Source organism: Anser brachyrhynchus (genome assembly GCF_964034855.1).
Source record: "Anser brachyrhynchus genome assembly, chromosome: 3".
Lineage (NCBI taxonomy): Eukaryota > Metazoa > Chordata > Aves > Anseriformes > Anatidae > Anser > Anser brachyrhynchus.
Window position 1 is genome coordinate 79708305 of NC_137696.1, and position 72089 is coordinate 79780393.

A 72089-nucleotide genomic window follows, 5' to 3' on the forward strand; every position below is an offset into this window, starting at 1 on the left:
TTACATGTTCAGGAACTCAGTGAAGGAAAAACATTTTGTCATTTTGCCTTACCATCTCTGTCCCATTTACAGCACAGCCCCTCTGCCAAACAGCCTAAAAATAACATGCACAGTTCAAATTCATGACAAGAGGAACCTTTTCTTATAAACAGTTGTGATGGTTTTAGTCAATTTTTTAATAAGGGAATGAATATTTGCAACTCACACGTGACTTTGCCCATCTTACTCCTGTTCAACTGTATTCACTTTCATATATATATATACATATATATATCCCCAAATCAACTAGCTTATTGACGGCCCATTATTAAAGCAGATTTTCACAAGTGGGAGGGAATGTGCCTCCAACAATCACATTTATATGCCATTACCAGAAGTTACCATCCACCTGTCCTCTCAAATTTTGAAGGAGCTCAGACCACAGCAGAGAAGCTGCAGGGATTTTGGAGCAAATTTTACCTTTGAAGACAACTGCAGGTTGTAGCATTCTGCTGCTGGAGTTCACAGCCACCCATCCAGTTGAACTCTCAGTTCTAGGTAAATTCTAAAAGAGCTTTGTGGCCTCAGATGACTTTTTTTTTCATCCCGAAAGACTGCTGTTGTCTCCCACCATGTAATAACTGATGAAGAAAAGGTTGTTTTGAAGCTGTCTTTTCAACTTTCCTTAGGGTTTGCAATCAGAAGTAGTTAAAGTTGCCTTTTAAAATAGGAAACGGGAAGTCTTTCACAGGACAAAAATAGGTATGTCTTAGCCAGTATGACTAGCAGTAAAAACCTTATCAGCATCTGCTTAATTTTCATTTTCTCAGATGTCCATCTATCTGCTTCAACATAGTGAACCACAGCTTGATCTGCAATGCCTGTGTTTGTTATGCTATTTTGTGCATTAAAAGAATGTAGGCTACAGTTCTTTACCCCAGAGTACATATTGAGTAGTTTACTTAATGTGTTTTCTTCTAATACACACTCTTATGTTTGCTAGTAGCCTTTTACTTTCATGTTTAAAAATGATCAGAGTCTAAACCAGGAGAGCTGAAAACCACATGATTATTCTCTTTCAAATGCAGAGCCATCAGAGTCCTCTCCTGCAGAGGGCTGATAAGTGCTTTAAATTTTTCAAATATGGTAGAAATTGTGGCCTTTCCCCTTTAGCCTTGATTAGGGTTGGGATTTAACACATGCTGCCTCCGTATTTTCTGTGATTAGATTGTCCTTGGGCAAGTGCATCCAGCATGTGCTAGGCAGGTCAGTGATCAGTCTTCCACAGGGAAAAGAACAAAACCAGAAAATATTCATAATTCATTAAGATCAGACATTAAAGAATACTCTAGAGATATCTGCTGGTTGTGTGCATTTATTCTACAGTATTATTATTATTTTACAATTTGCTCTTCATGTCGGTCATTACCATATGCTTTGATTATTTTAATGCATTAGTATTTCCTGCCTTTGTATACACAAGCCAGAGTTTAATTTTCAACATATTTGCCTGTAGAAATATTTTGTTCTTTCAAGGGATGTTCTCAGGGCTAAGGAAACATTCTCTGTTTAAAAATAAATAAATCATGCTAGGACATGATCTTGAACTTCATAAGAACTGCTGAATATTAAAAGCATAAGACACTTCCCTACAAGATTTTAACTGTATTTTCTGCACTGCAGTGAAGTAAATATACATTGGTATGTGGCTATAGAAATATTTACAATGCACCATTCTCAGTTATAGAAAAACGGTGACTTATTTCTCCTAACTTTTCTACCCCAAAGTTGTATTTCTTGTATGTCTTAAAATGATGTAAGTTGTATATCTTAAAATAATACTCTTAACCAGAAAGCTCATGTGCATGGCTGAACAATGAGGAGTGAAATTTGCCTTTCTGCAGGGAGCCGATGTGATTCCTATGCAACACAAGACCTTCCTAATCTCAGCTTCAGAAAGTTTAACATTTCACAGAGGCACATAATGGCTGAGATTGGAGGAGACCTCTAGAGACCAACTAGTCCAATCCCCTGCTCAAAATAGGGTTAAGTAGAGCAGGTTCCAAAAATCAGTTACTTAATCTACCTGAACTTTTTGCAAAGCGTTTGACACTGTCCCCCATCCTTATCTCTAAATCGGAGACACCACATGCTGGGTAAGGAATTGGCTAGATGGTCACACTTAAAAAGTTTTGGTCAACAGCTCAGTGATCAGGGGGAGATTAGTAACAAGTGGTGTTCCTCAGGGGTCAGTACTGGGATCGGTGTTGTTGAACATCTTTGTTGGTGACATCGACAGTAAAACTGAGTGCACCCTGAGCAAGTTTGCAGATGATTCCAAGCTGTGTGGTGCGGTCAACACACTGGAGGGAAGGAATGTCATCCAGAGGGAATTTGACAGGTTTAGAGGTGGGCATGTGCAAACCTCATGGGGTTCAACAAGGTCAAGTGCAAGGTCCTGCATCTGGGCCGGGGCAATCCCAAGCACAATTACAGGCTGGGTTGAGAATGGACTAAGAACAGCCCTGACGAGAGGGACCTGGGGTTGTTGGTTGATAAGAAACTCAACATGAGCCAGCAATGTGCACTTGCAGTCCAGAAAGCCAACTGTATGATAGGCTGCATTAAAAGAAGCATGGCCAGCAGGTCAAGGGAGGTGATTGTCCCCCTTTGCTCTCGTGAGACCCCACCTGGAGTGCTGCATTCAGCTCTGGGGCCCCCAGCACGAGAAGGAAGAGGAAGTATTAGAAAGAGTCTACAGGATGGTCACAAAGATGATTGGAGCACCTCTCCTATGAAGACAGGCTGAGTTTTTCAGCCTGGAGAAGAGAAGGCTCCAGGGAGACACTACAACAACCTTTCAATACCTAAAGAGGGCCTACAGGAAAGCTGGGGAGGGACTCTTTACCAGGGAGTGTAGTGATAGGACAAGGAATAATGGCTTTAAACTAAAAGAGGGTAGTTTTGAATTAGCTATTCAGAAGAAATTCTTTACTCTGAGGTTGGTGAAGCACTGGAACAGGTTGTCCAGAGAAACTGTGGATGTCCCATCCCTGGAAGTGTTGAAGGCCAGGCTGGATGGGGTTTTGAGCAGCTTGGTCTAGTGGCAGGTGTCCCTGCCCATGGCAGGGGGGTTGGAATTAGATTATCTTTGAGGTATCTTCCAACCCGAATCATTCTATGATTCTATGAAATAGGCTTTTTCTTATACTTTCACAGAATTTCCTGTATTTCAGTTTTTGCCCTTGCCTCTTGTCCTTTCAAGGTTTCTCTTTGGATACCACTGAGGAGAGTCTGGCTCTCCCTCTACGAATATGAACACTGATCAGATCCTCTTGAACCTTTTGCTGTTAATATACCCAATAAGAGTACAAGCCCTTCTCGTTGCTCTTCACATCCCTCACCAGATTCAACTCCAAATGGATTTGGTTTTACTAACATCATCCCTACATGCTCAGACTGCATTTCCATATTTCTTCTGGGACTCCTATCCCTGTCTCAGGAGCATACCTCTTGAATGCTTCCTTTTTATGTTTTAGTTTAGACAAGATCTCCTTGTTTGTCTATGTGGTCCTCCTTCAACCTTTGCTGCATGTGGGGATAGACTGTTCTTAAGCTTGGTGGCAGTGATCCTTGAAAATCAGCCAGCTCTCCTGGGCCGTCTTCTCTCCACGGCTATTTCCCTTGGGATTATTCCAAGCAGGTACCTGAGCAAGCCAAAGTGTTCTGTCTTGAATTCCAGACCTGAAGTCCTGCTAATTACCTTGTTCCCTCCACTCAGGATGCTGGACTCCACAACGTCATGGTCACTGCAGCCAACCTTCATATCTCCAAACCATTTTTCTTTGTTTGCAACTAGGTTCAGCAGAGAACCTCCTCTCTTCAGCTCATTGTCGTCTTGTATTAGGAATGAATCATCAACACACTCCAGAAACCTCCTGGATGACTTGTTCTTCTGATCTGTGAATTCAAGAGCCACCCAGTAAAATGAGTTATCTTCTGGTTACATTGGAACTGTTTTCTTCACAATTATAAAAAAAATAGTCCAGGATTTCTAGGAGATTTTTTCATAAAGACTTTGACTTTATAAAAAGATACAAATGCCCCCTGTTCACTTTGCTCTCCAGCTTGGGTTTCTGAAATGGGTTTTGAATCAGAGCCATTGAGTTTCTTAGTAGTCAGATAATAGAGACTCCTTTTCATTCCTGAGGTACTTTTTCTTCCAGGAAAACTTGTTGTTAGTTCTCTACCCTGTAATGAAGTTCAGTTTGTTTTTCAGCATATTCCATGAGCTAGGCCTTAATGTTTGTTATTCTGCTCAGGTGCTCTGTGTTAACTATTACAATTACATTTAGTGAAGGTGAGTAACATAGCCATTGAGGCCCAGTAATTCAACCCGGTGCAAACATTTTACAATCACACCACCACAGCAAATCATAGCATGTTTTTAGAGGCCTTCACCTTCATGTGTGTGTATGTGTTCCTTGATGGCATTACCAATAGCTAATAGCTAGTAACTGTAGTCCATAATTAACATATTTTCAGTTTATTTTGTCTTCCTGAAAAGGAATGTAGAAATACTGACAAATACAGATTTACTCCCAGGGATTTTGAACATATATATTTTTAGTTAAATTATGTCTTCAATTCATTAGCTAATTATTCAGGTTTGTATTGCTTCCTTTTAAGACACAGGGAATACTCCTATTTTATACAGAGGAATCAAGACTATGATAAATACATTGTTTATGTGTCAATAAAACCAGAATATGTTATGTGAGCTTTGTTGGTATTGAGCAATTCTTTTTCTATTTAAAACACAAAGTATTTTGTAAATGTTTCTACAGTGGAGGAAAAGAAAACTCAGTATTAAATATACTCAAAGGATATAATGCTCAAAGTTGCTGTGTAAGGAAATTTCTATTATGTGTGCATAAAATAGACCTTCTCTTACAATTACCAGTTTCTGATTATTTGAAAAACTATAAATATTTGTGAAAAAGTTAATTGTTCTCTTTGAAACATTTGACACATTCTTCATTACTTTTAGAACACGTGAGTTTTTTCCCAGCCACAGTTACAATTAAGACTGATGAAATCATTAGATGTGTTGTAAACATTCAGTTTATCCAAATAGAGTTTGGCAACATCTTAAAGGTCTTCTGTCAGGTTCATTCACTGTTTAATTATTTGTTGTTGATACTGAATTCCAGTATGATCGTTGTCATTTGTCATTCCACTCTATTGCAGGTACAGAAACTAATTTTTCATTATATGGCTGATGGTTCCAAGAAGGTTTCAGTTAAGTGAACAGGAGAGATAATAACATCTCTGGAAAGTTTGCAGTTTCCTCGTGAAATTAAACAACTATTTTCTTATGATTTATTAAGCACAACAATGAATACAATAACTGATGAGCAAATACTGTACTTCCCTAAAATCAGATTTAACTTACTTTTCTTGATAATTATGGCTTATAAACAAGCCAAACAAGTTATATCTCAGGGATTATTTCATTATTTTTTATTTTATTTTATTTTATTTTATTTTAAATTTCTTGCTGCTTAAGTATTTTTAAAGGAAAGCTCACAAGACACAAGATACTTATCTTGGTTAAAGATAATGTTAAAGTGACATATGCAAGAGTCCCTTCAGTAGTTTGGATTCTGTAATCCAACTCCAGAGTTTTATTACATTTTGTATTTTAACTACCTGTCTAAGAAAGTAGATAATGTATGATATTTTCTTTGATTATCTAATTAGGATTAAATCCATGGAAAAATAACACTGCAGGATTGAAATTGTGCTGGTAATTTAAAAGCGATCTATATCCTCACCTTACCTTATATCTATAAACTATTTGTTGTGACTCCTCAAGGGGTAAAGCCTTGACTACCTACAATTGCAAGCGGAAGATACCTTTTTGTACTATATCAACAGTGAGGACCACATCAGCGTTTGTAGTTAAAACATTTTTAACTAGATTTTTTGAATGGAGGGAGAACCTACATTTTCACCTATTTTTATCCTTCTCTTTAATCATAGAAATAAGTAAAATAGTTATAAATATGGAATGCAAGTTTGTAAGTATGAGGCATGTTGTGTAGGCAAAGGTTATTCACAGTGGCTGAAGTAGGTGCCTTTCCTGTTACGTGTTCCTCTTTCCTCTCATAGACATGATTGGTTTAGTTACACAGGCCATCTGTATCATATACTCTTCTTTAAAACTACATTAATTGAAAGCACAGAGAGGCACAAAAAGCTAGAGATTTGAGATCCTTATTTTCAATCCATGACACTGTCTGCCTTTGTCTCTGATCCTCTTCCCTACAAACAAAGAAGATGAGGTATAGATCTCCTTTCTGTAGTTTCTTCTTTGTTCCATTTCCATCTTTTCCTCTAAATTGAAAAATAACTTTTGATGAAAGGACTGTTCTCTACAAATGTGGCATGCCCATTTTCAAGGAAGAAATGCCATTCAGTTAGAATGTTAGTAGAAAGCAATTAAGCTGTCTTCTGGATCAATTTCTGTACTTTTTGGTTTTCCAAAAAGTGTACTTGCAGTTCTTTTTAGATGAGGCTTCTAATGCCTGGATCCCTGAGCAGCTTTTCATCCAAACTCTAAAACTGTACGACAGCAATGAAAATTGCCTTGATAATACTTATTTATTTGGTCACAAAGGTGTTGTGAAGTTTAAATAATTAATACTTGCAAGCATTTCAAAATCTTTAGTTTAAATGATGAGATGGCATCTCTTAAAATCTGGGATATGTCTTGAATTCTATGAGAATATTATCTAATTTGTAGAGCATATTATTTGAGAGTACTTCTGATAATGAGGTGGTTTTAGCTGGTTATAGAAATCCTATTAAATGCAAAATAGTAACAACAGGTCTGACTGGATGCAGGTGCTGAGAGAATTTTGTACATGAAGGACTCTGAAACACATATGAAACAGTACGACAGTGAGACGAATGGGCTACTTTTCTTTTTTTTCTATTTTTTCTTTTTTTCTTTTCTTTTTTTTCTTTTTTCTTTTTTTTAATTTTTTTTCTTTTTCTTTTCTTTTTTTCTTTTTTTTTTTTTCTCCCCTCCCTCAGAAAGACTCATAACCTCATCTGAAACTTATTTGTAGCCATGATTTGGAGTTGCTTATTACTGGGTTCAATGTGAAAAGTTTAAACTTGTGTGTGCTATGGCAGCCCTTCCATGCAAGTTAAAGCTGCTGTGACTCACAATAGGAAGCAAGGCATATTAGTCTGGGCATAAGTATATTAATGTGTTATTTCTGTTGTACCCTGAGTGATAGGAAGAATCCTGGTAATAGAAGGATCTGCGCCTTTTCCTTTCTCCCTCCCCTCCCTGAAATTCTTTTAGTTCTTCAGGCCCTCTTTCTAGCAACCATCATGAATTTCCAGTTTCCCTTAGCTGTGTGTCAGTAGCAGCTGACAGAACTCAGTTTTTTTTGTTCTAATTTTGATGACATTCTTCTTTCCATACTCCACTGCAATGCTGACAGTGCTGCTTTCAGCATCTAGGCTGTGAAAACTTAGCACTGTGCATTGTATGTGTCAATGCAAACACCAGCCTAGATGGTATTCACCTCACCTAGCTTCAGGTGTATGCACCTGAACATGTGAACTCCCCTTGAAGTCAGTGCAGAAAAAGGCATGGTTAGAATTCTGATAATGAAAATATTATCAGACCTTCACTTGGCAATGAGATATACCACTTTTTAGAAGTACTTCTAGAAGGAATTTAAAGAAAATCTAGACAATTACCTGTGTTATCATTTTTTAGCCCTGTGCCTCCCACCCTAGATAAATATTTTTATGTGGTTTTGGGATGTGTTGAGATCAGCCATGTCATATATATCTGCCTCAGTGTCTCCATTTGTACATTACCATGAAAATTGTCATTTTTAAACTAAGAGTATTGATGAAGGAAACAGTGGCTTATGACAGGAAGTGGTATCATCTAGTGTATTTGTATCTGTGCTGAAAGATCAATGTTCTCATGCTGAATGGGCTCTAATAACATTTATCAATTTTATGCTCTTATATCCAAGACTGCATTGCTTCAAGAGAAAAAGAAAGAAAGAATTTGATTTTAGGAATTTGCTGACATTTTGCCGAGTGTGTAACAGTCTTTAGCTGTTATTGTTTCTTTTGGCAGCATATGACACTGGAATTTTTCATAATTCAGTTCACAGCAAGGCTTACTGCCATACTCATTGTCTGGTTTGACTCATTTGCCTCTGTCTGGAGTAAGCTACATCTATACAAGGCAGTTTAAGCTTTGGCATATCTCAAAAAGCCACTGTAGGTCTTCTGTATTTTTAGTACTTACATACTACAATTAGGATGGATATCTTATCAGTGAGTCATCATTTCATTGGGTAGGTAAATGACATCCAAGTCTATTTTATACTTCTTTTAGGTCATCATACTGCAGTCTCTTATCCTAGATAATGACCTCTACTGTATACAATTTTGGATGCTACGTATCATTATGAAGTTAAAATGCTTTGTTATCTCTGGGTTATCTGTAGTATATTAGCATTTGTTATATCTTCTAATGAATGTTGTCCACATTTTTTCCAGCACATGGTGGTGATTTTTTACATACTCTACTAGTATGACCTGTAGTATTGTTACAGGCATCTGTGAAATCTCGTATTTATATTAAAGTGCTTAATAAATTACAAAGCTTGACACCTGAAATGTCTTTTAGCATTTCTTCCTGACCTTCCATTATCTTATATTTTCAGCCATTTAGGCAGAGCTGTGGATGATGATTACATGTCACATTATCAGTCCTTTAGAAAAGTTCTCTTTACTTTAGCTGGGTGGCAAAAACAAACGCTTTAAGGACATTTATGTTTCATTGCAATTCAATGATGTTTTGAGTGACAATGGCAGCCAAAATGCAAGCATAATATTTCCAATTTGGCACCTTCTTTCTTTTTTCTTACTGTAACTCTGAGTATGCTGTTTCTCAAAGCGATCCTGAATGTCTCAATGTAGACTTTGGAAGTAGAACTTACCTAACGGTAGATAGGCACATGTAAATTTATTTTTGTGTTTATATTAATTCAATATGAAATTGTTTCACACTAGTGATAATTGCTGTAATTTCCTGATGAACTTTTAAAGCCAGAGCTTTTGAAATGGAATAAAGACAGCTGCTGCAATATTGTGCTTAGTTAACCAACTAGTATGCCTATAATAAGGCATCCTATTTAAAATTACTATAGTTTTCCTTCTCACTGCATTGTGCAAAAAATCACAGCAGTTAATAAATAGTCAAAGATCTGGGTAGTTGACTGGGAACATAGATCACAATGCACAAATAACTCAGGGAGTAGTGTGAACACTATGCTATGCAGTTTTTCTCTCTGTCTCTGTGAAGCTCGAGTCTGCTGCACTGTAAATTAACCTTGCAGTGTAGGGAGGATAAACATACATGCACGTACACATGTAGGTCTGCACTTATAGCCTAAAAAGTCAATGGAATACTTGAGGTAGCTGAAGGGAGCTGAACAAATCTTTGTATCTCTTCAGAATTACGAGGTACAAAATTTCAGCTAGTCACTCTAGCATAACTATTACTTAAAAAACAACCAACAACAACAACAACAAACCACAAAGGATGCGGTGATCTGAAAGAAAACACAATGTCTGTGTGTAAACGTAACCCATAGTTCTGTGGTGGCTTCATTAAAAGCCTCAACATCTGTTACATCCTTGAGGGTCACGGTAGATGGGACTCCAACACTGGGAAGCCTGAGACGCTTTTCACTTTGCACAGCACAGAAATTTAACTGCCTGATAAAATTTAACTTTTATATTTTGAATTGTTTTCAGAGTTAAATTTATTTCACCAAGCATTCTTGGAATTGTGAATTGTATGCAGATGCATTCATTCTGCCCACTTTCCTCTTTAGAAAGAAAAGGGAATTTTCTTTCTATAATATAGGGAAGATTTCCTATGCCACAGATGATGTTTTTCTATCCCATTTTTTCAATTATGATAAAAGACATGACAATAAGAAAAGAAAATTTCTCTTCCACAGGTGTTTTCTTCTAGATATTTCTCAGTATCAAATTTGTGATTTATGAATCAGAGGAAATGACTTTTGTTTGCTACCTCAAGTGTTCCATCCAGCTATCCATATTTTTCACTGCTTTTCATCACTACAAATAGAATACCTCTCTATAAATACATTCATTCTTTTATAATACATCTGTAAGGTCAGATAACATCACCACATGGAAAGTCGAGACAAGGAAAGAATGAAAGCGAAGTTTCCAAAAAAAGAATTGGAAAACGTTTTCATTTTCAGAATGAAACTAGGTAACAGAGATTTACATTTTGTTGCAAGACAATGGTGTTTGGTTCCTTAAAACCTCTGAAAATGTTACTGCTGGTGACCTGAGAAGATATTTGACCTGAGAAGAATGTTTGTGCAATGAGTGCAAACTGAAACAAAGGAAGTTCCAACTGAATATGGGAAAACACTCTGTGATTCTGTGATATGCAGGAAGAATATGACCCCATGGAGAATTGAAAACATCCCTTCCTCCTTTACGTGGTTTTAATTTAAATGAGAATTTTTGGCTGATTTTATAATGTTGACGCAGTCTGACATTATCTCTTGGCTTAACTATTATTTGTACATCATATACATTTGCTGGGTCATGTTGCCTTCTACTTCTACACAGAAGTGAAAGACAGTAATATATATATATATTTTTCCTGGTACTCGTATATTATTATATTTTACATTAAAATTCAAGTGGTCTCTTTTACTAATATTTTATGGTCTGTATTTTTGCACTTCTAGAGTTATGCTTCTTTTTGATTAAGTTGTTTAAGATTGCTCTCCCTTCAATCCTTTTTGCAGTATTCATTATGTACGTCCTATTTGCCTTTCCGCTTCTTAAGTAAAAACCAGTCCCTGATGTGCAGGTCAACAGTTTTCCTGAGAGACAGAAACTGCTGGTTATTTTTCTCACATTAATCTCAATCACATACTGATTACACTCTTACCTCTTTGATTGCTCTGGTCCATTCTGTGTTTCTGTATTGTGAAAACACAAACAACCCTTGGGCCTCAACTGATAGCTAAAAGCGTTAGTGAAAACAGAGAATGTCTAGATCTTAAGTTCATTATTCTTTCTAGAAACGGTGTCTGAACTTTTGCAAGAATGACATGTGGGCAAACTTCCTATTACTCAGAGTTAATTGCTGCTGGAAAAGCAATCTCTGATTTCCTTTTAAAGTTACTGATAGCAATCTTAACCCATTTGCTAATAAAATCTCTACCTTATGTCTCAGGAGTGCAGTGACCAATCAACAGTTGTATTATTCGGATTGGTTTATTAAAAGAGTGATTTCTCAAGAAAAAAAGAAAAAGAAAAAGAAAAAGAAAAAGAAAAAGAAAAAGAAAAAGAAAAAGAAAAAGAAGAAGAAAAAGAAGAAGAAGAAGAAGAAGAAGAAGAAGAAGAAGAAGAAAAAGAAAAAGAAGAAGAAAAAGAAAAAGAAAAAGAAAAAGAAAAAGAAAAAGAAAAAGAAAAAGAAAAAGAAAAAGAAAAAGAAAAAGAAAAAGAAAAAGAAAAAGAAAAAGAAAAAGAAAAAGAAAAAGAAAAAGAAAAAGAAAAAGAAAAAGAAAAAGAAAAAGAAAAAAAAAAGAAAAAGAAAAAAAAAAGAAAAAGAAAAAAAAAGAAAAAAAAAAAGAAAAAGAAAAAGAAAAAGAAAAAGAAAAAGAAAAAGAAAAAGAAAAAGAAAAAGAAAAAGAAAAAGAAAAAGAAAAAGAAAAAGAAAAAGAAAAAGAAAAAGAAAAAGAAAAAGAAAAAGAAAAAGAAAAAGAAAAAGAAAAAGAAAAAGAAAAAGAAAAAGAAAAAGAAAAAGAAAAAGAAAAAGAAAAAGAAAAAGAAAAAGAAAGAAAAAGAAAAAGAAAAAGAAAAAGAAAAAGAAAAAAGAAACTTCACCCCTTTTTTTTCCCTCCTTTTTTGCTTAATTAAACAAAAGGAAATCCACCTTCAATAGCAACATTTGTCTCTCATCTGAAGTTCACGGTGTCCTCGGTAGCCTCCACTTCTGCAACAGATGTTCCACAGGCAGTGTGAGAAGTAGGGCATTACATAGTAAATTCACATTTTGAAATGATATTCTCACTGAAACATCGTTGTTTTTCCTTGCAAAATCAATATTCAGTAGTCCGGACAACACAAAACTACATAAAGCATTCCAATCCCAGTATTTTTAAAACAGGTCGTCTACTGACACAGTTTACATATGCTCCTCTATGAGGTGTAGTACATCAATTTTCATGTTCTCCAGGAGGAAATGTGAATGAAAAACATTCAGTGCCTATTCCAAATTTCCCATTGCCAATATGATGTAATGTTCAGGTAATATACAAAGGAGCACAGAGTCTATTTAATATTTTGGATGTTAATTAAGACTAGAAACAGTTATATGGTATAGGTTCCTCTTGTTGAGAATACCCATTCTTTCTGTCTAATGCATATGTTTGAGCTACTGTTGCAGCAAGGGCAGGCAAGAAGAAGTACGGACTTTCGAGGCTGAACATTTGCAATTTCCACACACCATTTCAGGCTGCAGAATATGGGCAGATTCCCAGTAGTGTGTATTAGGCTACAGAAAGTGAAATATCAATGGCTTTTTGTTGCTGAAGCCCTCCTCATTTTTTCTCAGACATGATATGTTGCCAGATGCCACCAACAACACCATCAGTTTCTTTGGTGTGAGACTGTCAGCTGTGTGCAGGATGAGTTTGAATTATTCAGGACAGCATATTAGGGATTTCTAATATGCAGAGTGCTATATGCAAAATTTTCCTTCCCCTCTCCTCTCTTCTTTTCCTGTTCAGACATTTTCTCATACGAATTACAAAAAAGGGACACTGGAGACAGTTACTTTTAGGCTGAGAAATACTCTATATCTTAAGGTTAACACAGTTTCAGTACTTTTGTTTACACTATCTGTCAGAAAAAAGGAGTAGGATGAGGGATTTTTATCATTTCTGTACAAGAGTGATAGAGTTAAAAGAAGTGGATTTGCAAATGATGTAATCTTTGGTTTGTTCCAGTAGAATTTCAAGAGTTGTTCGTTGTATCATTTCATTTCCAGTAAAGATTCTTCTAAGCATTTTTTGTAGGTACAAGACAACAACCTTCCCTTCATGTCCCTGTTACATGTTACTAATTAACACAGGAGCTGTCATCAAAAGGCCAGTAGGCATTGATCTGTTGATCTCCCAAAGTGATTAGCAACATAAAATTTTTTAATAGGATTTGTCTGGAACATCACTGAAAAGCAGAAAGGCCAGCTCCACATGTGTAACAATTTAACATAGAAGGTCTGTCACATCCAATGTGTGATTGTTTATTTCTCAAGGTGAATAATACTGATATTGCTACTTTACATGTACACTACTTATAACTATTCTTGCAGCCAAAGGAGGTTGTCCATCTTTAGCCTTGTGCAAGCTGGCAATGTTAAATTCATCCATATGAAAAATTTAACAATAGTGCATAGATGAACTGCTCTCGGTGGAGTTATGAAGAGTTGCTAATTTTGTTATGAAAATGTTTGAAGAGACACTGTGACTAGGCAAACTGCATTGCAATAAAATAAAGAGATCTTGTTAGAATACGTGGTCTACTATTCATATTTCTATTTCTTATTCAAGTGGAAATATGAAGAAGACACCATGTGTATGTGTTTTCATGTTTAAGTGTGTGAGAAAGAGAAAAAACAGGAGAAAGATTTGACTAAGGATTTACTGGAAAAAGATGGCAAAGTTTGTCTTTTTGCACAGATTAATTTCCTAGTACATTTTCTATGATGAAGAAAATTGAATGAAATGCAACTGTCTTGTACAGCTTTTCCACCTATTTCTTGTAATAGCATTTAGCTTTTGAGTGATGACATTGGTGAAGGCTGCTGTAGAATGGGATGTAATAAATAATAATTTCTCCACATTTCATATGCTGTCAATAAATTCCTACTTAAATACTATGATACTTAAACAACTGTAATTTTAAATTGAAAATGTTGAAATGGTTCTCCACCAAACATAATATTGAAACTATGATTTACATAATAATACTCGGATTTGCATATCTAATAGTTTTGTTTAATTTGCTGCAAACAAAATGTTCTAATCTGGTTTCAGGATAATCTCTAACCTATCTTTCTTCAGTTCGTACACATACATACACACCCACAGACACACATGCTGGACTTCATTTAGAGTATATAGAATATAGCTTTTTTACTCAAAACATCTTTATCATTTCCAAGAAAGAGGTTTATTGGAGAAATCTGAAGACAGAAAAAGAAAACAGTGATCTTCTCCATTTTTTGTTTATTTGTTGCACATTCTTAATCTTTTCAAGGTTGTTTTTATTGGTGTTGGTGTTTGTGCTTTTTTTTTTTTTTGAGGGTAGTTTGTGAATCTTTTCTGGGGTATTTGTGTTGTTTCTAATTGGACTGAAATAGCAATTACAGTTACAAACACAAAAGCTAACAATCACAAGTTTTGAAGGCAGTTTTATTGATAGCTAGCCATCTCTGCATTTAAGTATATTTTTAATATTTGAGCTAGAAAAAAGCACTTCATAAATAATATAATTGAAAAGTTTTGATTTTTTTTCCTATACAATTTTAAAATATTATACTAAAATTTAACATTAGGGTGAAAATGAACCCTCAATATAAATATTCATTGTAATACATTAAAATGTCACTGGATATAATACTAATCTAAAAACTAGTATGTAATCAGGAAACACAGACCACTTATTAACATTTGTCTGTGTTATAGCTCTGTTACTGTTGCCATCAGATATGGGAAGAGGTATATGGCAGTAGCAAGCAATAACAGATGTAATAAAATACTGATGGAAAGTCTCAGACAGAAGGAGTACAAGAGATCAGAATATCCATTTCCATGAAGCACTAGAACAGTAACTTTGAAATTGAAAATATTTCAATTTTGGGGCATCTCTTTGTAAAAATACAATTTGTTTTGTTGGGAGGTTTGTGGAAGGAGACAGCTATTATTTGCAAGCTGGAAAGTAGTCATAAAAGTTCTTTTTAGTCATAAATGTGTGCGTTCTGAAAGTAGAATCCATGTTTTCCTTCACAGAAAACTTCTGGTTCTGTATTTAAGTCTGGAGCACTGAGGGATCTGGGTTCACTCTACTATTATCCTGTATAAGAGTGGAGAGCTGATGCAATGCTAAATCCACAAAGGTGGAGCATTCATGAAAGGGCTTAAAGTGAAAATCTTGAGTTCTTTATACTAAATATTAAGCTGATATCTAACCTTCATATTATTTGGGTTAGGGTAACAGTATGTTGCTCAGGAGGCCAAATTAGCTCTTAGCAGAGAACATATGTTGTACAAAGTACAGACCCTGCAGAAGTTCTGAGAGGAAGATAACCATTTTAGCATGCACCATCTCTTGGCTTGTTATCTTTGCTTATGCAACAATCTTACTTTCTGTTCTGTACTGATCTTGGACCGCAGCTCTGCACTACTGTTCTGTGTTGTGACATATGCTATTTTAGCCTTCATACAGTATGGAAAGGTAAGAGATATTCAACTTGGAACAGGATCAGCATGTCATGGGAGGACCCATCACTACTACCACCAACAGGGACCTCTCTCTATTGTCAAGCACATCTCTCGTTTCTTCAGGACAGCTCTCCAAATTGCTTGCTGAATGTGAGAGATCTGAGAAACACTTACACTTTTCAAGGAGGAGGTGCCTCTTTACTTTAGCTTCAAAAGTACATTTACTTGTTCTTTGGTAGGCAAATGTGAGCAGATCCAATTAGCTCATGCAAAGTGCCGTGAAAACTATAACTACAAAGACTATAGAGAGGAGCTGGTTAGCATATAGCAGTCTTTGAGCATGAGTGAACCAGGATGAGCATTCAAAAAACTTTTATTGTTAATTGGATTCAGCCCTCAGTCCATCTGTATTACTTCTCCTTTTGCATAAAAGTTCTGATCTGATAGAAAAGCTGTGACTATAAAAGCATCTTTATAAAATTTCTAAGGTAAGCAAATATAAAGAACCTGACTGTGTGGAAAAGTCCAATTGTCCCACCTCCTACTGAAGGACTCCTAAGATACTTTGAGCTGAAACTTACATATCTCCCCCACAAAAAATCTTGCTAGGTAAGAGATGGCTTATTAGGGCAAGGGCAGATCACTGGAAACAGAAAGAAAGAAAGACATTTCATTTTTTGTATGAACTTATTACCATGACTAGATACTAGTCAAGAGGAGCTGAAATATGTATTAAAATAAAAACAAAACCAAAACAAACAGAAGGAAATGCTATTTAATGCCCTTAAGGAACAAGGTACAAAATAACATATCTCATCGTTCATATGTAAATGTATTCTGAATATTCCTATAGGAAAAAAAAAGAAAGAAAGAAAAGAAACACATTTTTGAAAAGAAAATTCCTCTATAAATTCATCATAAGAACTCAGTAACTAAATTAACATCATGACAAGGGCTTCAGGTGTCAGGATTTCCTGCAAAGGGAATTATTTTATCCTCAACCCAGGAATTGAAGGTTATGATGGTTTTTGAAGGTTACCATTCAAGCCTGATGATTAAAAAAAGTATTCAGATAAAACAGTTTCTGAACTCTAGTGCAAATTTTCTAATGAAATGACAAAGCTACCTTCCTTTAGAAAATATTTCTGACAAAGTTCCATATTTGAGGTTAATGACATGTCTACCTGGTTGGTGTATTTGAACAAATGAAAAGTGGACTGAGGACGTGATGTATGAAGAAGGGAAACAAGATGTAAAACAGTTATAAGTTTCTGCTACTGTGTTAACAGAAGTAATAATATTTAAATGAAAGTAACCCTCTGTACAGAATTATACACTGTCCATGTCAAGCTCCACTGTAGTTAGGGGAAGGATTGCCACCAATTTCAGATAGCATTGAAAATAAACAAGAGAAATTTTGCTTTCAGTGTCGTTATAAGATGGTAGTAGATACACAGTGTAGAGTATTCAGACTTACCAAAGAATCATTCTAGGATCTTTAATCTGCCATTAAGATGGCAAATAGCATCCATTTCTATTTACATTTTTTGGAATAAGGTTATGTTGAGACTATGGAGGAAAACAGTTTCTAAACTTCAGGGAGATTAATTACGTGTTCTTTACCATCTCTTTCCTGCAAGGAATTGTGATAATAAATGCTTTTAATCGTCTATATAAGAATTTGTTCCTACAAGCTAATAAAACTGTTATTGTTACCAATGAGTACAACTAGTGATGCCTGCTTTGGTGAAGACACTAGGGGAAGGGAGGGCAGCCTTATGGAACATAACCATAACCTTTATTCCACCCAGTAAATAATTAACATTTCTGGGAATTTCTTGGTCTATAGAGGATTTTCACAGAAACAAATGTTTTAAAATTACTTACAGCAAAATGTTACTTTTTGTAAATAACCTAAGGAATAGTTAGTGTACAAAAGATTTTTCCAGACAGTTTGAGAGAGTCTCTCCAAAGAAAGTGAGCAATATAGATTTTAAATTAGTTATTCATAGTGCAGAAACATGGGGAAATCTGGAAAGAAGGGAGAAAATTTTTGTGAATTCTGAAAAATCTGTCCCCATGTTATAAATGCTATTCTGTAGTTTCCTCATGTACTATAGCATTGTTAAAGAAAGTATTAATCATAAAACACTGCACTGGGTATAAAGTGCATCGGGCAGTATTATCCTTTCCTCCATTCTTATCTAGTAAGTCTGGTTCTGCTAAATGTGAAATCTTATTGACTCCAGTAGATATTTATCTATGAATAACCAAATCACTGAAATAATTTTGTTTTTCCTTGGCTGTCAAAGACATTTGAGTGGTGGAAATGCATCATTTGAAACTATGTGCATGGTATTTTTATGTCATACTCTAAAATCCTGCAAAAAAACCTACGCCACCTGTGTCTCAGTGTCCCCCGTTTCAATGTTTGTCATGCTGTATTAGCATCCTAATTATGCCATTGCCTCTGCCTACAAACAATAGCTCAGATATCCCCAAACCATCATGATTCCATGTTACTTTCATTTCAGCTATATATATTTGGAGACTTTAAAGAAAATATCAGTCTCTTTTTCTTTTTCAGCTTCCCCTTCAAAAAGAGTAGGAAAAAATGTAATGAAAATCTTATGATACATTTGCTACCTTGGATAGAATGAGGTCTGTCTGGTATGTTAATGCACCCTGTATTTCCAAGGTTATTTTCAAATCTAGTCCATTCTTGCTTATTTTAAGAATATCTGGCATGTCAGTCTTCCCTTACAGATCCAGGTTTTGCCAATTTGTCAGACTTGCTTTATCTGCAAGTTGTCTGTTATGTCAGCCTACCAAATAGCATGTATAGAATGCAGTTTATATATATATAGTAATACAGCAGTGCATTTTTAAAATATACTGGGTATACAATAAAATAATTGTATTTGATCAAGACAGCTCTCAACTGCTCTTGAGAGCAGAAAATGCAAATGCTTTTTATTATATTTCTGTTGAAGATTTATGTGTCCATATAGACCACAATCTGTTTCTTAAATCTGCTGACCAAAACCAGTTCTTCTTATCTTTTATGAGAGAATATATATGGGAATTGTAATCAGACAGAGGGAAATTGCAGCATTGTGAAGTTATAGCCTGAACAGCCCTCCAGTTTCTCCTTAATCCCCACAACAAGCGAGGCCATAGAGTTTCCTGGGGACTTGATCACAGGCACGTTTTTTTTTTTTTTTTTTTTTTTTTTATTTCAGGGAGCTTCATATTATTAGGAGAATAATAGACTTCTGTTTGTTAGCTTGCAGACATAACAGGACTGAGGGTTGCAACAATGTTGAAGATCTCCACATAAAACACCACAAGGAGCGGTCTAAACAAGAAAGACAGTCTCCAGTTTTATAAATTTAGAAAAAGGCAGGCAAAAAGTAAGCATGAATGTTGCACTTCTCTTTGCATTCCTAATGCACAGAACAATAGAATTGCTTATTTAGAAAAAGAAGTGTAACTGAAAATGCATGGTGTTTAGTTAATTGTAACTGCCTTGTGAGGTGGTGTAATTTCCCAAATCAATATCCTATTATATATTTTTTATTCATACAAATGACAGGTTCAAGAGACCTGGAAGACTTTTTTTTTTTTTTTTAAGTAGAAAGTGAAGTGGGAGAATGATTATAAAATATGGTTGTTTCCTGGTAGATAGATTCCTTTTGATCCCAGCTGGAGAGAACAGTAAAATAATGCAATTCCAAATGTCTTTTTTTGCTGTACATTCTATTTCTCTTTGCTGTCTATCCTTAGCTGAATGTCTGGTAATACAAAATCAGAAAATTACTTTCTATACTTGCACCTTTAAAAAGACAATGTTCAGTGATAAAAAATATTTACAGCAGACAATAGATAAAGGACTAGGTTATTAATTAGTGCAGCCTTATATGTTATGATATAAAATAGCATTTGGTTTTGATCACACAGACAACAGCTTTCAGCTTATTTCATCCCTACTTATTTTTCTTACACACACACACGTTTCAGCACTAAGGAAGTGTAACTTTATGGTGGAAAAATATGTTGTGTCAGCTGTCTGTTATTGCAGAGAATGGTCCCTTATCTGGTTTATATATTATCAAAGATGTGACTTTAGAGTCCATTCTCTGCTAATTATTGTGAAATTGTGTTACCTGGTAGAATCTGAGAGAAAACAAAACAAAACAAAACAACTTGTCACTTGGCACATGTAATAAAAGTAAAGGGCCTACCTTGATTTTGAATTTTAAGTATCTGCAGAGGTCTAACCAGTATGAGCAAATTTCAAAAGTGTGGTATAATATAGAACAAGAAACATATGCCAAAAACTGCTATGTTGGCTAGCTCTGGTAGTAGAGTTTTCACCAGCAAACCAATCTTCGAAAGAATACCTTCAGAAGAGTCACCTAAGGAAGTGAAAACATAAAAGTATTAACTTTTCATGCCCTTAGAAATTGTAAAGTAAGAAGATGCTGGCTGCTTTATGCTTATCTACACTGGATGTTGCTGGGAGACATGAGCTTATCCTGTCACTCCCTGAAGTTTTCACAGAGAAACTTGAATGAAAACCATCTTAAAGCCTCAAATTTTTGTACCTGCATCATGCTAATACACATTAATTCTCAGAAAAGCTTTAATAGTTCAGAATCAGTATAACACCAGTCATAGCTATGTAGGTTCCAGTTTAAAGCTGGCTCAAATTCAACCACACTGGTGTGCAGGCAGCTCTCTTCTGCATCTGTTTGCAAAATATAGCCTGCTGACATATCCATATAATAACAGTTACAATAGCAGTTGAAAGCAAAGTTTTGAATAGTTAAAGTCGTCATTAATCTTTAGCTGTCTACAAATAAACACATTATTCCTACCAAGTAAAAAGGAGTGCAAACTTCAGGACAACAAATGTAAATGAAATGGACTTATAATGAGTGAAGAATTTCTTTTAATGTAAGTTGAATTCCATACTTATTCATTCCAAGATCTTTTCATAGATGATATTATGAATCTGTTGATTTTCTCCTGAATAAAATTCTGGGGATGTAATCTATACTCCATCACTTGCAAGCATCCTTCTTTCTGAAATATTTTACTTTTGGTTTGAGTCTATAACAATGAATCCTGAGAAATGTAACAATGTTGTCATTTCTAGTTTAAACTGAAAGTAGTGAATCACAGAAATCTCAAAACATGTTAACTGGGAGAGCATGCCTGTATGTGAAATACCTTTAAAACTGCTTTTATATATATATATATATATATATATATATATGCGCCTGTGGATTTAGAAAAAGAGTCTTCTCCTTGCTTTGCTTCACTTTTTCTTCCCTTTCTTTCCCTTCACTTTCAGAAAGAGCTGGAAAATAAATCAGAAGGGTAAAAAATTTCTCCTTCTCCTTCTCCTTCTCCTTCTCCTTCTCCTTCTCCTTCTCCTTCTCCTTCTCCTTCTCCTTCTCCTTCTCCTTCTCCTTCTCCTTCTCCTTCTCCTTCTCCTTCTCCTTCTCCTTCTCCTTCTCCTTCTCCTTCTCCTTCTCCTTCTCCTTCTCCTTCTCCTTCTCCTTCTCCTTCTCCTTCTCCTTCTCCTTCTCCTTCTCCTTCTCCTTCTCCTTCTCCTTCTCCTTCTCCTTCTCCTTCTCCTTCTCCTTCTCCTTCTCCTTCTCCTTCTCCTTCTCCTTCTCATTTTTTTAAATTATGAAGAATAAACTCTCTCCATTTGTTAGTATAGATATAAAAAATGAAAATAAAAACAAGTCATGTATAAAACAGAAAAAAAGCCAAAACAGTTAAGTTAAAAACTTTCTGACTTCCAGAAACGCCATTTTTGATTTTTCACTTCTAAAAATCCTGATTAAAATGCAAGAACAATTTGGGTGTAATTTGGCAAGCTCTCAAACTACTGGTGCTTATTTGAACTGCGGAGATTCCAACTCTAAGAGAAAAAAAATCTTTTATATTTTATCTTAAAGGAAATTCTTAGTTTGAAGATAACCTACATTGTTCAACAGCTCTAGGTACCAGGTTGTCTGCTCCTATGGTTTCATATTTCCACATCACTAGTGTATGATACTACTGTTTATCACTGCGGTGTTTTTATTTATTTATTTATGTATTAGGATTTGTTAACAACATAGAATAGTTTACAATATGTATTTCACCTTTGCAGAATTCTGTCTGAGCTGGGCACACAACACTGCACTCAGTTTCTCTCTCTTTTATACACTTTCAGCATATATTTCTCCTGCAATTAAAAACAAATTTTCTGCTAAGACTCCTTTTTCATTTTTAATTATAGCTATGCACTTTTTGCACACATATGTTGTTACTAGTGTCTTTATTAAATATCCCAATTTGGTGAAGAAAATTAATAGAAAATATCTTTTGATTGTTATCACTTTTAAAGACTACAGGTATCTATTTATTTATTTACTTTTAAATATAGATTTTGAGTATTTGCAGCAAACAAACAAACAAACAAGAACAACAGCTGTGAACTTTTAGTCCAGTAATGGTGAATATTGAAAACTGGGAGTTTCAGATTACTGAAAAAATAACTTTCAGTTATATGTATATATATATTTTTCAATTTTACTATAAAGAATAACTTTATGGAATAAATACATCTATTTTCTTCTACATCACCACTCTCATTACAATTCCACTGCAACTCTTCTGCCATCAAACATCAGAGCTTTTCAGGCTGTAGTACTGGATTGTTTGTGTTGTTAGACAGAGCTCAAAAATATTGGCTCATGTTTGTTTGACAGATTATCACTTACAGTGCAATGCAGGAAAGCATCTTTCTGTCAGCATCATCTGCCTACCGTCCGTCACTCTTGTATTCTGCTGCATGCTGATTGTCGCCATGGGCTTCCTTAACCAAGGAATGAACAGTAGAGAAGAAAAGGAAAAGAGCTCACTACCTGTCTCCTCACATGTTTCTGTTTTATTACTGGTGTGTTGTAAATCACCAAGTGTCTGAAGACATAAAATCAGAGAGGGCAATCAGTGAAGAGAAAGCCAGAGCTCTTGGGACACCTCTGCGGGCTTTGTCTTCTGTTAGCCTGACCTGTTCACAGTGCACTGTGATTCCAAGCTGGGAGTGTAGCACAGAGTGCTCTCTGCACCCTTACTTCTCCTTCACCCCCTCCCTCCCCACCTTCCTCTCCCCTCCCTCCTTCTCCTTCCCACAAATATGAATGCTCGATTACTATTACTGAATATTTAACACTATGATTAGCACTGTGATGACTCATGTCACCATTTTTTATTCATCCCTTTAGTCCTGAAGGATGACTAAATGCTTCTATATCTCTGATTATACAAAGACTACAAAAAAGAAAAAGGACTGTTAATCCAAAAAGGGGTAAAAAAAAAAGACTACTTTAACAGCATAGGAAAACTCATTGTTATTAATGATAATAATCATTCCTGGCACTATCTGTAGGTTCCACCCTTTTTGTGAGGCTCTCAGAAAATTAATCAGGTATATATTATAATCAGGTATTGGGAGTCTTCACATATAGCAATTTCACTGTACAGATAAGCTTATAACTTATATCTGTCTATCTGTAGGAAAAGAAAGTGGAGATATGCACATTAACTGAGTCACCCAAGTCAATGCAGTTTTAATTGGAGATCAGAGGAGCATTGAAAGAGTTCACGTATTCTCACCTCAGTGTCATATTTCTGAACTAAATGTCAAGATAAGAAGTAAAAGAGTCTAAGGAAGAAAGTCCAATTCTGCTCTATCTGGATAATTAGGATATACTAGAAATAAAAGCTTTGTTTTGATTCTGAGATGGTTCTAAATACAACAACAACATCAACAACAATGAACTGAAGCATGATAACAAATTTCCAGAAATTCTGGAAAGTCAACAATTAATTTTACGTTTTACAGAGCAGAGAATTGCTATGTTTGCAGTAAAATATTTTTGTCTTTAGAACAAATACGATGCATGTGGCACACACAGGCTCCTCACAGGACGAAAATGTCTGCTTAAGAACAATGAGAAGTTTAGCTACCTGAGATATAGACTTGGGACCTGTTTGCTGACACTGTCTGTGTGGCATTGAAAATATCTATATACTGTATAGCAGCTATTATTAGAACTTTTACCAACAACATGGAATCTCTGGGGTTTAGTTTCTATGTAACCTGCAAAGGTTCATACATGCTCCAGCCCCACTGTCAGCTCCTGAACCTTTAGACTACAGGCTACAGTCTGATTTTGATGTCCTAGGCTTAGAATCACAGTGGAGAAACACATTTCTTTCCCTACCCTCTCCCTGTCAGACCACCATAAAGGCAAAAAATATGCACCAGCTTTGGGACTAGTGACACAGGGAACATAGGCAGCCTTCTGTTAGAGCCTGACTGAATAAGTAAAAGGAAATGCTGGCAACTGTCCCCTGTTGCATCATTTTATGTGTGCTTTCTTGTCCAGTGATCTGTCTTTCTCTAGATAGTTAGCCTCCTTCTTTCCAATTCTCGTTGCAATCTCCTAATTCTTGTATTTGTCTTCACGGTGACAGAGCTTCTACCAGCCAGGAAGGGAGAAGGGACTACTTTCTCCAAACAGGATATGCATGCAATATGACGTATGTCTGCTCTAAGATGTGCCTCAGTTTGCATGTTAGGCAGCTACATACAGTTTGGTATCTTGCTCTAGGAAGCTCTTTTTAGCTGTTAACATATTTGGATGTCAAAATCTGCCTCTGCCAGAAGAAATCTTTTGAATTAGGAGAAAATGTTTCCATACGTTATAAATCATCTAGATCCTTTTGTCACTCCCTCTTGTTGAATATTTAAACTGTGCCTCCTCCACATTTTCTTCTCCCTCCCGCCCTCCCAAAATCTAATTACTTTTGCTGATCATGTAATATCAAATACAACAAACATTCTCTGTGAGAGCTGGATTTGACAAACAGAAATAGACACATCCAGAAACCAGCTATCTTCTCTTCTGCCATACATCCTAATCATTCCAAAGAAGGTATTAATCTCACAAGACTTTAGTTAAGAAATTGCTTTAGTTTCTTCTGTAGACTTTTTCACTCCACTGCAGAATCTTTTTACAGTGCCGTTCATTTATCCACCTATACTGAAGACAAAAACTCCTACAGAATCACTTACATAATTAACAGCTTTATAATTAAAGAATCAGACTTTCCTTCCCTGTTCTTGGCTTTGTGATTTTAAAACAAACATTGTAAATATCTTAATGTAGTGAATTTAAAATATTTTTCCTAATTTTAGAAGCTACCAATCTTTCTATGCATATTGTATAATATTTTATTATAAGTATTAGAAACAAAGAGCCTATTACTCCAACATCAGTAAAGAATTCTTAATTTCTTAGGTATCCTTCCTGTTCTTCAGACTGAGATCAAATACTGAATGTGAACCTTTCTGAAACAGATGTAAAGTAAACAGCTTATTAAATTAATTGTTTCTTATTCATTAATGCGTTATTGTTCATGGCTTTGTAAACGAATCATATGTATTTATAGAAATATTCCATGCAAGGCAATTTGACTACAGCATAACTCCTATAAAGAAGTACTTTCGCATATTTACAACCTTAACATATATGAAAGAGCCCTGGAAACCTGGGAATGCTTTTTTTTTTTTTTTAAATTTTTAAATTTTTTTATGCAACTGACCATAACCTAAAAACAAGAAAGTCCTTTTCTTCTGTTTCCTTCCTGTTAAGAAAAAATCAAATCATTGCAAATGACACATTATCTATAAGCGTTGAAATTGACCTATGTGATCAAAGAATCAAATGTGTGAATGTAATATTTGTCAGTGAATTCTTCAGGTCATGCTGGGGATCTCAGAGTTTTTCAGTGACGTTGCATTTTGTGCAGCTTGCCATGAAGAGGCAACTTATTCACATGTCTTTGTGAGACACTATTGATTACCAAAGAACTCCGTATAATCAAAAATCCTTCACAATTACTACATAAGCTCAGGACACATAAGAGTAATGGAAGTTCAAAAAATAAATTTGTGCTTGAGTAGAAAAGCCTTATAGTCCCTTACCAATTAAACTAGTTTCTATCAAGCACAAACAGGCAATTATATTTTATACAACATCAAAAGTATCAAGACATCATGCGGGAATAGGGTAACCTTTTTTTGTTTAAATGGAAAAATAATTCATTCATGATATTTCATGAATATGTTAACAAAATTTTAACAACTGCCCAGATCCTTTATTTAATGACATGTTTAAATCAGCTGGGTATAAAAACCTATTACAACAAGATGTCATTCTCTTAGTGAAAGGTCACAGGTCATCCCCAGGGTGCTGCCTGCCCTTATAAATGCATTTAGTTACTATAAGTTATGTGGTTATCCTGATATCCTACTGTGAATTTACTCATGAATATTTAGTGGGTATAGTACAGCCTTATACTTACTTTCTCCTAAAGGAGAAAAGTAAGAGATAATATGAAGATAAATCGGATTTAAATTGCGTATGCCAGACTAAAAATACATATATTCCTTTATTTTCTTGAAGAAAATTTAATTGCATTTTGGGGTGTGCTTCAAACCTTTGGGATGGAGTGCAGCCTGTTGTAATCGCTATTGCAGTGCAAACACACTAGATTATTAAGAACATAAAACTATGTGGGCTTAATTATCACTTCGTTCCTGCCTTATTGGTCCGTAAAACCAAAAATGGAATGCAGATTATGCTGATGACTTAACCCATTCTGCCTTTGACACCTGAGTTGAAATGCTGCCTGACTGCGACTGACTGGGAGAAAAGAACTTTAAGTGGCTGGTGAAAAATATTTCTTTTAAAAACCCTGAAAAATAGTCAAGGGTGTTTTTTAGGAAGGGCACCAAAAAGCAAGTGGCTAGGTGCTGTTCAACACTTTCCTTAAGGCTCTCTTTGATGAGACTAGAATAGTTGACATCTGTTAATACATTTTCTTCTATAACTAAGGAACAACAAAAAGCAAAAATAATCAAACCCTCTTAATAGTCATGGTTTTTGTCCCTTATTTAACAGCCATTTTTTTCTTTTGTGGAAAAGCAATACTTTTAAAAGTTGTTTTGAATGGAAGTAAAAGCATAATTGTAAAACTCACCATTTTGAAAAGTTAACATTAGGATACAATGAAGTTTGATGCAAGCTACAGCATTAGAAGTTAGTATGTATTTTCTGCGTAGGAATTTGTTTTGTCTAAGTACATCTGTAGAAGCAGTTCACTGTAGGGAAGAGAGAGGGAATTTATTTTCAGAAGGTCATTTGTACATTGATAAGAAGAAACAGGTTCATGGGGTAGGAGAAAGGAAGAGTGAGGAGAGAATATTTTTCATAAGAAATGGAGAAAATGCTTGAGAAGGTTATAAATGAGCAATGTTTGTGCATACTGCAGGCCCATGTGCAGGGACGTGTACCTGGTGTACTGTCATAAAACATGCATACTCTCTCATGCACTGTCTTTTCATATAAGAAGTGGGCTTACTGCCTGTGTTAATTTCAGTTACATAGGGAAAAGGTGAGCCAGTGCCTAGGTCCTGCCTAGATGAGCGTGCTCACTGATCTTGTTCATAGTCTGAAGATCACAATGAAACCCACAGTTCTGGATGCATGTATCTTAGTGAACCTTGAGAATCTGCCATCTTGAGGTTTAGACTTTAAACTGTTTCATTATATTCTAATGTATCTTATCCTGAAACCAGTTGCTAAGTTTGTTTATGCAAGTGCTGCTGCTGCTATTGCCCGCATATACATTATGTCATGCCTGCTATTCTAAGTTACTAGATAAGGGTATGTACTAATTTTTAATATGTTGTTACAACTTCTGTATATGTATAAATGTACATGCATAAATGTGTGTGTATGTGTGTAGTATTATTTTGAATTGTGTGTGGGTAAATAAGAAAAATCTTATTTATTTAAATAAATTTAGGGATTTCCTATTTTTTTAAAATGATTATGGGATAATTATTTCCTTTCTTTTCCTCCTCTTCCATTTTTGCTCAAACAGTTGTTTTGGCAACAATAATAAGTTATACATAAAACATAAATAATAATAATAATAATAATAATAATAATAATTACTTTTGTACTTGCAGAAAAACCCTTTCTTTCTTATTGCTTTCCAAGCCCTCTATGTTTGTTTGGGCCCATGGAACTAGCCCTACATGACAGGTGTTCGTGTTGAAGTTGTAATAATTGCTTTAAAAACATCATTAACACAACAGCAGCACCATTGTATATCCTTTGAGGTATTTGTTAGACACACTCATAGAAATTTAAATAGAATACTGTCTCTACCACCAAGCCAATAAGTTTTGAAAGAAACTTTCATTCTTTTCCAGAACCAGAAGCAAATATCTACAGCTCAAAACATTTCAGAAAGCATGATGAGGGTGTGATATTAACCAGTCAATTGGAGTAATCTGAATGACCATCTCTACTCCAATCAAAAGAGGCCTTATTATACTTTCAGTTATTACACCACTGCAGCTACAAGGTTACTTAGAAAGCTGAACTCAATCTATCAGCCTGAATTCAATCTGTCAGCATATTAGAGACTAAAATGCCAAATCATCAAACTGGGATTGTTAATATACCATTTAGAAATGGTGAGATGAGGAAGAGGCCTATGAAAAAACTTAGAGGGTATAGGAACTCCTTGACATAATTCTTCTTCATATCTTGAAGCAGTCATGCATCTGAATGATGAATTTCCCCTGCTTTTTAATCTTTCTGTAAGCTTTTTCAGCTAGAGACTTCCAAGAGACACTTGGATTGCAGGTTCTTATTTAAATGAACTTGCTGAAAATAATATATTTTGTTAATATGGATATATATATATATTTAAGATTTAACAAACAAGAAAAGTGGAAGAGTTTGATGGTTAATGTAAGGGTTGCTACTGCATTACTGGATCTGGAGCCATTAGTAATCAGGGAATTAGTAGCAGGTTATTTTCATGACTAATCTAAGCAGAGTATTTTGCTCTTAGGAAATTCCAGAGAGTATGCTATTCATGTAAGAGGCAGCTTCAACTCTGTTTCATAGCAAGGCCTTCATAAATGGACAAACCTATTGCATGCTATAGTATGCATCTAGAGGTTTGAAGTAAGGTGGATGGGGACTATGAATGAAATAGATATTCTGCTTAAAACAAAGAGCTGGAATGAGAGAGAACCTAGAATGGGTCAAATAAGCTCAATAAATATAACACTAGACAGAAATTTGATAGTGAGAAGAAAATACTGAGGTGAAATGCTCTTTTCATTTTCTGGACTGAACTGACATTTCTCATTGGCATACTTTTGGAAGTTGATGAAGCTGTACTTCAAGTACAATAGAATTAAAGTTCTTATCTAGGAAAATGTATTTTACTTCCAGTACAACAAAACCAGACAATACTGAAGGAAAAGTTTTACATCAGGATGCAACAGGATAATTTTTTTTTCAGATTTTTTTTTTTTTTGTATTCTTATACTAGAAGATGTCTGTTTTTACCAGTGAACCAAATGAATAAGACAAATGGAAACCTGATGCTAGCTTGACCTGATTTTGACTTTGCAACTAAGCCTACAGGTTGGTTGGCTTTGGGAGCTACCATTGGATAAACTTCCTTGCCTTTCTTCCAGAAATCATTGGTTTTAATCTCAACTAAGTTGTTAGAAGCACTACCACAGACACCAGATGGTAAAAGGGAATGAATGTAAAACCAATAAATCTAGTCTTCAATGGATATTATTGTGTAGCAGCCTAGTGGTATTTCTGTAAGTATTTTTCAGGGAGATGTGAATTTACTCTAGCTGTACACCAGGCCAATTGGAGGCAAACCAAATCCAACTCCAAAGTTATATTGGTGCAGTTATGTGACATGATATTCAAGGTGATAAATCCAGATTAGGATTATTAAAAGTACCATATGGCTCATGTACACTGTACTGTACATCAGTTTATTGTGCCAATTTTATGAGAAGTGTACCTCAGTCATTTTATGGCAATTAATTAGTACAAGACACTTAAATAAGAAGGTATTCTGACTGTGAGACTTATTTTGATTACCTCTTTAAATAATTCAGAATTTTGTTTAATCCTTCTCTATTCTCATCTCTAACTTTGTTTTAAAACAATTATTTTCTCTTACTCTCCTACTTTGTCATCATTCCTTCCTTCTCTTCTGCTGTTGAGCTCCCATTCCTGTTCCTCTCTTATTCTGGGCTCAGTAATTCCTCCCTTCACTTTAGGAAATAACCTGTAGCTCAGAATGATTTCACAGAATTCACAGGATGATCATCCATCAGTCAGGCATCAAAAAGAAACAGGAGGAATAAGTATAACTGTGGAAGTCTTTGTACATTTGGAACAAACACATGCAATATAAATGTACTATATATAAAAATATATTTATGTTTAATATTCTATAGCTAGAGATAATTTTATGTATTTATATATACTTACATATTGATAAATGTGCATAGCAATAGATATTCTCAGTATTGCTGATGGGCTACCTTTCACTAACAGATGATTTAAGTGTATCAAATTCTGTCAAAGTAGTGCACTTAGTGCACTTTTAAATAATTATAACAATAATACAAATATGGAAAAAAATCTCTTACTTCATCAATGTTTTATTTGAGTAGAATAACTCCAATTTGCATACTTAAACAGGTTTGAAACATTCTAAAATATTTTTCCTACCTCTGATAATTATTTAAAAGCAGACTTTTAGTTAGTCAGTAGTAACAGAACGGAGGAATCTTTGTCTTCACTGGAAAAAAATGTATCCCTTTAATTCTTGATTTAGTTTTGAAGAATTCAGATAATTTTATAGCATTATAGTTCACAAAAGTTTTCTTTATTAAAAGGTTTAGCTCAATGTTCATTTTCATTTAGCTCTTCTATAACAAAACATTTCTTGTTAGAATGTTTACAGTGGTGCATAGATAAATCATAAACAGAATTTCTAATTCTTTGGTAGTTATTCATATGAATTCCATTACAGCTACACTGCAGGCAGTGATGCACTTCAAGGATTGTGCTGATGCTGATGTTACAAACCAGAAGAACAAAGTTTAAATGGTCTGTAAATGTCAGCAGAATCCTGATAGTAAATTATGACCTTGCTATTGACTCCTGAGTACCTTTAGCTACATTTTATGTGTTGCACATAATGAAAGTGTAATGCCTCTCAGATGACATAAACAAAAGGGTAGCACAACTGACCAAATTCATGAACCGAAAGAGAACACCAGACATTTATCAGGAGTTCTGTGAAGTTATTTATAGAAGTTAAAGTCATCTTTAGGAAAGCAATAATATTCAGAAGGTAGTGTTGCAAGAAATACTAGTGTCTGTATTCTTAGGGGAATTAGATTTTTTTTTTTGTATCTTTTGTTGTTGTTGGAATTCAATATACTGAGCTCCGAGATTCAGCACATTAAACTATCTTTATATTTAAGCATAAAATTGGAATTCTCAGCTTGCTTGTCATTTATATATTGAAGCTTTGTAACTCTGAGGGGATACATTAATGTCCACTGCAATGTCTGTCAGCTGCACAGTCCATGACTGAGATAGGTGCCAAGGCAAACTGAATTCAATAATATGGAGTTGATTATGGATAAGAGAACCACAAGTTTGTGCTTGACATATAAGTGACCTTGTAATCTTCTCCTTAGAATTCTTGCCAGCATTCCTCCCTCCTGCCACTCTCTTTTATTGTGTTCTAAAATTAGATTAGAAGGACTTTGGGGCAGAGACCATGTTGTCTGTTACATCCCAAGGAAGAGTTTTTTTTTTTTTTTTTTTTGTACTGAAACTGTATCTATTGTGCAGATCATTTTTTTAAGTTCCCATTTTGAAATGTTAGAAGTTCATATTGTCTTCATACACTTTCAAAAATCAAAGTGGGATTCATGGAAGAAAGTTATATGCTAATTTCATTTCACAGTAACTAAAATACAGTCTTCTGGCTTCCTTCTTTTCTCAGAATGACCCAATAATGGATACCTTAACTTTTTCTTTCAGCATTCTACATTTTTTTGAAAATATGGGTGTAGTTCTAGCAATATTAATAACACATATTTTGCGGGACCTAATCAATCCTGACTTTTATTTGCTCTTTAGTATAAAAAATACTGCTGAACAGTAAGGCAATTGCTGGCATGCATCATGTTTAGGGTAAACGTCCTATGCTTCCTATGCTGCTGCTCTTTTGTTTGGAACACAAAAAAAGACATTCCTCTTAAAAGTCTGTAGAGAGAAGAATTTAATCCTGTTTTTGAAAGCAGGAGGAAGAAAATGGATAAAGACAATTACAAAGTAAAGGAAAGCTGCTTGAAAGTGGGACTATTTGTAGGTAGTCAGAATAGGAATAAAGAAGTTTTGCAATACTCAGCTTCAGAATTGCACTGTAATTTTCAAACGTCTCTTTTGCAAATGTCAATACACTAGAACAGGAATTATTCTACTTTAAGAACCGAAGAATCATCAGCCACCTTTAGCATCCTTAACAGAAATAGCTACAGGATTCTACTGCTAAAAATGGCTTCTGATGAGTACACAATATTGTACTGCAGATACATTGGATGATACTGCCTCTGACTTTTAGAGGACGTATGAATTCTGTACATTAGAAAACACTAGCTCCAATATCAAACAAATCCAAGTGATGCCTAAAATGTCTTATATTTGCTCCATCAGAAGCAAATTAGGAGAAAATAATTAGGAGATGAGTTTGGTCAGGCATGTCCTTGGCTTTGTCTTTCATGAACCCATGCTGACTAGTCCTGTTCCCCCAGTTGTCCTGCAAATGCTGTGTGACTGTATTCAAGATGACCAGTTTCATCAACTTGTCTGGCAGCAAGATCATGATGACATGCCTGTAGTTCCCTGGGTCCTCCTTACGACCCTTCTTATAGATGAGGGTCACATTAGCAAATCTCCAGTCACCCAGGACCTCTCCGGATGACCATGACTGCTGATAGATGTTGGAAAGTGGTGCAGCAATCACATCTGCTAACTCCCTCAGCACCCTCGGGTGGATCCCACCTGGCCCCATGGACTTGTGACAATCCAGGTGGCATAGCGGTTCTCTAACTCTTTCCATCAGAACTGTGTGGGGTTTCTTCTTCTCCTTGCCACAGACTTCCAGTGCCCTTTAAAAGCACACCATATCTACCCAAATGAAATAGAAAAAAAAACCAAACCAAAACAAAATCACCTTCAACAACAATAAACCAGCATCTGGAACCCAGATGTTAAAGTAAAAGAGGATGCACTTTGTGCTAATATTTCTAACTAAAATAGAAGAAGAACACAATCTGCCCTAGCTAAATCAGTGCATGTACTATTAGGTAGTTTAAGGTGCCTGCTTCTGACATGAGGGTCTGGAGTGTGTCTGTCATTCAGTACTTGTAGAAGTGGTCTGTTTCATTCAATATTAGCACTTTAACAGTAGGCACCATGGGCCTGTGCCTAATATAACAAGCTGCCCATGCCAGACTTCAAAAACATGTATTGCTTACATCTTCTCATAGCCAGATGATAGTAGCAATTAACAAACACTGTCAACATTATGTAAAGTATTGAGTGCTGATTGTTACTCTATTGACTACACCAACTGGCAATAGTCAGCCTCTGAGAAGTGCTGCCCAGCAGTCCCAAGACCACAGAGATTTTTCTGCTATGCAATAGGACTCAATGGTACTTCGTTGACATTATTTTCCATTCCACCCATCAGACTGGAAACAATAGAAAATAGTGGTTACAAATTCTGAACTTCTACACTTATATCCTCAGCTGCAGTCTGGACACTACAGTGTCCAATTTAAAATGCCTTTTAGATTCATGTTCAGCAACATTGAAGCTAAGGGCACAATATCTTTTTTGACTGCAAACACTTCAGCATATAAAGTGAAGGTCTGCACCGTGAGTTTACACTTTCTGAAAATAAGCTTCCGTTCTGAAGAGATTAGAAACAACTCATGGATTACTCTTTCCCTGAATTTGCAGGCCACAAGATGAAAATCAGTGATCTATAAATGCTTTCATATCCTGCCCTGCCATGCTCTGTCCTGCCCTGCCCTGTTCTGCCTTGACATCTTTTCTCCAGCCAAATTTATCGTGGAATCATATAGAATCATAGAATCATTTAGGTTGGAAAAGACCCCTAAAATCATATAGTCCAACCTTTACAATCAGATATACATATTTTCTTTCAGTCACCACAGGCTCTTTTGCGTTAAATTTATTCATATTATTGGCATAAAAGTAATAACAGTTTAAGTATCCTTCTGAGGTTACTTTAAAATATTCTTTTTCTTTTTTTGGCATCTTTCTTTTTCTCTGTCCTTTTTTTTTTTTCTTTTTTTTCTTTTTTTTTTCTTTTTTTCTTTTTAATTTTTTTTCCAGTAAAACTATGTGAGGTTCTTCCTATGTTCTTTTAGATAAAACACTGTCTTGTAGTGAAAGCTTCACTTAAAATTTATGATGGAGACTGTAAATATGATATTCTAGCCAACTTGTCTACTATTTTTCATTCCTTTTCTATTTGCAGCAGTAGCACTGGCATTCATGGTCTAGTTAACATCTGATGCCAATTCCATTAAAAAGGAATCCAATTGCAATGCAAAAAATTTAGTTTTAGAATTTAGTGCACAGATTTATTTTTTTTTTTTTGTCAGATGTGACTGGTATTTCTCCTAAACTTCTCTCATGTAATCAATTTTCAAATCAAATATTTGGGTCTGAGAAATAGCCTCCAGCTTTCGACGGGGAAAGGGTGAAGGCATGTAGCTCAACAATAGGATTTTATTTGTGATCGGTTTCAGTTCTTGATCTCCCTTTCTACTTACAGGACAAGTATGGAAATTCTCCTTTAGGGCACAATACCATTTTTTGTTAAACCACAGAGAATTTTTGATGGTCGATTTTTTTGTTATATGCAAGAGAATTAGAGATACCCTAGCTGCAAGCACCTGTGCATACACATGTATACACTAGGATGGGTGTTTATTGTCATAGTATTTGATATTTTTGAAAATAATTGTCTTTTCAGATTGCACGTATTCTTCTTGGAGAAATTCTACACAGAGAAGCAGGTAAAATATAGAGTACTGTCCAAAAGTCAAAAAGGTATAAAGAAATTGCAAAGCTTAGAAATATACAGTGGGAACTGGAGTAAGAATGGCAAGAATACAAACAAACAAAACAAAAAACAAACAAACAAAACAAAACAAAACAAAACAGGGTGAAATAAGAGCAGACAAGCTATAAAAGAACAAGATTGTGAGAAACGAAAAGAAAACATGGGTCTTGAATAGGAAGATGAATGGATGAACAAATTAAAATAATTGGTTGTCTTGGAATTATGACAGCGATGTTATTTGCTGTTCACAAGAACTGGAAAACATTAAAATTGAGGTATGACTAGAAAGAAATATTTAAATTATTAATAAGGAAAATGTTTATGATATGCACTTGGAATTTGAACGTTGATATTCAAAACACCTATGATTTTATAAATAAGTAGTCTGATTCTGCTGAGGTCAGTTACAATTTTCCAGTGGATGTCACCTTACCACAAATCAAGACAGAAGCTGTGGACAAAGTTATACCATTCATATCCAGCACAGAAGCGATGGTATATATTAGTTCCACTAAATTCCATTACAAAATTCTACTGGATTTCACTGACTAAATTTTATTTTTCATATTATTCATAAAAATATTTCATTTTATTTTTTCATAAAGTGAAGTTAGAAATCTTTGTATTTTCATAACAGCAAACTTTTCTAAATAAACTGTTTTGAATGATTATTTCAAGATGTACTTGTTAGTTAAACTCCCTGGAATAAAAAATTTTGATCATGATTTTTTATTTAGTTTTATTTTTAGAATTGAATCTAAGCCTTTCTAAAAATTGCTGAAATCCTTTCTTTCCAAACACACACACAGATAACCTTTGCTTTCATAAGGAAACCAGATGTCTAGAATAAAGATTTAGGTAATTCATTAATTAAGTTTGTATGTTAGTATCTTAAGTAAGATACCCTAGTTGCAAAAGAAATGACCTTCTCTTTAAACATTTTAAACATTTATGGAAGCTATATAGAAACTGCAGTTGTAATCCAAGTCTCAAAATCTTTTGTCTTTCCTTCTATATTTTTACTGAAACTTTATTCCAAGAATTGTTCAATCTACCTTAGGGAACAAGAGATCTTCTGTAATACATCATTTCTTTAAATAAATAGAAAAATAAACAAATAAACAAACAAATAATAAATAGAATAGTCTCCAAAAATCAAGGTGGCTTCCAAAAAGTTGTCTTGAGACAACTGTCCTCGGAAACTCTTCTGTCCTACCTTTTCAGACCAATGATGCTTCTTAGATAGCTTCCTTAATGTCTGAGATGTCATTTTTCTACAACTAAATTGTTTACCAATTCAGACTAGGAACACTCAGCTTATGGCAAAAGGTACGTCTGTTGACGTTGTGGAAATGTTTAATTAGAACCTTTCCTTAAATACATGAAACTTTGCTTCTTGCCTCTCTGTTTGATTAAAACAGGAAAAAAAAAAAAAAAAAGAGGGAGAACATGGCTTAATTCCAGATGTACTTTGTGCATTTGTTCAGAATCCTTGATCTTGAATTTTGTAAGAAACAACTAAACATAGAAACCAAAATCCTGTGAAAAATGAGGAAGAGCTGAACATCCTGAGCATCATTTGGGGCATTTCTGAGTAATTTGCTCCACTCTTCTAACACTTCTAAATTGATGTACATGTAAGTTTATTAGATAACTTAAAAGGTTTGTTTGTCCAACTCTTTTTCCTTCTCCTTTGGATGAAAACTGTTCCCCTACAGAGTACCAGATGAATATCTTAATGTGTTCTGAAAAATCCTGGTGGGAGAGTCCCCATTTGGCATATGTTTGGCAAAGTCACTTTCTGGCATTTTTCCATTTGAACTACAAGGAAAATTAGACCAACTGTGTGGTACAGATCTCAGCAGGCTAGTGCCCTAAGCAATACTAGAACAAGCAGCACATTTTAGTATTTTCTTAAAATTCAGTGTTGGGAGGGGTAAAAAATCCATTAATATTATAATTAAATTTATCATCAAATATCTTGAAAAGGGGTGTATTTAATTTTAGGTTTTCTGCTGAGTTTTCAAAATATATTATCGGTTGTTTCTACAGTGTGTTCAAACAAGCTAATATATTCTGTGATCTGTTTTGAGAATCAAATAAATGTACAGGTAGCACCTAACTGCAGTAGTTAAAAATTTTGGATGAAAAATTGGGATGTCACAGTTTCTAAGCACTCTGTTGTGGTGTTTTAAGTTGGTCATTGAATGGAAAGAAGCAGGTAGAAACATAAAGTTATAATCTTACACTGGAAAATTGCCTACTTTTTTTTTTTTTTTTCTGTTAATCAGTAGGGCAAAATGTTTGCTTTGACATTTTTACTGCTACTTCAAACAGGGTATTTTCGTTTTCATCTGTATATGGATGCATTTTAGCAGACACCTTGGCAATACCTTGGCCAAGGTATCTTTAACATTATTTTTAGCAAAGACCTTGGTACAATAGCTCCTCTTTTTTTTTTTTTTTTTCTTTCTTTCTTTTTCTTTCAAAAATATTTCTTTTTCATTACTTAGTTTCTCTTCTATTTGTCTCTCTCTCTCTCTTTTTCTCTCTTTCTTTTTTTTTTTTTTTTTCACTTAGGGGCTTTGATCAAAATGGTATTCATACAGAACAGAATGACATCAGTTTTATTTGCAAAAAAAACCTATCTGTTTAAAATTTGATATGTAAAGAAATACTGAAAAGTGAGCAGAAGTCTTTAAAGCAAAACTGATTTATTTTTCTCTAAAACACTTTTGCATTTCATACAATCTAATAGACAGACCAAACATATTTACTGTTTTATAGAAGATGAGTAAATTTGTTTTTGAACATTCTAGTAGAAAAGTAAACTAGACTTACATTTAGAAAAGCAATTATTTGTGTCCATACAAGCAAATCATGTAGTTCCATATCTCAAACAGAGAAATCTTTGGTAAGAAACCAATCTTGAAGCTTGGAGCAATTTCACTTTCATTTTTTGAGTTACCAGTGTCTCATGTAGCTTATTATTTCTGGTCATTATTATTAATATTATTTATTATTTATTATTATTATTATTTATTATTATTATTATTTAATGGGAAAATAGCATGGAAAGAATACAAATAATGAATTTGCAGTAATTAATAAATTGATAAGAATTTTGAAGATGGAGTAAAAAACCAAAACCATTAATGTGGAAATAGGTTGTTATAGGTCACCTTGATTGTGACATTCATGCTTTCTTACTCTGCAAAAATATCTTACCTTTTGGTGGCATCCTTCTATTTTTGGAGTACTTAATATGCTTATGCTTTGCAAATTCTATGAAATTAAGATACTATGATGCTATGACGCAGCTTTACTGACTCACCTCACCATTTTGACCTTTCCAGATTTTTAGACTTTTTTCTTCTTTTTTTTTTTTTTTTTTTTTCTGGATTTTTAATAACTGTCTCTTTAATATGTATTTGTTTTTTTAAAACAGAATATAGAAAATAAATCATTTTCTTAAATATACTGGATCTTTAATTTCACATTACTAAGTGATATCTCATGCCAAAATAACTGATAACATATAATTTAGATACCTAATTTTTAGCTGTGTTTTTGGAGATTGTTTGGAGAGATTTGTTAAAAAAAAAAAAAAAAGAAAAAAAAATAAAACGGAATAGTCAAACTTTTCTCCAACCATGTGATTTATTTAATCTCCTTCACTGTGGCAGATTAGAATTAAAGTGTCAATTCTTACCTGATATAGGCTAGAATTAATGTTGAAAACATTAAAAGAAATTTAAAGTCATTTACTTCAAACTTGTGTAGATGATAGATAATGAACTGGATTAAAGTTAACTCCTAGGAGTGGCACACAGAAATATAGTTGTTAATGAGATCAACAAGAACAAAAGATCCTGGTAGCAGTTGTTTATTTATACATAACCATGGAATTTAAGTAACTGAACAGGATAGGTTAGAACGGAAGAGGACAGAAGACAAGACAATAAAAAAGAATAAAAGGGAGCACTTGCCACTACAGGGAGCCAAATTAGAAGCACAGGTAGAACTGGGACAGAAACACCAGTTACTTCGGAAGGCCCTCAATCATTCATCACTGCAAATATCTCCAAGGCTGCTATATAAAACAGGTTAAAAATAATGCATGAGGGAGACACAATGGAATGCAATTAAATATGGGTCTGCTAACATAGTATCTTCCAAAAGGATCAGGAAACAAACAAGCATTCTATTTACTTTGTTTTAACACAACAACACAAAAGAGAAAAAGAAGCCTTTGCTATATAATATGAACTACCTATCAGCACTAGCAAGAACACCTCTGAAATCTGTAACACTGTATCAGTAACTTTTAACATAAAGTTAAAAAAACATTATTTTTCCCAAAAATATGAGGGGAAACAATTGTGTAAGTAGTGTGCTGGAGCTGGAACTTAAGATACTTTGGAGAATTGTCTCATTTTTGACTTCCACTCACTTCATCATTGCTTATGCTTAAGTGTCAAGCATAGTGAATAAGATAATTTGTCTGTCCTGTCTCATTGAAGTCTCTATCACAGCAGGATCCTTGCCTGTGGTTGTTTTTGTGATAGTTTTGAATCAGTACCAATAATCTTTATTAGTGTTTACCTCTCTTAAGATTAAGTGTGGCATAAATGACATTTCTGTGATCTATTTTGAGAATCTGATAAATCTGATGTTTTTTATTCTGCTTCTAATTTACATGCACTTCTCTTTTTATTTAGACAGTTGTCTTTTATAACTCTGGATTTCCAGAACGGTGGCAACAGAAGGGGTGAAATGAAGGCATGCTGTAGTCTATTCTAAAGGCATGGAGTGAAGTATCTTTTGCAAGCTTTTCCAAAGCACTGACTACAGTGCAAATACTGAATGACAAATGTTTGATGAGAAATGTCTGATTACCACAAATCAGAAACAGACTTGCAGCTGTTGAATGAAAGACCATACATCATAAGTAGCACTAGTTTTTATACCTTGTACGGTTTCAAGTTAGATTGTACAGGATCTTTAAAGTTATTTCATGCTTGAATTTCTTCCAACTGAGGGAGCTGGTTCATGGTTCTTTCACAGTGTTTTTTTGTTTGTTTTCATTACATCTTTATTTACCTCTTATTGTTCACATGAAAAGCAAACAAACAAACAAAAAACAACTAAACTTCAAAAACTTGAATGATCAGCCTCTAGAGTCCCTAATAATTAGCACAGTGTAATTATTGCTTAAGAGCTGATGGTGGCAATTGTGTATCATTTCCCTTGCAGATCATCTCATCAAACATAAACTCTAACACAGAGGTAGGTAAAGAAGAAACTCATTTAGAGTTGGTACTTGCTCTGTATGCTCTATGATCACAATTGACTTCCAGTGTCCTTAGGTCCTACAGATAACATCTGTTTTCGCAATTTAGTTGAAAATTCATTAGTAAAACTGTTGCCTCTGAAAATTCACGGGCTCCCACCAGTCCCTTTATTCCTTTGGGCTCAAGACTCCATCTCATCTACTATATCTGATCTAGAGGTATATTGAGATGTTCCTGATTTTCATTTTCCACCTGGTAAGTTTTTACATAAAAACCTCAGTTTAAAAAGCAATCTTCTGCAATACCCCTCAAAACACAGCAGCCATTTCTGTTTTAAGGTAGATACACTTCTCTCTATGTAGATCCTGTCCAGATAAACCATGAGGTTATATCTATCATGAGGTTATATCTATGTTGATATAACTACGTTTAACTTTTCCATATATAATGATAGAAGAGGGCCACAGTGGTCATTTAGTATCTACATGGTGCAATTCTTTTAGCAAATCACAGAATTACAGACTAGTCTACATAAGAATACATTATTCTTTTTAGATTTTGCAGACTGGACATTGTTTTAAAGACTTAAATATCAAAGGTCCATTCTGGATGTTACAGCTATTAGAATGAGTGTTTCATTTATTTCTCTAGTAGTTTTTAAAATAATACAAAAAAGTCTTAATCTGTAAAGAAAATATGTTAAATTTTGAATCAGAATAAGTTATTTTTTTTTTCCCATTGGTAAATTGAGTATTCTAAAAATAGAATTAACAATTTTTAGTTCTGAAAATGGAATAGAAAGAGCATGATGGAAATGATGTCTCCATCTTGATCCCTTCTTGGATTTGATAAATGGCATCTTGAAGTAAAGTTAAGTCTAAGCTCCCAAATTTATATCTTTTCCTTTTAGAAACACCAAAATAATATGATTAAATGTTTACAATGTTTATTATTCTGCCCCCCCCCCACCCCCCTCACCCCCCCCCCAACTTTTTGCTACAAAATATTTTCTTACTAGCTCCCCTAATAATCACTTTATCTCAGAATATATTTTACTATTGGCGGAAGCCCGTGAATACTGCCCATAGTATTTACATGTCTATGTATGTGCCAAACTGCAGAAACAGGACCAAAGTAGAGCTCTTGTCAGTTTAGTAAACGGACGCTTAAGAAACAGAGACTTTTGTTACTGTCCTTTGATGGAGAGGAAGCAATGTTTAATAAACATTTTTTTTTGCTGAAATAGATGGCAGTGCATAATACTTTCTTTGCCAATACTAATTAGCGGAAAGTGTAATAAGTAGTCTCTTGAGTTATACATTTCTTTCCAAGTGTATGAATACTTCAGTTCTATTGAAGAGTTTTAGAAGTATTGAGAAGATTTGTGAGATGCTGGTATAAATCATCAACAAAAAATTCAATAGCGAGAATTTTAGAAGAAAATACTTTATACTAGTATTTTAAGAGTCTAAATGTGATGTCAATCTTTCAATTTGATTTTCACAACCACGAAGGGAAAATAAAATTTGATAATTTTATACTTCCAAACCGTAGCTCTCCTAAAGCTCTTTTTTTTCTTCTTTTTTTTTTTCTTTTTTTCTCTTCTCATTAAAATCTACATCCCTCTTCCTGTTAGTTCTTCTGTAAAATTCATTTTCACTTCCTCCATGCTGAAAATCAGAGGCAGATGTCCCTGTCCCTCTCTGTTTTTCCTTTCTCTTGCAAGCATGGCAGCACATGTAGGTATAAAACACATTCATCCATGGCTTTGCAAGTCCTTTCTAGTTAAAAAACTGAGAAAATGTATGAGCACCTAAGAAGAGGACCAGGGACAAGGGACCAGATGTAAATATTGAGTAATGAAAGTATTTTGGTGAAAGAGTAGTTCCTGTGGTGGAGAGGTCCATGAAAACTTAAAAGGCTCTGAATGTGCTGAATCCTGCAAGTCAGTTTTGTTGAGGTAAATCCCAGGACAACCATAATTCAGAAGACAGGCCAAAGTTGCAAACTGGGAAGAGACTGGACTTCACCTTCACGCTTCTCTATTCAGAGAGAATCACAGATTCATAGAATGGTTTGGGTTGGAAGGGACCTTAAAGATATCTACTTCCAATTCCCCTGCCATGGGCAAGAACACCTACTAACAGACCAGGTTGCTCAAATCCCCATCCAACCTGGCCTTGAACACTTCCAGGGATGGGGCATCCAAAGCTTCTCTGGGCAGCCTATGCCAGTGCCTCACCACCCTCATGGAGAAGAAATTATTTCTAATATCTAATCTAAATCTGCCTTTTTTTAGCTTAAAACCATTACTCCTTGTCCTATCACTACACTCCCTGAAAAAGAGTACCTCCCCAGCTTTTCTGTAGGATCCCTTTAGGTACTATAGGTACTAGGCTGCTATGAGGTCTCCTCAGAGCCTTCTCTTCTCCAGGCTGAACAACTCCAACTCCCTCAGTGTCTCTACATAGGAGAGCTACTCCAGCTCTTTGACTCATGGCACTCCTCTGCACTTGTTCTAATAGGTCCATGTCCTTCTTGTGCTAAATGCTCAGAGCTGAATGCAGTACTGTCAGGTGGGATCTCACAAGATACCTGATACGCACAGTGGAAACTATCCAGGATTTGGAGAATTTGTTTTGGGCAGCAGTTTGAAGAACATCAGTGTGTTCAAATACTAACAAATTCTTCTGATTTTCCTGTTTTTCTCTGTTCAGCAAAATTTAAACTCTTTTTCTTTTATTTCTTTTTTTTTTTTTCTTTCTGTCATTTCTTGTCCTTTCCTTATTTTGCTGTAAATATGTAGCATTACCACTTACTAACAACAAACAATGTTTCATATGATCACCGCTTCCCCTTGGATTTTAATCACTTGCCAAAGCCATTTGATCCTCATTTTCTTCATTCAAGACGATTTGTACTGCTGTGTGCTGGTTAAAAAATATAAGAAAAGATCAGTAGCTTCCATATTCTATAATGTGAAAAACAGTGGATGTTTTCTTTTTTTTTTCCAGTGTTTAAAATAAAATGTACTCTTTATTATTATTATTATTAAAATAATAGAACTACATATAACTGAAGTTGTTGATTAGGGAGATAATTTGTTATCAAGATAGAAACCTATTTATTTTACTGTCTGCATTAGTGGAATTGTTCCCTTGATTGTTTTCTGTGCAAAATGTGAATGTTTGTTTATTATTCATTTACCATGAAAATTCGATATCTGGCATGACATTAGCCTAAAATACTCCATATAAGTAATGGAGAAAGACTACAGCTTCTCCCTTTCAAATATGAATGGCAAAAAAAGTATTTCAGTTTTTAATGGTCTGTGGTAGGATGTATGTGATAGCTCAGTCATGATAAAGAAACTTAAAAATAAAACGACCAATCTTTAAAATCTAAAAATGAAACAGAATTAAAACCTCACTATACCAGTATTTATTCTGAATGTTAATGGCTCAAGTTACTGCCCTTCTTCTTAACATTTTACTCATATGAATGAAGGATACAGCTAGTTAAAGTAATTCAAGACATTCAAAGGAAAAAGAAACAAAAACAAACAAGCCAAAAACAAACAAACAAAACCATCCAAACCAAACCAACCAACCAACCAACCAACCAACCAACCCCAACAACAACGAAACACAGAGAAACTGCATAGAACCTTAAAAACATCATGTTATTTCTCAGGATATATATATTTTTAACAACAACTTCTCTCTCTCTCTCTCTCTCTCTCTCTCTCTCTCTCTTTTCTTTTTTTTTTTTTAATGTCAGATATAAACCAAGAAAATGAAGGCATACAAATTAATCTGTTTTCCTTTGTCTATATTGTAGTTTAACTTGTATAAAGACCTAAATACTCAGATTTGATGTGTATTTAGGAAGAAAATGCTGGTCACTTATCTGAATATCTGAACAGTGCTTGCACAATTTCTCGGTTTGGATGCTTGGGCTGAGATATAAAAGTACCTTTGATGGCACAATTGCATTCATGTAGGTGTCTTCATCTTCTCCAAATTCCTTGTTAGTGTAGGAATCATTTGTACAATATTCTACTCATTTCTGTTTGGTTGCGTGTATGTTGGTAAGCCCATCTACTTGGATCAGCTGAAAGAATTTCTAATTAATTTTTAAGGAAATACAAGTGCCTATAAATATGTTTATATTGCCATTAGTTAAATCGAGGTATGTGCAACCTTTACATTATTTTGTCTAATGTCATTTCTCTGCATGATTTCTCTATAAAATGTTTTAGTAGCTGATTCAGTGCTGTAAAGTAAAATCTAGTGATCTTAGAAAAAAATCCCATCCAGACTTTTGTAAACTTTTTCAAAGTTTTATTTTCATGTCCATGCTGAAATTATTTTTTAACATTAGAATAATATTATAATTTAACCTCTATTTTCCTGCAAATAGCGGAAATGTTTTGTATTGTATATCGCTTAGAATCTCACTGATATTACATGACATCTAGCCTTTATTTTTTATTTATTTATTTATTTTTGGCTAGTAGATACCTGTACTATCCTGACTGTGTTACTGCAGCTTAATATCCTGCCATATGTCAAATTCATTCACTCATTGAGAATGAGACTCATGCAATTGTCTACAGCTATAGCTCATCAAAAGTTTCCCTCCACTACTCCTGGTTGCTGCCTTAATCATTTATTTAGAAAATCAACACAGTCTAGGAACCTCCTGCACTGTTTTTGTAATTCCATGTTGATCTTCAGCAGAAGTTGCAGCTTGCAAAAATGCCTATGAGTGAAAGAACACTCTATTAATCTGGGGAAAGCAGGGCCTCTTCTTGGACCAGTAGTCTTTAACAGCTTTCTGACAATATCCTTGCTATTATATTCCCCTCTGATGTTTTTCCTTGACCCAGAGACTCTCAACAAACATTTCTCTAATACAGTAGCTCTGGGCAGTCAAAAGACACCTTACCATAAGATTTCTCCTCCCCTTCTACCCCTTTACACAACCTGTAACAGTCTGTGACTGTGTCCCTGTCCTTCATACTAACCCTCTTAGCTCCCGTTAATCCTGCAATGTCATAGATCTGTGACTGTGAACAAACTTCAAATTCTCCTTGTTGACTGGTTACTCACATTAGTATTTAACCTCTTGAGGAACGTCTTAGGATACCCTCTATTCTGAGTGAGAATGTGAAAGCCCCCAGCGATTTTCTGCTCTACATATCTGCTCCATTTGCAGGTTTTTCTCTCTAATTTTGGACTTTGTTCATCATGAACCAGTGTACATAGCTTAAAGCTCACTTTCTTCATGGTTACAGGCCTGATCAAAAATGTGTTCTCTTTTCTTTTAGTTAGGTGAGTCACATCTCATTCCCAGAATCCTTCATCCTCAGATGAAAATCTAGGTTGAAGAAAGGTGTTTCTGGTACTACCATCTGTAAAGCCAAATATTGATCTACCAGAAGCATCTGTTGAGGGTCTCCTTTTCCATCTGGAAGAACTAAGGAGAAGTTCCTAATCTTTTCACTCTTGTCCTTAAATCTTTATGGTTATCTTTTGATCTACTCAAGGTATTACCTTGGCATGGTGCCCATACTTATGAGTAAGTGGAGCCAATAACCAGAAGATGTCAATCTTTGTACAGCACCAAATAATTAGTGTCTGAGAGAACAGAAAAACTGTTGGGGAAAATGTTCTGTCAGGAGAGGAATCATTTTGCCCCATATTGCAGGACTTGCCAACAGCTATCTCTTCTTGATAGGCATGTTCATAACATTAAGATGTGAGATGTCAACACCCAGACTTTTCCCTGAGAACTTGCTCTTCTGTTTCTATTGCCAGGTCCTGGACCTATACTCCGAGGGAAGAGAAGTAGGTGGAAATGGAGACTTCTCTCTGTAGCTGGAATCTTATAACTTCCCTTCACTCTCAGGACTTTGTGTTGCAAAGTTGTGGCTGTGTTGCCTTGCCCATACCACACATCTCATCCTTAGAGAGATTAAAAGTCTTGTTGTTGCAGAGTCTCTGCAGAGAGCCTGTTTCTCTTTTCATCATTTTCCCTAGTGCAGAGAAGTTTGTTTGATGTTTCTTGCAACTCCTTCACCTGATACTAAGGTGATCATATCAGAGCACACCTTCTCAAATTGGTTGAAGTAGCCACAGTACTAGAGAGTGTGGGAGAGAGGCAACCAGGAAGGCATACATCATGTGTATTTCAGACTTGTGGGTATCCGCTAGTGGGCAAATATCTGTTTATCTGTTTTTAGTAAGTAGTGGGACTCAAAACTAGAGGCAGTTGGTCCCCACTCAGTTTATGGAGAGCTCATGGAACATGTCTCCTTGAAAGCCAATTCGAATTGCCTGAACAGTAAAAACATAATCAGATCATGCATGACCAACATGATTACCTTACATGATGAAATTTCTGGCTATGCTGATGAGGCATGTTTGTTGGATGGTGAATACCTTGTGAAACAACCAGAGCCTGTATTTTTCAACAGATTGAAGACTGAGACAGCAGAAGTCTTGTGAAAGACTATCCCTGGAGATTACTAGTTAGACAAAGATGTATCTGACCTGATTCATTGCTGGTGAAAATCCTACCACAACACAGCATTGATCTAGATGACCCATGCTTCCACAAAAATGAAGGGTCTTCTCTACTTGCTGTCATGAAAAACTCCTCTCATGATGGATATTCAGAACTTTTGGCACAAGGCATTTAAGTAAGCTTTTTTATTATATACTTGTTTGAGAAATTTAAAAATTGTCTTTGTGTTAAAAAAGTGCCCTGAAAATATTCATTTATTTTTGGTTTACATTCAATTAATAGACTGCTGTGCTTTTTCATCACATTTCCAAACAAATTGATATACTGGAGTTAAGAGAGCGGGCACTGTTAAACAAAAGAATTTACTCAGCTGTATGTATTAATTAATAAACTTTGATGAATGGGGGTCCACTAACACCTAACTAAATTTTCTCTTGCTTCTCCATTAATGATGGTATATTCAGTAAAGCATATAATAATTATGAGTGTTTTAGAACACTAAAGTCTGAAAATAAACAGACCTATTCTTCTTAAGTTGTTCCAGTTATTTTTCAGCTGTTGTGGTTTTCCTAGGTGAATTGTAGTTTACTGTAAAGCGTGCATGATGTATGTACACACATAGGGAAATTCTATGCATAATAAGATGCAAAAATAATCAATAGCTTCATGATTTTAATGGTATGAAATCAAGACAAAATATATCTAAATAACTTGAACCTCTTATTAATTACATCTCTTTAAAAACACACCTACTTGAAAGTAAACAGATAACACTCATTCTTATATAACCTGGAATTTGAAACAAAATCAGAGAGGAGAATGCAAGTTAGAAGGACTTTTGAATAAGAAACTAAGGGTAGTGAAATTAACATGGGCATCTTACAAAAAGACAAAGGATAAATTTTCCTTGATTTATCTGTTCACTCACTGTTTTCTGGGTTTTTAAAAATCTTTTTTTTTAAAAAAAAATTTTTATTTTTTTTTTATTTTTTTAACAGACAATCTATAGATGTACAGATATGGTATGTCTTGCTAGGGGAAAATTTCAACATAGTTTTGCTTGCTGTAATCAGGATAGTTCAGTTTTATTGTGGGAATTTTTAAAAATCTTGTCATGAAAACGTTTCATATCTCCTTTAGCAGAAAGAATGTCACCATTCTTTCCTCATAGTCATGCATTTTCTGTGACTCACAAAATTTAGTTTCAATTTTGCAGTAGAAAAATCACTAAGCCTAACCACCTTACTTCTCTTGCTTCCTGCAGCCTACCCATGTATTTGTTAGCTGAACTTATGAATCCATAAGCTGTCTGTCTTCTTTTTTAATGAGTAGAGGAGGTGACAGGATTGCCTGGGATGCCTTTGGCAGGCCCAGAACAGTAGTGACTGTAGGAAAACAACAATTAACATTATAAAGGCCTTCAGTTAGTTGCTTCTGAGGATCAGGAAAGACTTTTTCCCTGCTGTAAAATTTTGCATCATTTGCTTTTTATGTTGTTATTTTCTTTCTGCTATTGTTATTGCTGTGTGGTATCCTCCATCTTTGGAGCCTGGTGATGTACTCAGGACAAAGCAATCATTATATGTGGGTTCAGAAAAGTATTTCCTCCCACTTTAGCATGGCAGGGACCTGCACACATACTGTCTGCTCTGCCACATGGGGTGTGGATTGCCTGCCAGGATCATCTAGGCATAGCTCAATTCATCAGTCCCCTGCTAATGTAACTAATGCTGCTTCTCAAGTGGCAGTCTGTGCTGAAAGTCTTCACATAACACAGTTTGAAGAATTCCTTTCTACCTTATCAATTAACAATTCATGTAAATACCACTTTGTTTCTTTATTTTTATACAGATATAAATCTTATATTTTTATCCACTCTCATATGACAGTATGTGGAAGTTCACACACACACACAAAAAAAAAAAGGGGGGGAGAGAAAAAAGGCTTCAATATCTTCAATATCTACTATATTACAGTGATTTATTTTTAAAGTGATTTTATTTTTAAATCATATTTACAGATATGATTTTTTTTTCAGAGTCCAGTATGCAGTTTAATTTCTGTAATACTGAATTAGTTGTATTACATGTATTACTATTCTATTTGATTTCTGTTCCTTAGAAGAAAGAAGATTTAAATACATGTAAATATAAAAGGGAAGAAATGTTTTGCTTCAGAATCTGTTTGACAATTACACACGGCTCTGTTTACACATCTCTGCCAGTACAATCACTTGTAAATGTGGGATGTAACCATTCATACAGACATGCCGGTATACTATTTCACATCACTGTGATTTTAAAAGACAGTGAGCACTAAGGATGATAAAGACTGAACATGGATTTCTTAAGGGTCTTTTTAAAGACTGAAACAAGCAAGCATTAACATTTAGTAACTCTGTGAAACTGTTCTGTTTTATCTGTAAAGGAGGAATGCATTTCAGACAAAACCTATTCTTCTGATAATGTCAAGGAATCTAGTTCATCAGTATTGTGACTGACAAAATGTATAACCACCCTGAAGTAGTTATATATTGCTGTTCTCCATGTTCTTTTCCTTTTCTATGTGAAAGACTTTACAAAATTGAAAGACTATAAAAACACAATATGACTTGGAATGTGACTAAGGAAAATTTCATTCCAGCTCTATCGTTAGGTTAATAAGTAATATTTGTAACATATCTTCCTTTTTCTACACTTCAGTTTGTCTCTATATAATTAAAAGCATGATAGTTCTTTTGTTTGTATTTGGCTTTGAGATCTCTGGAAAACAAACACTTGAGCAGAGATAGAGAATAATAAATATAGCTTTGCCTTTTACTATGTTCCAGGATGTGTCCATCCATCAAAGCTATATAAGTTGCATTCCTTCATGTAGTGGTCAATACGTTATTGAATCGTAGTAGTAAGTTCCATTCTTTCTTCTGCTTGTGCTTTCTAGTGTATCCGTCATTATTATTGTTTCCATGAATTGCAAGTACTATAGAAAAAGTGCTGCTATTGTATACAAACTTGCAACCATACTATTTTTACGGTATACTCTGAGGTATGCATAAATTAAGACAATTTTAGATGTCAGACCTGTCTGTGAAGGTTGATTTATTTCACTGAATGCTAGGTGTCTATAGCAAAGACATCTACAAAGATATCCACCTCTGAATTAATCTTCTAAATGCCCCTTACTGTTAGTGGGGAGAAATAAACACTTTAAATTCATGAATCATTTGGCCTGTTTTAGATGTCTCCTTGGGAATAAGAACTGTGCCCTGAAAGTGCCCATTGTTTCTACGGATGGTAAAGGGACTGACCAGCCCTAATGACTATGTTGAGTCACATGAATCCCACTAATGTCTGATGTCAAGACATTTGAAACAGGGCAAAGAAGCACACAAAATTGCTCATCTGTAAAGAGTGATATCCAGAAAACAACCAGCAACACACAGTTTTTGGGTCAAAAGTTCAAAGAATTGTTTAATTATTGCTATGTGATGTAGTGCAAACTGTTAACAAACAAAGTTAATACAATGAATAAATAAATAGTTAAAATAAATCACCTTTTCTATGTAATGCCTTTACTCAGGGTTAGGCAACGTTTGGCTTCAGCTATTTCTGTTCTAGATTGAAACACTTAAACTTTTCTGCCAACTTGTCACTGTGAAGAAACACATAGTAAACAACTGCCAGGGACTTCACTTTTTGTTTCTGTGACTGTGCACAGAAACTAAAATAAAAATCAGAACAGAAAAAAAAAAAAAAAGGTATTCGGCTTTCTGTTCATATGTGGCTCATTTCTTATTTATCCCGCCTCTGTGAAGGGAAGTTACTGCTGAAGAAGCTGTAACTGCAAATACCTCTAATTACAGTCAGAATGGGTCATCTACCAAGCAAGTCATAGGCTTCCCATCTATGGCCTTTTCCTCAGAAGCTCATTGCATACACAGTCTGTAGTATTTACAGTGGTTTACAGTTAATTTCCAGATTCAGTTCCAAAAAAGAGTTTTGGTATGAAAAGACAGGTTGAAATGTCACAAACCTAGTTACTTCACACAATAGCTGGAGATACCCTCAGCTGTTCTTCTTGTCATGTTTCCACTGAAATGACTGACAGAGTCATCCAAATTGTATAGCCAAACAGGCCAAGTGGAAGGGCTTGTTTGCACTGACTACCAGAGAAGCATTAGAAAAGATTTATTTTGAAAGTTTAACAAGAGCCCCCTTTCCTTATTCATTGTTAGTGCTCAAGACAGCATAAAATCCAGATCTCAAACTTCTTTTCTCTACATGTCACCCATGTTAAAATACAGCAGAAACAGTCTCTCAATAGATATTCAGAAAAGCCTTCTGTGAGGACTTACAGGATTCTAGCTGTTGGTTTCATCTAAAACAGGGATAGATTGTTGATAGAAGCACATATCAGATAACACGAAAGAATTTCTGGGAAAGGAAACAAAAGAACATTTCTCCAGCTAATGTTAAAGTCAGAAGAAAATTAAAAAAAAAAAAAAAGTTGAGAGATTAATGACATTTTGTCAGCAATAAAACCACTTACATTTTAGTTGCATTGTCAGTTTAATGTAGCTGATATATACATATATATGCATGTACATGGAACTCCACACATACACTGATGTAATCTATTCCCTGCAACATGGATCATGTGCTGTGCAAGGCAGAGCTTAACCTTTCCACTTTATTCCCTTCCCTGTATAAATCAACTTCTTATTTCCTATTCTCTTGTATTTTCTTTCTAAAGGATTAGATGAAAATATTTTTATTTTATTTTTATTTTTATTATTTAATATTAATATTTTAATATTATTTAATATTAATATTTTTATTTTATTATTAATAAACCTGAATTTCAAGTCCTGACAGCTTTGTTTGTACATCATAAAGTAGATGGACATCTATAATTTTGTTAATATATTTATGAAAATTTTCATTTCATTGCTTATTTCATTGAATAATGATTTGGTGTTCTAAGCAATCACACTCTCTGACTATAAGTGCAAATTTTCTGAGAACCTCCCAACAGAAAAAAAGACACTCACAGAAAACTATTGTTTATGTTTTCAAAACTAATCTGAAATACAGGAGGCTTTCAATACAGTGCTTAGGAAAAGAATTTATTCTGCAAGGAAAAAAATGACTGAAACTGATTATTCTGTGCAGAGCATCCATTAGAAACACAAATAGAATCTGAGTCAGTACCAGTGGAAAGAGAGAATTCTAAGCCGATGATTATGCTGTTATCATATCATGCACTTGGGAGTCCTCTGGTAGCAAACTTTGTGAACAATTGCTCACTGATCTATAGAGAGGATATTAATGTCTTTCAGAAGATGCAGTGAAAGTGTTATTGAGTCTCAAGAGTCTAAGTTTTCATGAAAAATTAAGGAGCTTCCAATTATCCCTGTTTGAATGGAGAAGATTTTTAGGTAACAAAATGAAAACTTCAGAACCACGACTTGGGATGATAACATTAATAGGGAAAGGCTTTCTTGCTTCTCTGAAGCTAAATTCCCTGCAAAACTAGAGGATATAATCTAGAAGATAGGAAATTTGAAGTAAATAGGTAGTTCTGGGAGAAGCAGCACATACAGAAGATAGTAAATGTGTTTAAGATAGTAGAGAATAACAACTGAAGCTGACCATCTGCTAAGAGGAACTGAGCGTGCAGGAAGAACCTACTACCTTGGATGTGTTTTCTTTATTGTATCTAATCATTAACATTCTCATTTCCAAACCAATGAAAAGTCTTAGAAATAAAAATCTACCCACAACAACAGCAACAAAAAGAAAGTATATCATTTCTAAGCTTTTTTTTTTTTTTTTTTTCACAACTGTATTTAAATTTTGCTTTTGTAAGGCTTTGCCACACCCACAGAAGTCATTTTCGGGTTGTATCCTCTTTCCATTGCGGGTATGGCTTCCACACTGAAAATATAGCAAGTAGTAAGTGGAATTTGACCTTTTGTTTCATGTTGCTCACATACACTTGGCACGAGTATTTGCTCCTAACCAAACTTCAAAATGTGTCTCTGACCTAAAAACAAACCAAAACAGCAGGGAAAAGCACCCTTTACCTGCTTTTTATATATTTTCAAATTTTTTATCAGTGAGAATTTTAGTAGCAAAGCTTGACCTTATAATTATTTTCATAAAACCTACAAAAAAAGGAAAAAAAAATCAAGATTTGTTTTACATACATAACTTTCAACACTGACCTTTAGAGAACTGAACTTGCCATGTTGAGCAATTTCTTTTGATATAACCGAGTTTATTCCTTGTCCATTTTGTACAGATACATTGTACAGATACTCCAAATCCCTCTAAACTTCACTGCACTAATTTTTTAAACACGACTGATAAGTTTAAATGATGCCTAAAGGTAGATTTTTAGTAAGATGAACACTGGTAATTTCTAATTGTGCATAATGATTGCAATGGCACAAATTAAGAAATCTACTTAGAGAGCGTTTCTCTTCTTTTTGGAATTATACCTTGGGAGTATCCAGTAAAGTTTCAAGGAACTTCTTTTCAGCAGCATAAACGGATTATTCAGGAAGCCATTTGATTTTCCTAGGAATCTTTGGGATATAACTATGCCATGGGATTAGAATGTGGGTATACCCAAGCAATCACATTTTTGTTTGGTTTTGATAATTTTTTATGAAATTGGATGTCTTTTTTTTTTTTTTTTTTAAATCAAATTCACATGAGTGGCCTTAGCTTACTTTACGGGTATCCTCAAAGTAAGCTGTAGCTTGGAATCAGTCATTTTGGGCTGTTAATCAGGACCCTCAGAGGAAGGAAAGCAGGAGCTTGATTAAGTCTGTGGATTGAAACTGAGACATTTTAGCTTCATTTCTTCCCTCTGTCACTTCTGGTATTTCTTCCATAAACTTCTGCAAAAATCCCAAAATACAATCTATTGTTGAATCCCTCATTTGTTTATTAAAAGAACTGATACTACTTCATGTATTTAGCTTGCAATTCTTTGGGACAATAATTGCCTCTTTCTGCCTGTGTATTTCAAAACACACAAAATGGAATCAATGAGTAGTTTTGTTTGTTTGTATGATTTAATACAAAAACTAACAATCATTCTAATAATGTCAAACAAATCCAGAGATCAACTGTATTCCATGCTTACACTTATATCATTGGCCAAGTCTTCACTCAGCAATCTGCAGGAGTGCATAATCTGTATTTTTCATCACTGAATTCGAATCTGCACCTGATGCCACCATACAGCTAGAGATTATTATAATTCTCTCTGCCTCTAGAAAGCCTGGTCCAGACCCAAAGTTATCCCATGAGCAAAACTGAACTAAAATAGAAGAAAATCACCATTCTCCCAACTAAATAAGCCTTTGGGCATTGCTAAACTATGCAATTACCAAGGGAGAATGTCAATGTCCTTAACCCCATATCAGAGGATGGGTAAGACACTTACACTCTCAACTTGCTAACAAAGCTAGGAAGGGCAGCTTTGAGAGTGAGGGTAATTAGAAAAATATAAGCTGTTAGAATTAGCATTTGAGGGAAAGCAATTTAATTTTTGAAACAACTCTCTGTTGGAATCAATTGTTGCTGCAGGAAAGAGTTCTGATAGTGGAATGTGGTCTACCCAATAAACAGAGCTTTTCTGTTTGCACTGACAGGGTACAGGGAATGTGGCAGCTACTTCCGTAATAGCACAGCTTTCTCCTGGCAGATACTACGCAAACTGTGTCTTCTGACAGAGTGTGTGCCTATGGAATTCAATTTAGACCCTATCATGAATGTGAGCAGGTGATTTGGCTGACTAACTAGTTGCTTTATAGTGCCTGGATACTTCCAATGGGATCAGTCAGGATATGTTAATTGCACCAAGATAATTTTAAAGTAGTGTAATGGGAAATTTGTTAACTTGGGAGAAATGCTATATTTTTAACAGTAAGGGGTATCATTATTATTATTCTTTTGAACAGGTGGTCTAACAGCATGGAAGGAACCATGCGGCTGACAACAAGAGAAAAGAGAAGGATGCAGAGAAATGAACCAGCAGGAAGTTCAGAGTTTGGATAATTTAAAAAACTTATTAGTAGATGGCTCATCTGCACCAAGAAATACAGTATTCTCAAAATGAAGGGATTGCAGAAGGATTTTATATTGTTTTCTCTCTCTCTCTCTTTTTTTTTTTTTTTTTCCCTCTAGCTGCAGAAAGCTTTAATAGCTGTGGCTGACCATCTTTTAGAGAGTATTGAAAGTAGTAATAACTGTTCAGTCGGGAGAAAAATAGAAAAAGTTAGAAGAGAGAATCTTGAACTGCTGTTGTGCAAGTCTGATTCTGTTTTTCTTAAAATGAACACCCCCAAAAGATGAGAAAACACAATAATGAGGGTAATTTGGTCATCTGTTTCTGATGTTGACTGTTATGAGCAATTTCTTAGCAAGAGAAAGGTAATCCTCATTCAGGGCCAATGTGGCAACTCCCATTGCTTGCTGAAGGCAAGATATATTTCAGGGAGAATGGGACGTCATTCTAATGGAGGCTCTGCTAGGAGGTGTAAACTGTTTAAGTAAAGCAGTGAGGGAAAATATGTGAGTAGGAGTTCAGGATCAGAAGCTTCAGTAGACAAAATGGAGAGGAGTTGGAAAATGAATTCAGCGTTGGAACATTCAGTGTTGGTAGTCCATAATAAACTGTAGCTCAACAATGTGTTTGCTTCTGTGGTGACAGTAGCTGCATTAGATCTGGAGGGAATCAAAATTGCTCCCAGGAGCCAACAGAAATGGATGTGTGCTAGTTAGCCACTTCCAGGCTAGCATTACAACTGTTGGGGCAAGCAAGGGTAACAGAGAGTCTCTCCACTTCAGGCCCTTCTTCTTGCCATACCATGAAGGACAGTCTGCTCCTTTGCTGTCTTATAGACAGCTTACACACCAATTTCTGGGAGTGTCCCTGACTGTAAGTCCTGATTAGAGGCTTCAGCTGCCTCTCAGCCTTGAATTAAGTGCTTCTGCCCTGGATTAGAAGAGAGTTTAGGATACAGTCTCGCCCTTACAGTTTTGTATTAGTCAGCTTAGATGGCTCTTTTTTTTTTTTTTTTTTTTTTTTTTTTTCAGAATGCTAATAATTGCAAATCCAACACTTCAGATCACTTCAGATTGTTTCTCTCTATATGTGGTATACAGACATTGAATACCACCCCAGGATCACAGATTCTGCTTTCAGAACAATAGTCAATGATTAGATGACACAAGGCAGGGTGATATGGTGCCAACTGCTTTCAGAAGCTTTGTTACAAGAAGGTTATGTATATGGAAAGTAGGGGATGAAGAGGGGAGACTAGTAGTTTCGAGATGTTAATAGTTCTGTAGAAAAGAATATAATTTCTTCTTCATCTCAAAACTCTACTTCCTGACATGACTGTGGAGCTGGGCCACTGCTGTGTAAAATATTTATGTTTGTTCAGCTGCTGAACAAGAAAAAAAGCAAAAAAAGCATGTGACATGATAACAGACTACTGAGTGCATGGTTCATGTAATTAAACAAATATAAACTTTAGAATAAATTTGGTAAATTCAGAGGCTATATTAAACAAATAAGTAAGTAAATAAATTAAAGAATTGCTCTATGACCTGCTCTACCCAGTTCCCAAACTATCAAAATAAATGTTAATTGCACAGTAAATATTATCAACATAATTTCATAAAATGTTTAAGTCTATACTAGAGAAAGACTGTTTCCAGTATCTTGCTCTTAATGGTGGATCATAGCTACAACTAGAAAATTAAATTATTTACATTTTATTATTACTCATTGCCTAAGTTGTCTATTTTACTTATTTTTTCTGTTACTTGTGAGGATGCAGCAGAATATGATGCAGAAATGTGATTATGCAAAATGGCTTGAAATAATAAAGGGTGTTTCTTTCTTCACATAGGCTATCTGCCTTTAGATGGAACAAGTATGAAATCAAGGAAGAGAGATATGGTGGACTGGGGAAAAATGAGTGGCAAATACAACCTGCAGTATGAATGCAGTATGAGTGTCTGCCAGCCATTCATCACTGGTAATGGGAAGACACATTTCTAATAGAGGATTTTTATTTATCATGCTTATCCAACTTTTAGAATATTTATCTTACCAGGAGGTAGCCTCATTTATTAAAGTGTACAGTGAAATGCCTATTGACAAGATTATAGAACTGTCCTATAAAGTTTCATTTAATAATAAAAAAACGATTAGAAGAGATTGCTGTGGCAAATATAAAAACATGCAAAGATTTAATGGGGTCATACACAAAGTAAAACCAGATCAAAATTTATGACTAAATCAGTATTGTCATCTGTGCTATTATCTTTATTGATTGGTGTAAATATGTGTTTGGGATGTTTACTGTAATACAATATATTCCTACACTGTGGAGATCTATGAAAGCTATTTCTCCCCTTATCACTTTTCCAATTTACTCTGAAGAATTACTAATTCAAAGATAAGTTAGATTCAGGTCCATACCAGGATGAGGGCTCTGTTTTGGAAATGATTTGATGTCCACAGAGTTATATTTTGGGCTCTTAGAACTAACTGGGTTAATGATCCTCTGTGGACCTCAGTTCCACCTCTAAAGGAAATCCTAATATTGACCTCTCTCAGGTGAGTGATGTAACTTCTGACTTCAGCGCTGCGTGGCAGAAACTTACTTTCTAAAGGAGGAAAACTGGTTCCCTTATCTTCTATTGGAGGCAATAAAACAGCACACCAGAATCTTAAGCATGACCTATTTGAATACGCTATTCTGCTTTGGAGTGAAGGGTGAGATACAAGGTACAAGTATAAGTAGACAACAAAAAATTAAAATTTTAAATAGTATGGAAAAATTTAGCTGAAGTAATGCTTCTATCCCACTGACAGTCCATAAAATTTTATTAAGAAATTTACACATAATTTTCTTATGTAATGTTGTTGATATATGAAAAAACATTTTCATGATCATTAATAACAATATTTTCTTTGTTTATCATAAATATAATGATGGAATTTTTTTTTCTTCTTTGTAGGTATTAGTCTGATGAAATGTGAGATGGTACTAACAACAAAAAAACTCTAACTAGAAGTGGACAGCAGAGAATGACCTTATCAAATGTGTGGAAATTGACCTTATCAGACATGTTAAACGTTCTGCCATTATGCTGAGAGGCTCTTCTCCATTAGCTGTTGTAGTCATTTAACATTTCATTCTGCTGTGGTATAAAAGTGAAATCATTATTTAAATTTTCAGACATCAATTTTATTTTTATCTTAGTGAGAAATTTAAATGGTTGTAATTTTCAACAAACGTGGAAGTAAAATAATGTCCCTGTCACCTCAGAAATAATACTATGACCTATGAGCTTTACAGTATTTGTTTTTCTACATTTCCTGCACGAAGCTCCAGAATATCTCTATGAATAGAAAAGCAGAGCCAATGAGCAGAAAATTTCCAGAAAAAAATAAAGTATATAAGTATGTAAATATATATATATGTATGTATATAAAATATGCAGTCGAATTTTAGTCTGGACTATAAAAAGTACTTGATAGATTTTCAGTGGCATAAAATTATTTTTAACTGCTTTCATTCCCTCTTCAGAGAGTGAAAAACTAATATAGAGAGAAGTTAACTGAGTGTCCAAGGGCAATGGAAAAGTCATTAGAAAATATGAAGTTTGGCCAATTGACCTATAATTCTCATTTTATAGTCATTTGATCATCTTTCTCTTTTTGTTTCCTCTCCATCCTCTCCCTCTCTTTCTCTCTCTCTGTCCCAGGGAGAGTCCTGGCATGCTTAATGCAATATTAATGGAATGGAATGGAATGGAATGGAATGGAATGGAATGGAATGGAATGGAATGAATGGAATGGAATGGGAAAGGAATGGGAGAAGGAATGGGAATGGAATGGGAATGGAATGGGAATGGATGGAATGGAATGGGAATGGAAATGGAATGGAAGGAATGGAAGGAAAGGAAAGAAGGAAAGGAAAGGAAAAGGAAAGGAAAGGAAAGGAAAGGAAAGGAAAGGAAAGGAAAGGAAAGGAAAGGAAAGGAAAGGAAAGGAAAGGAAAGAGGAAAGGAAAGAAGGAAAGGAAAGGAAAGGAAAGGAAAGGAAAGGAAAGGAAAGGAGGAAAAGGAAAGGAAGAAAGGAAAGGAAAGGAAGGAAGGAAAGGAAAGGAAAGGAAAGGAAAGGAAAGGAAAGGAAAGGAAAGGAAAGGAAAGGAAAGGAAAGGAAAGGAAAGGAAAGGAAGAAAGGAAAGGAAAGAAGGAAAGGAAAGGAAAGGAAAGGAAAGGAAAGGAAAGGAAAGGAAAGGAAAGGAAAGGAAAGGAAAGGAAAGGAAAGGAAAGGAAAGGAAAGGAAAGGAAAGGAAAGGAAGGAAAGGAAAGGAAAGGAAGAAAGGAAAGGAAAGGAAGGAAAGGAAAGGAAAGGAAAGGAAAGGAAAGGAAAGGAAGGGAAGGAAAGGAAAGAAGGAAAGGAAAGGAAAGGAAAGGAAAGGAAAGGAAAGGAAAGGAAAGGAAAGGAAAGGAAAGGAAAGGAAAGGAAAGGAAAGGAAAGGAAAGGAAAGGAAAGGAAAGAAAGGAAGGAAAGGAAAGGAAAGGAAAGGAAAGGAAAGAAAGGAAAGGAAAGGAAAGGAAAGGAAAGGGAAGGAAAGGAAAGGAAAGAAAGGAAAGGAAAGGAAAGGAAAGGAAAGGAAAGGAAAGGGGCGAAGGTGGTGAAAAAGTTTGTTGTTGTTGTTGTTGTTGCTTTTTACTTCTGCTTCTACCTCCCTTCCACCTGTTTCCCCAGATGTGAGTAGAATTTTGCATCCCTAATTCCAATCTTTCTTTCCCTTCCACAAAAAAGCCACCCTGAATGATTTTTCAAATTTTTTTGCAGTCCATCTAACTAATCATGGAGAAACACTCTGAAGGGTGGGAGTGGGGAGAGCTTTTCTTCAGTGCAGGGGACTCTGTGTGTAGTTCTGAAGGAAGAGTTGTGAGACAGAGGGAAAGAAGGATGGGTTACGTGAAGATTTGTTCAACTGACATTTAGTGTATATGATAACCATCTAATTCTTGTTAATTTTGCATGTTTGTGTTTCTACTCTCTTTGAAGGGGAATATTATGTAGGGGATCACACTATTATTCAGAAAAAAAAATTTGCCTTAAAACTCCACAAAGTACTGTGCAAATATGTAGAAAGGAGGTGGGGACATCCTTATTTCAGTGTCTGTAAGGAAAGCCCTTACAACCAGTATAATAATGATAATTAAAAAAACCCTCACAAACATTAAATATATATATATAGTCTTCATGTTTCCTTATGGTGGGATTTTATTTTCACCAAAAGGAGAGAGGGCTTCTGCCAGGAGACACAAGAACGTCAGTAACAGCTATTTGATTACACTTACTGCCTGCTGTATTCAGGCTCTTTCGCCTCTGTAATCCATACTGACTTGTATGGTACTTCTCTTGCCCGTCTTGTCAGTATTTGCGAACCAAGTCAGGAAGCGCCTGTGTTCTAATGTTAATGAGAGTTTGACTTGGGCAGTACGCGGCCCTGGCCAAGAAACATTACTGTCTAATATTTCAGTCATGAGGAATAAAAAGAATGGGGAGATACTGAGCTTTCTCTGGTACTTAAATGACAGAGTATAAGACTTTCTTAAGCTGTCTGTGGTGACATTGTAAGCTTGAACCTCAGCCAGTTGAAAGACATATGCTTTCCTGAAAATGACAAAGAATGAATGCCAATTAACATGACAAAATCACACCGGAAATGCTTTTTGCTGTAAGGTGCACATTTCATTTCTTCTTTCCCGATAAGAACAAGAATTATTGCAGCCACAAGGCAATTTTATCTTTGTCTCCAGAATGTCCTGATCAATATCTCTTTGTTGGTATGTATGTAGCAATCAGTATCATCCCTAATATAGAAAAGTAAAAAAACCACAGCAGCAAATTTTCTACAATATAAATGTGAAAGATATTGATTGAAGCTACTTTGAATTTTACCCCAAATAGTGGCTAAAAAAATTACAATTTTTCTTGTATTCTCTGCTGTGCTACACCTGCCTGCATACATCCAAACATCCATAAGTAGGAAAAGCGATACAGCAGAAAAGCTTTCCAGACAGAACAAAAGGAAGGGTGAGAAAGGGGTCAACTCGCAATTAATCTGCAAGCTTCTTTCTCTTTTCTTTTTAAGGAGAGCTAAATAATTTAACAGGCTTTGGATTACTGGAAAAAACAAAAACAAAAAACAAACAAAAATACCCCACCACCAAAAAAACAAACAAACAATAAGCAAAATAATTTAACCGTAGTTTGGAAATATTCAGTGCATCAAAATCCCACTTTGCATCCTGGCCTGACAATTAGAAGCTTTATATATGGGTTAACTGTATGGACATTTTCAGATCTTTAGCTTTTCAAATGGGGAGTGTTAAGAGATACATATCGGAATGGACTAGTAATAGAAGCTTCAAACTGCTTTCTATAGATTTAGTTGGGGGCAAAAAAAAAAAAAAAAAGCCAGGTTCACAAATCTCTGCTTTGTAAGTCCTGCTATATTTATATTAGAACAATTAACATTAAGATCAAAAAGTTATTTGGCAACAAACTAAAGTGACTAAAAAGTGACTAAAAACACTGTATTCTTGTGGACTTTAGACAAATGATAACGGTATTTAAAGAAAGGATTTGAGCTGTAGATTTATATGGTGCTTGCACTGGGTTATGTACTTTTTGTAAAGTAGTGTAGCACAATTTCCTAGAAAAGGAAAAGGAAAGAAAGGTCATATATATTCTGACATGCTACATCAACCAATCCTTCAATTATGTAAGAATTAAAGTTGTGTTTTTGCAGTGGAAAATTCCATTAACCTTGCATATTCTAAAGTGATTGCACAGGCATAACGGTGGGGGGTATGTTAAGCAGATGAGGGGACAGTGGAAACTCCCACTGTCCCAAAATAAGGAGGATCTTTATTTTGCTTCAAATATGCAAAAAGTATTGGGGACGAAATTCTGGGTAAAATCACTTACTTCCATGCAAGAGTGTCATAATCATAATTACTAAAATTGTGGAGGTAATGAACATTTGGTTGACCCTTAGAAGAAGCAAAAACCTTTGTGAAACACAATTTTCATCTGTATGCAAAACTTTGCTGTGTAAAAAGTACAATTATAATACCATAGTTGTATACTGTAATAACTGACTATGCCCACAGAGATTTGTATATCCAGCAGTTCCCCAAGAAAACAAACAAAAAAAATGGCTTACTTGAATTGCTTAAAACACTTTACCTGATTTCTTCAGTGTACAGTCAATTTAATGGAATTTATAATTTAAAATGGCACCAGTGAGAAACCACTTTAGAGTCCAGGTAAAAATGATATCCTCACTATGTCAGCAAAATAGATACATTTTTCATATTATATTCCACAATTCAGACTGACAATTTTGTAGGCATACGTTATAATTTATCAGGGTTGAATCCTATAGGATTGTATTAAGGAAAATTTTGTGCAGTCAGAATTTCTGCTTCATTTATGTAATTTCAACTATTAGACAGTTTTCAGAATCAAACCCATTAAATATACAATATCCTTAATATAAGCATTTATAATCATCTAATTTCATTCTATTGATTGTATTTGCCTTCTATTTTATAAAAAAAAGAGGTACACAATATTGCTCTAATCTATCTAAGTTCAAACAAAATAGAAATTTGTATTATATCATTATAAAGGATTTTTATAAGAGTATTTTTTAGTATAACAAGATACAGGAAAAAATATGATTTTTTTTTTAAGATGTGACAGGCATTAAAAGATACTGAAAACTTTTGTTTTGGATAGTCCTATCTCCTTAAACATCTGTGCATGTAATTTTATTGTTAGATTCTGTCCTGTATTGTTGGGTTTTGTTCTGAAAGATAAAATAACTGGATGTTTTGTTGCCTAGTTTCACTAAGAATAACAATCACACCTGGATTACACTCATTTTATTACTACAAATTATAGGAGATACTGTTTATACCTTAGTAATTTGTATTTTGTACTTTTTCTTTATAAGATTAGATCTTACTTGTCTCCTAAAAAAAATATCACCATAAAAAATCACCAAAAAAATAAAGATTGTATGAAAAACTTTTCTGTAGAAAGTTTACTGGCAGAGATATACTCTTTTATTAAATATCTATAGTGACTTTTTGGTTCAATAGCACATTTCTATAAAGGTACTTTGATAACACTGGCCATGATTTATTTATTTATTTATTTTTACCTCTGCTTTGTACAAAGGTTCTGTTTGAATTCATTAGACTTCAGATCAGAAACTCGACTTGCAAAAATCTCTTTGTAGTGTAGGCACCCCCTCGTATTTCAGCAAACTATAGTAAAATCAGTAGGAATCAAATATGTGATTATATTTAAATATATGCTTGAGTAATACATATAATATTTATTGATATTATATTTAGATATGTGCTTGAGTGCTTTCCTGGATTGGCAATTTAAAGCTTACCTCTTTTTTCATTTTTTCCTGTCATTTTGGGTCAAGAGTCTAAAATAAATATCGTGTCACAGATACTACTATACAGAAAGGTCACAGCCAACATGAATTCATGAGGGGTAGGTCCTGTTTAACAAATTTGATTTCCTTTTATGATAAGATCACACAGCTAGTCAATCAAGGGAAGCCAGCTGATGTAATCTTTTTGGATTTCAGTAAAGCTTTCAATACAGTTTCTCACAGGATCCTACTGGATAAAATCTGCAGCATACAGCCAGATAAAAACATCATACGATGGGTGAACAGGTATGTGGTGGTGACAGGTAGGGCTCAAAGGGTTATGGTAAATGGGGTTACATCAGGCTGGCAGACAGTCACCAGTGAGGTCCCCCAGGTCTCCATTTTGGGGCCAGTTCTTTTCCTAGTTTTCATAAACGATTTGCATGTAGGACTAGAAGCACTTGAGTAAATTTGCTGATGATACTAAACTGGGAGGAGTTGTGGACTCTGTTGAGGGTGGAAAGGCCTTGCAGTGAGATCTGGACAGATTGGAGAGCTGGGCGATCACCAACCAAATGAAGTTTAACAAAAGCAAGTTCTGGATCCTGCACCTGGGACGGGGCAACCCTGGCTATACGTACTGACTGGGGGACGAGACGCTGGAGAGCAGCACCACAGAGAGGGATCTGGGGGTTGTGGTTGACAGCAAGTTGAATATGAGCCAGCAGTGTGCCCTGGCAGCCAGGAGGGCCAACTGTATCTTGGGGTGCATCAAGCATGGCATTGCTAGTCAGTTGAGGGAAGTGATTGTCCCGCTCTACTCTGCACTGTTACGGCCTCACCTTGAGTACTGTGTGCAGTTCTGGGCACCACAGTACAAAAAGCATGTGAAACTATTGGAGAGTGTCCAGAGGAGGGCGACGAAGATGGTGAAGGGCCTAGAGTGGAAGATGTACGAGGAGCGGCTGAGGTCACTTGGCCTGTTCAGCCTGGAAAAGAGGAGGCTGAGGGGAGATCTCATCACAGTCTACAGCTTCCTCATGAGGTGGAATTGAGGGGCAGGCTCCGATCTCTTCTCTTTAGTCACCAGTGATAGGACCCGTGGGAATGGTGTCAAGCTGAGGCAGGGAAGGTTCAGGCTGGATGTCAGGAAAAGGTTCTTCACCAAGAGGGTGGCTGCGCACTGGAACAGGCTCTGCAGGGACGTAGTCATGGCACCAAGCCTGTCGGAGTTTAAGAAGCATTTGGAAGAAGCTCTCAGTCATATGGTTTGAATTTATGGGTAGGCTTTTGTGGAGCCAGGAGTTGGACTCGATGATCCTTGTGGGTCCCTTCCAATTCAGGATATTCTATGATTCTATGATTCTATGAAAAAGTAGAAATAACATGAACATAGGCTTAACACTATGTAAAAGATAAACTTTCGCACATTCATCAATCTCATATTTTTCCAAACCACAAAAAACACAATAAAGAGATGATGTATTAATTGACTTTAAAACATCCTGCTGTGCAGAAAAATTCACTGCATGTAACAGTGAATTACACTGTTGAATTATCCTCTCTTCATTAATACTTTAGAAATTGTAGGTAGTAGCTTTTGCAAGTAAGTTATTGCAAAATAACTTGGTTATTTGTGAATGGCTTCATTCTTTAAAAAGTAATGGCATACAAATGAAGGCCGAACACTAGATTTTGATCTTCAATTCATTATAATAGGCTCTATTTTTAAAAGTCTTTTTAATATATTCATTTGTGCTGTTCACTTGTGTTGCCTCTCCTATTCTCAGAGAGAACATGTATTTATAACTGTATTTTGTTACTTGATTCAAGGTTAAAGACAATGGTGATTACTACAGAACATTTGTTTTTACAAACAGCATGCATGCAATGTTCTCCTTAAGCATCTTTCTAAAGCAATTGGAGATAAACAGTGATGTGCACTTCTCATTGTGACCAATCAATAAGTTTGTCTCCTTTGAAATATTTAATAACCTGACTTTTTTTAAAAATTAGTTTTCATTTTTTAATGTGAAATAGCATACATCCCTGAAAATATTTTGGAATGAATCAGTACTGAATATCCATTGTTAGAGTCTGTGAGTGATTTTTGAGTGAATATAAAGCATGGAGAATTAGATAATTAAATCCTACTACTGTTCATATGAATTTTCATGGAATTCTCTACTTCATTTTATTCTTGCTATTTTTCCCTTCCTGAATATAAAAATACATAGAATGAATCAAAACATGTCTAAAACAAGTATGAGGGAAAATCTTAAGAGTATGATGTATGCAAACATTACTGCCACTTAGCCATCATGCTTAATAGAAAATAGGCAATTTTGATCTTCATAAATCTGAAAGTATTTTGTCTCTTTAATATCTGTTTTTTTTTTTTTGTTTGTTTTGCTAGAGCAAAAGGAAAGTGGCAACAAATAGGGTTTTACAATACATACTAAAACAACTCCTTTTTGTTAAACTTCATTTTATACCCTTCTGCGCAGCTTTGCTTATTTTCTTTATAATCCATCACTCCCGCTTTTTCTATAACCTTCTGAAGTAAAACACAGAACATTAGCTAAAGATATTACATTATATAAAAATACTATCAGATGAAAGACCCCCGTATTTAATTTACTTTGTGTTGACACAGATTTCTATCTGCTATCATTTTTCCTTATCAGGCTGATGAAATAGAATTTCTGCAGTGGGTATATAGAAAATTCACTGAATGGCTATCTGTCATAGTCAGAAAAGGTGCTATCTGTCATCAGTGGAGACTTTATTTACTTTTAAAAGTGTTTGTCCATACGCAGAATATCAGCCACAGTGTCCTTGCCCTTTCCTGTGAAGAGTTGTGTTGTTAATAGAAATAAGGGAGTAAGTACTCAATTACATAACCTGTCTTTCTCCTCACAGAAATTATTTGAGATACTCAATCTTTATATTGAACTAAATTTAAAAAAAGAGTCCCAGAAAACAAAGTATTTGTTCCACAAAACCGTAATGTGGAATAATGATCTTATTTAAACATTTGTAGCATTTTTTAGCATGCGCATTCTCCAAAAAATAAAAAGAAAGAAGGACTATGCATATGATAAACCTCACTCATTGCTGTTATTTTATCTCAGTATAGTAAATATTTCTGTTATGATATGGTATGCTACATGTATAAATTTACATATCAATTTTTACTTTTATTATAAGTTTGAGTTATACTACATTTACTTTAAGGAATTTAAATTAAGGTCAAAAGCTAGTTCTTGAGTAAATTTTTCCCCCCCTTTTTTTTTCCCCTTTCAATCTTAGTGGTTAAGAAGTCACAGAATGAAGTGAAAGTTCAGAATGTCTCTATAAAATTTATTGTTGGTTATTTATGACTATGTCCCTTTGAAAGAAGAAAATGAAAGAGTAGATGTAATAAGTATTACTTTATATAGTAATAAGTATAATAATATTATAATATATAATAATAATAATTATAATTATAAGTATACATTATAATATATAATAATAATATAAAGTATATATAGTAATAAGTATTACTATATATACATATTCACAGTAGTGAGGCACTGGGTTCCCTGAAAATTAGTCAGGGTCTAGTTAAGTCAGGGTCTAGTTAAGAACCCTTGGTGTTTCTGCTGTTTTCAAACTGAGTAGGTGTTTGCTCAGATATCAGATAGAAGTTTTATAGACTTTCTGTAGAGAAATGATGCTCAAACATATGTATGTATTGAGCCTGCTTTGAGATGCCCCTTTCAGTCCAAGATACAAGGCACAGTTTCCTTTAATATTTTTTTTTTAATTTTTTTATTTTTTTCCCCTCCGACACATTTAAACCCTAATCAGAGCCTGGAAAGCCCTCTAACATCTCCATTGAGCTGCAAATGCCATTAAATGAAAATGTAGTCATTTATGATTAAGCTACACTAAGAACTTTTTTTTTCCCTTTTTTCTTTTTTCTTTATTTTTTCTTCCTTTTTTCCACACAACAGATATGTCATATGAAGAATTCTAGTCCAAATAAAAATTATTCCATGTTAGGTGTTCTGTGAGTATATATTTCCTTTATCTTTCCACTCTGTCAGACAAATGTTTATTTCAAAAGATTTAGTCCAAAATTAGAGAGGCTTAAAATTCTTTTATTCTTAATATAGTCTGCAGTCAGAGAGAAAATTATATTTCTGATTTTTAAAACTGTTAGAGTTTCATCTTCAGTCCTGGATCTGGATTGACTTGTTTTAAATAATAACACCATGCTACACATCAGCAAAGGTATTAAAAAGAAGAACAACAAGAGCCTCAGAAACCGAAGATTACTTTCATAATATCTCTCTTTATAGACAGTACAGTGAAGATGAAGAACAGCTGTTATTTTAGAATAGCCTGTTAACAATGAGGTAGAAATCACTGTCCTAGGAATACAGAAGGAAAAAAAAAAAAAAAAAAAAAAAAAAAGGAACAAAAGGAAGAACCAACTCCGTTACTCAAATGCTTCAACAGCACAACCAAACTTTCTGTTTCCAAAAAGTGCTTGGAAATTTTAACTCTGTTAATGTTTTAAGTAATTGTGCCCAGCTGTGTATAGGTCACAAACGTAAAAATGTGCAAAACATGCTTACACTCCTATGACTAAGCTACACATTGACCACTGTGCAGCTGGGGACAGAAATCATGCTAAAATAGAATCAAGCACAGTATTGCTAGCTGAATGAGGGAAGTGACTGTCCCGCTCTACTCTGCGCTGGTGTAGCCTCATCTTGAATACTGTCTGCAGTTTTTGGGCTCCACAGTATAAGAAATATATAAAACTGTTGGAGGGTATCCAAAGGAAGACTACAAAGATGGTGAAGGGTCTGGAGGGCAAGATGTATGAAAAGCTGCTGAAGTTACTTGGTTTGTTCAGCCTGGAGAAGAGAAGAGTGAGGGGAGACCTCACTGCAGTCTTCAGTTTCCTCACGAGTGGAAGCAGAGAAGCATGTGCTAAGCTCTTCTCTCTGATGACCAGAAATAGGACTTGAGGAAATGTCTTGAAGCTGCAACAGGGGCAGTTCAAGCTGGATACGAGGAAGTTTCTTCACTGAGAGGGTGGTCGGGCACTGGAATAGGCTCCCCAGGGAAGTGGTCATTGCACCAAGCCTGCCGGAGTTCAAGAAATATTTGGACAATGCTCTCAGACACATGGTCTGTTTTTTTGGGTGGTCCTTTGGGGACCCAGGAGTTAGACTCGATGATCCTTGTGGGTCCCTTCCAACTGAGGATATTCTATGATTCTATGAGTAAATGACATGGATACTTTCTTAGTACTTTGTGTTTCCAGATCCTGGAGGAGACCCTTTAACACATCTTTTAGTAAGATCCTATTCTCTGGGGCATGTTGTTTCCTGCAAACCAAATGATTACTTCATTAATCAAAGCAGCAATAATTCTAATGTAGTGAATGCAGTTCTGCATGGAAATTGCTGGCTACACCTTTTGTCAGGACTGAGGACAATTCCCTTGGTTAAATAAAACATCACAAATGGCAGAAGAGTTCAAAAGGAAAAACTGCACTATAAAAATTAAGATCCACTGTTCACCCTCAACAAGTGCAAGCATGGGGATAGATCGCCAATATCCAAAGTATCCTCATAGCTTTATGCAGACTGGTGGTGCATTGCCATGGGCTTCAATCTGCAAAGGTAAGGACCACAGTTTCATTCTGAATGTGCACTGCCAGAAGCATGCACAAATCTCTTGGATGAATTTCCTTGTTGAGTTGTGTGTGGGGTCTGAAACGCTGCAGACTCATAAGGGTAAAGTCTACTATACCCTAGTTTCTGTCGCAGAGTGAAGGAAGGATTTATTTATTTATTTATTTATTTATTTATTTATGAAAGTAGCTGAACAAATGACAGTATAGAAATTGCAAGGGAAAGTGGTGCACTGAAATTAAAACAAGACAAAACAAAACAAAACAAAACACCACACACCAAAAACTAGCATCCCACTTAGCAGCTGAAAGGGAAAATATTTAGAAGTAACATCTTGTCGTGATTGCTAACTCTTCTTTTTCCTAAGGAGAGAAATCATTAATTGCAAAATGATATTCAGAAAAAGTGTACCAGACTGTACCCTTTAGGAAGGAACCTATTCTCTAAGATTATTTCTTAGATTAGAATAGGTTTTAAACCAAGAGAATTTCAAATTAAACATCAACTGATGCTGTGATTCTGACTGCCAATAAAAAATTAAAGGAGCCATAAAACTCTAGGGCCAGATTCTTAAAAGCATGAACTAAAACATCAAGGGGGTGCTGTACTGGCCTGAAAAACTTAGAAAACTGATCTTGGGATTTTTTTTAATACATGAATAAAACAGTAGTGGTATTCATTGAAAAAAAATGATCTCATGTGAGCTATAGCTTTTTTTTTTCTTTTTTTTTTTTCTTTTTTTTTTTTCTTGGCACTGTACATGCAGCACCGTAGCACACCAGAGTATCTGGCTGTTGAGGGAAATCTGCGTTTGAGCAAGTCCCTCAAAGCTTCCTTCCTAGCCCATGGAGAACTATCACTTCTGAACAGAGGTATTACAAAATGAGTGATTGTTAGAGATCAGATTAACCCAGCTTTTTAGTAAAGAGAGGCAAAAAGGACCATTGCAGGCACAGATGTCAGCAATGTAAATGTCTATAGCTAGGTGAAATTGCTCTTTGCCTTACAATTTCAATACCATCTACTCAGCTGCTAACCTCCATGTGCCCCTCCTTTCTTGCAAAAATTGGTGCTATCTTGCCAAACAGTAAACGTTTGCTTTAGACACTCAAACCCTTTATCCAGGGTTTATCTGAAAATAAGAACGAAAAATAGAGATAATATTTCTTTTGTGCTCCTGACCATGTCTTCTCTATCCAAATAAGTTATAGGTAACATATTGCAACTAAAGTTCTAATGAACAAAGTCAAGTTATAAGGACTATGGATGTTTTGCTAGATACCATACCACTCATTATCAATCATGCTTAGATATACAGTTAGTCTGCTCAGGCAAGTAGTCTTATTTCTCTGTCTGGCTTTTATATCTTCTCAAATAAATGAGTATTCCTGGAGTGCTTGAACCACCAAAACACAGAATTGTTTTAGGTGGGACATGTTTGGGCAGTATACTGTTCCTGCAGGTCTTCTCTTTAAATAGTCACAGTTCAATGCCCAAGAACATTTCACAGAATCACAAAATCACAGAATCATCTAGGTTGGAAGAGACCTCCAAGATCACCTAGTCCAACCTCTGACCTAACACTAACAAGTCCTACACTAAACCATATCACTAAGGGCTACATCTAAACATCTTTTAAAGACCTCCAGGGACGGTGACTCAATCACTTCCCCAGGCAGCCCATTCCAATGCCTAACAACCCTTTCAGTAAAGAAGTTCTTCCTAATATCCAACCTAAACCTCCCCTGGTGCAACTTTAGCCCATTCCCCCTCGTCCTGTCACTGGGTACGTGGGAGAATAGACCAACCCCCACCTCACTACAGCCTCCTTTAAGGTTTGCTTGACCTACAACATAGCTTTAAGAAGAGGAGAAATCACTGGAGAAAATTCTTTACCATTCTACAACTGAAAGGCTTATCTTTTAGTCAGACAGATATTAAAAATTGTTTTGAAGTCATTGTGAAGTCAGGGAAATCTGTAAGTGATCCCAGTAATTAACAAGGATGGATTGGGCATGTTAGTTTAAATGCCTCAACTGCAATAAAACGAGCTGATCAGTGTAGTGAGGTGGGGATTGTTTTTTTCTCCCAAGAACCATGTGTTAAGAAGAGGTGAAATGGCCTCAAGTTGCACCAGGGGAGGTTAAGGTTGGATAACAGGAGAAATTTCTTTACTGAAAGAGTTGTGTAGCATTGAAATAGGCTGCCCAGGGAAGTGGTGGAGTCACCATCCCTGGAGGTCTTCAAAAAAATGGGTGGATTAGTAGCATGGTTTAGTGGTAGACTTTAATACTAGGTTAAAGGTTGGACTAGATGATTTTAGAAGTCTTTTCCAACCTGAATGATTGCTGGTGGATTGCCATGTAATATATTAGAAAGCTACGTTTATTATCTTTGTAAGAAATTGGCCATCAAATGAATATATGAAAATAAAGAAAATTCATAACCAAGGAAAATTATTTATTTCTGAATAAAATAGACTATATCAATGGAGCAATGTTTAATTTTGTAGAGGGATTACCTTGATTATAGTTTAGTCATAATTGCCATGTGTTCAAACCAGTTCACTTTGGCACAAAAAGGGTGACACTGTCATAAAACTGTTGTGAAATTGGATAATCATGCCTCTTGAATCCTCTCATGTTAACTTGTTATCTCAGTCCCCTTGTGCCTTTTAAACTTTACATTTGCTTATTGCCCAGTGGTAGAGTGAATTTTGGCTCACAACAGAAAGATGTGTCTGAAAATTAAATCATACTCATATGCCACTGAAGTAAAGCTTTATTAATCAGTGAAATAGAATAATAGTCCATAATCTTTAAGTGTTTTAGCTGATTCTACAACAACATTTTCTACGGCTGTTAGGACTAATGTCTCTCTTCTATTTCAGAAATTTTTTGTACTATTGATTTTATTATTATTATTTTACGCTCAATAAGCTTTGTTGTTGTTGTTGTTGTTGTTGTTATTAACAATTACATGTGATTTGCCTGAACTGTGAATTGTCTCACAGGAAAAAGAGGATTTAAACAACTCTTAATGTGCTGCATACCAGTGAGATATAGAGAGTCTATTATGTAGCTATTTCATTTCAGAGTGCACTAGGCTGGTACAAGAACATTTGTTTGATTAATACCACACAAGATCTACTATCAAAATATTAATATACTCTAAATAGGCACATCCACTTAGTAAATGAGATATCATCAACTTTCTCTATTGTCAATATTGCAATATTTATCTGTTTCTCTGGTAATAATAGGTATAATTCTATGACCCTAAAGAAATA